The 63,721-nt window shown below is 42.2% G+C and overlaps 2 protein-coding genes across 2 annotated transcripts; both read right to left on the reverse strand.

The window, feature by feature from the left end:
* Window positions 1-1,193: 1,193 nt before the first annotated feature.
* On the reverse strand, window positions 1,194-33,431 carry LOC139380347 (aspartate--tRNA ligase, cytoplasmic-like). The gene is made up of 18 exons (XM_071122961.1): window positions 33,259-33,431; window positions 23,377-23,479; window positions 23,136-23,165; window positions 22,906-22,963; window positions 22,161-22,253; window positions 18,227-18,329; window positions 15,078-15,180; window positions 14,705-14,785; window positions 11,220-11,279; window positions 6,506-6,617; window positions 4,473-4,607; window positions 3,587-3,734; window positions 3,172-3,318; window positions 2,967-3,009; window positions 2,282-2,362; window positions 2,067-2,178; window positions 1,832-1,903; window positions 1,194-1,663 (listed from the first exon to the last, which is right to left on the reverse strand). The coding sequence occupies exons 1-18, from the start codon at window positions 33,279-33,281 to the stop codon at window positions 1,572-1,574; spliced, it is 1,596 nt and encodes a 531-aa protein (XP_070979062.1). The 5' UTR covers window positions 33,282-33,431; the 3' UTR covers window positions 1,194-1,571.
* An 8,994-nt stretch (window positions 33,432-42,425) lies between these two features.
* On the reverse strand, window positions 42,426-44,402 carry LOC139380167 (C-X-C chemokine receptor type 4-like). The gene is made up of 2 exons (XM_071122612.1): window positions 44,316-44,402; window positions 42,426-44,003 (listed from the first exon to the last, which is right to left on the reverse strand). Exons 1-2 carry the CDS (start codon window positions 44,331-44,333, stop codon window positions 42,948-42,950), a joined length of 1,074 nt encoding a protein of 357 aa, XP_070978713.1. The 5' UTR covers window positions 44,334-44,402; the 3' UTR covers window positions 42,426-42,947.
* Between the last annotated feature and the right edge of the window lie 19,319 nt (window positions 44,403-63,721).

A 63,721-nucleotide genomic window follows, 5' to 3' on the forward strand; every position in this document is an offset into this window, starting at 1 on the left:
GGTGTTTTTTGGAGCACTATCACTTTATGTTGACATCGTCCAGATCTTTATTTTCCTCTTGCAACTAGTTGGCGCTTCCACAGAACAAAGGCAGGAGGATGACGTTTGACCTGGTGTGGATCATCCTTCTATTGTATTTATTCGCCCAATCTGTCGCTGCTCCTAAACAAAACAAAAAATGTTTGTCTTTTGACGCCGTTAACATGGTAACCTTATGAGAGTGCTGCGCAATTTCAATTAAGGTGAAATATATACCACAGTATATTTATTATTCCCAGAATGGATGTTATGAATGCAACAGGCTTGTCTGAATGACATATGACTTGACCTAAGTATTTTTTTCAAAAACTTTGTCCTTACGTTGCCTTTTCTCCTGAAACAGTACACATTTAAAACATAATTAAATATGAATTGTCAATACATTAAATGTTAAAATAGCTCAAACTGTGTGCTTGAATGCATCCATTGATACTATATTACAAATGACAGTATATTCTAACATCGCTTCTCTTAGAAATTAAATGTGATACACTGTAGAAAGGGATGAACTTTCCTTGAGATATATATTTCTGATTATCAGAACCCCTCCTTAATCGAGACAAGTACATATCAGAAGGTCCCTGTAGTTCTGCAGTTCGGTCTGTGAAAAAGCAATTATTCCATGGGGACTTAATTACAACCCAATCACCAACCTAACTGATTTAGGATGGAATAGAGGGGGGGATGTAATGAAAAAAAGCATGTTCTCATATACAGCTTATCAGTATAGGGACTTTTCCAATTATGAGCCTACTGATGAGTTCTTCCCTTGAGTTGATTTCAGACACTATTCCTTTCAGGTGCCATTTCACCATGGTGCTTTTCCTGACAAAAAGAGCTTTATCATGTCCACCAATTATAAAAAGTATAATGAACCCTGAAATATGTTTCAAACATGACATCAGCCGTCCCCACAGGTAATCAAAAGACTTCTACATTGTTTCTCAAGTAATCAGGCTTGTAGTGATAAAAACGCCCGAATGAATCAGTGGAGAAAAGCAAGCACCTTAGCACATTGTCTACAGCAAAGAATGTGTTGAATACGATAGGGGTTGTTTCTCCCATAAAAGAACGTAAAGAAAGTGAAATGTGCTTTTGAAGTTCTTAATACTTTTTACTTCAAAAACATCAAACAATTACAACAAATGTCAGCAGACCATGATTATTTATTAGTCATACCTCTGTAGTGTGACAAAGACTGGTATCAAAGTTGATCAACCCCATAGAAAAGTGTTAAGAGATACAACACAAGTTAAGTAATCCATAGGTGAGCCTAAGCCAACACATCCCTTAATCATATTCCACTTCTGTATTGTGTATTAAGACTCCTCCCTTATATTATCAATCTATTTCTTCATGTGTCATTTTCTATTACTGAATTCTGTTGACCGTAGTACCCTGGCTTGATTCTCTATTTGTTAATCGCAGTAGCACTTCAGTGTCGTGGCACTAATTTCTCAACTCTGTCTGGTGTATTGGAGATGGATATAGATTCCCCATGTCCTGCATCTGTCTCCAGTGGCGATGGCCGTTCAGGGGGTCAAGCGTTTGGGGTCACGGGGGAACATGGAGACCTGGCGGACATTGTGAAGACCCAGGTAGAGCATGCAGACTCTTTCCAGCCCTGAGGGAGAGAACTCACCATCACCGTCACAGTACACTAACGATGAGTATATTTAGAGTACCTTTACAATGTTTTTCATAATGACTATATTTACCATGAGAATATTTAGCATATATTTACATTGGATTTCATATTGAGAGGGTTTAGAATAAGTATTTAATGTCTTACCAATGCCACCACCTCCGTGTGGGGGAGCTCCGTAACGGAAAGAGTCGATGTAGGACTTGATCTTCTCCAGATCTGCATCAACATTTTACATATCAGCACCAGCCACCAGTGTATTTGTAACATAGTAAAAATATGCTTATTCTCTAGCAATCGCTTGAGAGGAGGGAAGGAAGCATGATTTATTGAGTGACAAATATTGCCCGCCTTGAATAACAAGGCAGAGTTGTCTAATTACCAATGTTGTGGTGAATGGCCCTCTCAGTGAGCAGCTGGGCATCGTGGATCCTCTGAGCGCCAGAGAGGATCTCCTCTCCTCTCATGAACATGTCGTAGGAGTTGGAGTATTTCTGAGAAGGAACCATCAGTCGTATAACAAGTTCAGTGAATGCCACAATGGTGTCATGAGCATGTGTAGTGCATGTGTGTGTGTGCGTTTAGTGACGCGCATACTTTGTCATTGGGGTCAGGCATGGTGTAGAAGGGCCTCACAGCCAGGGGGTACTTGTCCAGCACATAGAAGTCAGTGTCATACTAACAGAAAAGAAACAGAGATGAGTTAGTCCGCTTTACAGCTAGATATGACCTGCATGTGTACCTACAGGTAACTGCCAAAAATAAAGGAAACACCAACTTTCGTGTCTTAATAGGGCATAGGGAAACCACGAGCCGGCATAGATTCTACAAGTGTCTGGAACTCAATTGAAGGGATGTAACGCCATTCTTACAAAATAATTTCCATAATTTGGTGTTTTGCTGGTGGTGGGAAATGCTATCTCAGGCGCCGCTCCAGAATCTCCCATAAGTGTTCAATTGTGTTGAGATCTGGTGACTGAGACAGCCAGGGCATATGCTTTACATCATTTTCATGCTCATCAAACCATTAAGTGACCACTCGTGCCCTGTGATTTGTTATCCTATGGGGGCATAGCCATGGTAGCCAAAATAATGGCCTAACAGCATTTTTATACATGATTAACTCCGAAACCACACCTGTGTGGAAGCACTTGCTTTCAATATACTTTGTATCCCTTGTTTACTCAAGTGTTTCCAATATTTGGGCAGTTACCTGTAGATACAGAGAGTAATATAACTACATTTGTTGTCACCCCGAGAAGTCAATGGCATGATAACATACCTTTTCTTTCACCAGACGACCGAGCAACTTCTCATTTGGAGTGCTGTGAAAAACGTTAAGCAATTTACTTTAGATCAATTAAAAGATAAACAAGAAAAACATCAGTTCCCGACTTAAAGCCGTCCTTATTTGAACTTTACTTGAAGGTGTTATCAACAACATGTGCAAACGTAACACTGCTGCAAACTCTTGACCCGCCACGGACCTAAGGTCCTCCTCGTCTCCCATGTCCACCCCGGCCTCCCGGAGCATGGCCACGCCCTCTGTATACTCCAGCCTCAGAGTGGGCTCCAGGAACTTGAAGGGCTCGCTGGGGTACTGCTTCCCTACCGTCTGGATCTCAGTCTGGCACCTGGACGACACACACACACACATAAACAAACAGGCGAGCCAAACATACACACACATAAACAAACAGGCGAGCCAAACATACACATCGCCGAGTCATTCAACGGACACCTGCTACCTCAGCGCAGACGCCGTGCCCTTTCGGCGGTGTACTTTCTATAGGGCGTCATCCATGTGTTCCAGTTATAGCCCTGTAATGGGCCCTCTAAAGATTCAACCGTACTCATTCACTTTGCTTGCAAATATGGGTTAGAAGTGCATCAACGTCTTACTTGTCTCGGAGCCCTTTGAAGATCTGCACCATGGTGTCGGTGATGGACTCGATCACTTCGTGGTAGTGGTAGTTGAACGCCAACTCAATATCCAGACCTACAAACTCTGTCAGATGACGATGGGTGTTGGAGTCTTCTGCTCTGAACACTGGAACGGAGAACATCTTCAGTTAGTATCAGCGCCATTGTATTTCACTAAGAGGATTAGATCCATCACCCCAGAGGTATACTAGACATCGGAGGTAGCGTCTCAAATGGCACCCTACTCCCTTTATAGTGCACTATTTCGACCAGGGCACATTGACCAGACATACGAGACTGCAGTGGGGGGAGAAGTCATTACTCCCCTGGTTATGTGTGGATCTGGCCAGGTGATGTCCCTGTTGAGCTACCTCACAGAGAAGAGACTGGGGACATTATGCAACCAAGCACAAGCCAGTGAGATAAATGTTTCCTATGGCTCAACATGTGCGCTATCACAACACCATCTACATATGCATGAAATAATCTGTGTATATGTGGTAATCCGCCCAGGTTTAATATTGTGTAGGTCACTTTTCCTGAATAGTGTTTGTTTGTTGACTACATAACTAGCGACTGATGTATTCAACACAACAGTTTTATTCATTCCCATTATTGGATAGTGTTCATTGGGGAGTGAAAAGGGGTTAGGTGAAGGGCTTAGAGATGTTGTCTTTTCAATATATATATTTTTATATTTGACACTTTATTCAGATGGCTTGAAACAAAAGGGGAGAGACGGGTCCAGCAGGAACACAGAAGTAAGGGGGGACGCGAGGATTGAACCCTTGTCTCCGGGGGGGTAAAGTATATGTGCCTGGCGGGAAGCATTACAGCTAGACCACAGGTTTAGATATTGACTCACCTGGTCCCACACAGAACACCTTGTCAAAGTCAGCACAGATACACATCTGCTTGTAGAGCTGGGGAGACTGGGCCAGGTAGGCGCTGGTTTTGAAGTAGGACACAGTGAAGACGTTCGCGCCACCCTCACTGGCAGCTAGAGAGGAGAAAGATACCTTTGAGTCAAACTATCCAAGAAGAGAAGCAACACATGACCCAAAATAATATTTTTTAACTAACCTTTGTGACAATTCAATTTCCTAACAATGTAAGCATTTCACTGTTAATCTACATCTGCTGTTTACGAAGCATGTGACAAATACAATTTGATTCGATTTTGATTCCAATTATTAACCATTAAAAAGAGATTCTACAGTACTTTTAGCTAGTAGTTCTAAAAGTAGCGGTCATGTCCAAAAGTGGTCCCCGGAAAATGCGTATTACAGCAGATATGTGCCCCACTTCATTGCTCTCTCACTCTCTAAAATGTTTATATTTTTTTGTTTTTTAAACTCATTTACCGACTTCGGTTCAATTATTTGAATTCCATTATGTTTTTTTTCTTTCTGTGAGCTCAATGTGCAGTTTCTGTAGAGATAAATCAGATCAAGCCTAAACTGTGATATGTAGTAGGGAGTTGTAGTTTCCAACAGGCCAATATTCTACATAGTTTAGGGCAGAAAACGTGGTAACAACAATGACCATAATCCATTGCGCGTTTGCCTACTTGTACGGTCTGTATTGAGCTATAATAAGAACAGTGTAAGAAGACACGGAGACGGGGGAGAAAACTTGCAATCGAGAGGGACAGAAAGCAGTTGCTTCGCTACCCGAAAATACCTGATATAAGTGATTGATAGTTGGTATTCAGCAGTCATAAAAGTACGCCTTGCTTACTTTTAAGAACTTCTAAAATTGTGATTTTGTCAGACAGCATAGGTAGCAGCTCTATAGAGATGAAATGATGACTAGGAATTAAATAATAAAGTCATCAAATAAAATAAATGTGAATAAATTATGGTTAATAAGTAATAAGCAGTAATGGGCACTACCCTTCATTTTAGATTTTTTAAAACTTGTATTTAATGTAAAAAAGAAGAAGAAGATAAAAACCGAAACCCGTGGTTATTTTTTGTAGAATCTAACTGTAACCGAATGAACCTCAAAAAGCACTAACATTGACACATCCAAAAAAATAAAAAAAATAATTGTAGGCGCCACATTTCTGGAGCATGTCTCTAACTTACGTATGAGCCATATTTGACAAAGGTATTGTCCTTTACAGAAGGGTGGTCACAGAGTACATTTTGTACAGTGTACGTGTGATGGGTGTTGGCAGAGGAAAATATGTTTTTTCTTTGAGTAGTAAACACTGTTGATACACAGCTGCTTGCACCTAAAAAGGCGGCAATTTTAAATGTGTCAATGCCAGGCTGGGCTTATTTCATTGGCTCCTACAGTTGAGGAAGTGAAAGGAACACTTGTTACACCACAGCTCAGTACACTACACGAGGTAGTACATGTTGTGATGTGGTGGAATGTACAGCAGTAAAACAACACTGTTATGTCTTACGTTGGTTTAAAGCTTATTTCTATAGCTACAAAATATGACACACGCTCACTCATTATGTGCTCACACTTGTGAAGTGCAGTTTAGCTCATCAATAAGAGCACGAATGACCAGACAAAGTCGAGCCGGCACTGCTCCACAAGGTAACTGGTAGACAGTAATCCTACTGTGAATTATCTCAAGGGTATGTGAACTAGAGACCCTATCAGCAATAGAGGAATGAATGGCCGTTTGAGCTTGAATTTCTACACTGCTCACACTCTACTCCCCACCTTCCATTACCCAAACCCATTTGAACATGAAAGAGCATGTATCCTTGAGACAGTTTGCAATTTGCAGACAAAATTGTGGAAAAGTACCTTGTCTTCCTACTACCTGTACTTAATACAAGTCAAGTAGGAATCTAAAGGCCAATATTGTTCGCCTTTAAACTTTTAATTGACAAATCATGTCCAGTCTGAGACACAGGGGCACGTTGGTGGTACCTGATATGATTTTGGGGGTCTGGATCTCCACAAAGCCCTTGTTGGTCAGGGTGTCTCTAAAGAGCTGGCAAACTCCCGACTGCAGGCGGAAGATGGCCTGGCTGGTTGTTGTCTACCAGAGGAGCAACAAGCAGAAACAACAAGAGTCAACAGAGGTATTACACAATGCCAAAGATGAGTCAATAACACTGCTTTGAGTCACATCTTGCCTCATACAGTCTCGACACCTTTAATTTCATTAAAGTGAGTGGAAATAGTAAGGCTTGGCCTATTTCCAAATGGAACACTCAATTTGACCTTTTTATTTTACTTTTTCAATTGTACTTTTTGCCGTTGATTCAAGTTAGAGTAGGGTGCATTTCACACTAATGTAAGCCTTTAGAAAATAAACATGAGATATAAAGCTTTGTTCTCTTTTTAAAACCTAACATTGGCAAACAAGTTCATCTGAAATTCTCTATTCACATACAAACATATAGTCACATTTAAAAATCAGCTTTGAGCAATCTGGTTGTATACTGAGGTAAACTTAGTTGCATTGAAAATCAATCATCAAAACAACTCGTGATGAGGCACGTCAATGAGCTGGGTATTACACAGAACATCTGGGAAAGAGCAGAGGAACCGTTAAACCCCCCCCCCCCCCAACCCTATGACTGTTGGGCTACAAACAGCATTGTGAATAGGTGTGTTCTTTCTTAGTTCTAAGTTGACTCATTTCTTAATATGACTGGTGTTATTAGTAAGGATTTATTCAACCAGTTCTATCTGGCTTCATGCATCATGCAAGCCAGGGTCAGGCAATTTGATGGACCTCCTGATTGAAAAAAGGCTCACATTTCTATCTTCTAGACTTTCCCAAAGTCCTGAACGGGAGTTTTCTGTGTGACTATCCTATTGTCAGACAATGACTCTGGGCCAGTCAGACTTTAGTTCAGGGCCCTGTTAGAAATGGTCAACTGATATTTTAGTCCATGAAACCCCCCCCCCCCCCCCCAGGTCATGGATTATATGTATAGTTGACAGAGGTCAGAAAATAACTACTGCTCTGATGAATAAAAACACTTCTGAAGAACCCTAGAAAAAAACACGAGACAAATACCATACCCGGTGAGCCAACCAACTGCTATGATAGCCTGAGTAGGAACTGACATATCAAAAGTATTTACATAACTCAAGGATTTCCTGTGTAAAACACCTCTACTGTGAGCAGATGGGCGGGCTGTGGTGTCATCATAGATCACTTCTCTTTCGACATCCTCACACCAGGGTGGAGGGTATAAAAGAGAGTGAGAGCAAAATAGCTCAGTGCGTCACTCTCGTTGACATTCAAGCTCTCAAAACAAGTGTCTAACGGGCCATGGCTTGTGGTTTTGGTCACATGCCACCACCACCACTCAGATTGTGACTTACTGCTATTGTCTTTCATTAGAGTGCAGCAATTTATTTTCAGCAAAAATGTCTAGCTAGTATATCTATTTCTCAAAGGGAGTTCCAAAGAAAATTCTGGGAACTAATCCTTCCATTTTCACAACAACTTGGAAAACCGAGCCTGGTGTGTTAGGAGTCGTTTCATTACTTTTGACCTTTGATTGTTGAGCCGGGTTTGGGGTCTGTGTGAAAACCGCTTTATGGGTTGACTGTTCATTTAAGTGTAGTTGTGATAACAGGCCCAAGTCCATGAGCTCAAAGAGACATTGTGTAGAAGCAGGTGTTGTGACAAAGCCAGTCTGAGGCGAGCGCTAAAGCTGTTTTCCTGCTGCTGCCACATCAGTGTGGGCGCCTCAGAACAGGGCACAACAATGAGACCTCTAGCAACCCTCTCCTTCCCGAATCCCTGCAGTTCTATACTGCACTCTACAAGCAGGCTAACTCAGTGCCTTCCTGCGAAAAGGGACATAATGCCGTGATTCTGTCACAAATGGCATCTCATCATTACAATATCTGTTGATACAAATGTAATGTCTTCAAAACCCAATAAAACTCATTATATTTCTTTTTTTGTGTAATTCATTTGTCATCGAAGAAGGCTTATGAGTGATAGTGTAGAACAGGGGTGTCAAAGTCAAATGGACGGAGGGCCAAATAAAAAAATCAGCTACAAGACGAGGGCCGGACTGTTCGAATGTTCATTGAAAAATTTTTAAATGACGCATATAGTCTAGTGAACCTAATTGAACCTACTGAAAACCTAACAAATATATTACAATATGATCAGATAAATAAAGCAATATTTTCTTATGGCTCTGTCAGTAATCTTTAATTTTCAACAGACACAAAAGACAAATTTCCTTTATATAAATATCCCCATAACATGAACATTAAATGAAAGAAACCGGTATTCAAGGCACCATCAGTAGACTATATTTTCTATTTTAGCAAAAGTGGGCTAAATTTACTTCAAAGAAAAAACAATAATAGCAATTTTCTATCATCCACTCAACTGAAATATTTTTAAAATATAATTGGATTGAAATACAAAAAAATAAAGTGCAAAAATCTATTAATCAAAAACAACACTTTGTTTAAGGAGAAGTAACATGCAGTGAAAACAAATATTAAATTTTAACTTTTAAACTTGAACTGAGTAAAAACTCTAAATATGTGATTGCACAGTAATGTTCACTTGTTTGAGGTTGAGGGTGATACTTGGTGGTGTCCCATCTTTTCCACAAGTTCATCAATGTTCGGGGTAAGGCTCTGAGCTGAAGAAATCCTCAGAATTGAGTGGAGGTGTTCAGCAGTAAGTCGACTTCTGTGTGATGTTTTGTTCAGGTTCATCAAAGAAAACAGTTGTTCACACAGGTATGTGCTGCCAAACATAGACAACGTTTGAGCAGCCTGGATGCGCAGCTGGGGCATTGTGCCGGGGAGGAAACGGGCGAACTCCGCAGCACCCACTGCCGCATATTTTGCCCTCAGTGCATCATTGCATTGGAGGTCAATCAACTCCATTTGGAGGTTTGGTGGTGAGCTTTCCACGTCAACAGCAAATGGGTTACCGAGCAGTTCCAACCTGCTTTTTTGTGCTTCAAAGTCAGCAAATCGGCGTCGAAAGTCAGCGGCAAGCATACCTATTTTATCAGCCAACTGTGTGCTCGGGAACGCACTGGTAGAGAGCTTCTCTTTCATGGTCTGGCAGCTGGGAAAGTGGCTCAAATTTTCTTTCCGCATCTGCGTCTCCCACAGAGTCAGTTTGGTTTTAAATGCCTTCACTGTACTGTACATATCAGAGATGACACGATCCCGACCCTGCAGCTGCAAGTTTATTGCATTCAGATGACTCGTAAAGTCACACAGAAAAGCCATTTCACACAGAAACATTTCGTCTCGGAGTTGTGTTGTGTCTTTCCCTTTGCTGTCCAAGAACAGACAAATCTCCTCACGAAGCTCGAAACATCTTTGAAGCACCTTTCCCTGGCTTAGCCATCGCACCTCTGTGTGATAAGGCAAATCACCATGCTCCGTTTCTAACTCCGTCAGAAATGCCTTGAACTGGCGGTGATTCAAACCTTTGGCTCTGATAAAGTTAACTGTGCGCGTGATGATGCTCATTACATGCTCCATTTTCAAGGCTTTACCGCACAACGCTTCCTGGTGTATGATACAATGATAAGCTGTCAGCTCACCTGTCGCGTTTTCCTCTTGCATCTTTTCCCGTATCTTCGCCACCAGTCCGCTCCTGTGTCCACACATCGCAGGTGCTCCGTCGGTTGTCAAACCCACGAGTTTTTCCCAAGGCAGCTCCATCTCATTTACACATCTTGACACCTCTTCATACAAATCATGCCCCGTAGTTGTGCCATGCATAGGACGTAAAGCCAAAAACTCCTCTGTCACGCTTAGGTTGGAGTCCACTCCGCGGATGAAAATTGACAACTGGGCAATGTCAGAAATGTCGGTGCTCTCATCCACAGCCAAGGAATATGCAATAAAATCTTTTCCCTTTTTCACAAGCTGCTCTTTTAGATTGATGGACAACTGGTCTACTCTCTCGGCAATGGTGTTTCTGCTCAGACTCACATTTAAAAAGAGTTGCCTTTTTTCTGGGCAAACTTCGTCACAAACTTTAATCATGCAGTTTTTGATGAAATCCCCCTCCGTAAATGGCCGGGCTGATTTAGCGATCTCTTCTGCCAAAATAAAACTGGCCTTGACAGCAGCCTGGCCTTGTGATTTGGCTTTTTTGAACAGAGCCTGTCGAGATTTGAGGCCTCGTTTTAATTCCTCTGCCTTTTGTAGCCTTTGTTCCATGTCCATATTCTTGTTTTTGTCCGCGTGTTTCGTTTCATAATGTCGTCTCAGATTATACTCTTTCAGTACCGCCACACTTTCTCCACACAGAAGACACACAGGTTTTCCAGCTACCTTCGTGAACATATACTCCGACTCCCACCTTGTTTGAAACCCCCGGTTCTCAGTATCCACCTTCCGTTTTGCCATTTTTGATGGGTATCTGAAAGTTAATTTTACTGTGATGCTGACGACTGCTGTGCCAATAAATATTGAAATGAAGCAGCCTACTGCTCGGTGCGTCACCTTTGCATTGTGGGAAATGTAGTATTGGTGCGTGTAAAAGATCTGCGGGCTGCCGGCTTGCTGCGGGCCGGTTCTAATAATAAATCAAGATCATCCCAGGGGCCGTAAAAAACCTTCTTGCGGGCCGGATGTGGCCCGCGGGCCTTGACTCTGACATATGTGGTGTAGAACTTACTCTGAGATCAATGACTCGGTTGTCCAGTCTGGTGTCCTGGTTGACCGTCGCTCTTCCGTCCTGAGGAGACACACAACCATCATTTCACCACGTTACAAAACACTGAAGTACTTAACACATCTGAAGAACATCGGAACAAGCTAAGTGTGAAAACTGTGCCTACAGTGTGATATTCAAAATGTATAAAATGTTCTGTGTGTCCTACAGTACACTGAGTGTACCAAACATTAGGAACACCTTCCTAATACTGAGTTGCGCACCCTGGATTCACCTGTACAGTCTACATCTTAGAAAGAAAAGGTGTTCTTAATGTTTTGTACACTCAGTGTATATCTATATGTCTGTCTGTTTTTAAACAAAGCAGGTCTATAAGGTTTAAAAATACAACAGGATAGCACACAATAAATAAATAAAATATTATAATAAAATGTAGTGCAGCAGTAAATCTACAAATAGTATGTAAACATTATTAAAGTGACCAGTGTTCAAAGACTATGGTCATGGAGCAGCAGTCTCTAAGGTGCAGGATAGAGTACCCGGTGGTAGCCGGCTATTGACAGTGACTAAGGAGCAGAGTAGGGTACTGGGCAGAGGTCGTCGTGTGGTGGCTGTTTAAAAGTCTGATGGCCTGGGGATGGAAGCTGTTAATCAGTCTCTAGGTCCCAGCTTTGAAGCACCTGTACTGTTGCCGCCTTCTAGATGGTAGTGGGGTAAACAGGCCATGACTCGGGTGGCTGAGGTCCTTGATGATCTTCTTGACCTTCCTGTGAGACCGGGTGCAGAAGTTGTCCTGGAGGGCAGGCAGTGTGCCGTATGATGGTGCGCTGGGCAGACACCACCCTCTGGAGAGCCCTGCGGTTGCAGACGGTGCAATTGCTGTACCGGGCAGTTATGCAGCCCGACAGGATGCTCTCAATGGTGCATTTGTAGGAGTTGGTGAGGGTTTTTAGGAAACAAGTCGAATTTGTTCAGCCTCCTGAGGTTGAAGAGGCGGTGTTGCGCCTTCACCACACTTGTGTGAAGGGACCATTTCAGGTCCACAGTGACGTGAACAACGAGGAACTTGAAGCTTGTGACCCTCTCTACTGCGTCCGAGTCGATGTGGATGGGACGTGCACTCTCTGCTGACTCCTGTAGTCCACGATCAGCTCCTTCGTTTTGTTGACGTGAAGGGAGAGATTATTTTCTTGGCACCACTCCACCAAGGCACTCACCTCCTCCCTGTAGGCTGTCTCATCGTTGTTGGTAATCACCCCAACCACTGTTGTGTAGTCAGCAAGCTTGATGATTGAGGCTGGAGACGTGTGTGGCCACGCAGTCATGGGTGAACAGGGAGTATAGGAGGGGGCTGAGCACACACCCTTGTGGGGCTCCCGTGTTGAGGATCGGCGTGTTTGTGGTGTTTGTTACCGTAAGCCACAGTATTTGGCTGGCAGCCACATGCATGGCCATCATATTTCTAATGTTTATCATATAGAAATATCATGACGGCCTCTGCCCAGTACCCTACTCTGCTCCTTAGTCACTGTCAATACATTTCCATTGTTTTGCTTAAAGTTAATCTTTCATTTTACCAGAAAAAAGTAGGTTGGATACACTGGATACACACACAATATACAGAGAAAAGTAGCTACACATCAGTCAGAGCGCTGTCTGCTGATCGAATGTCCGTTTGTAAATTCTCATCTGAGTGGAGAAGTGCAACTGAAGGCCAAAATGAGTCTGATGCCGAGCAGAAATTACCAGAAGCATTTTAGATCTGCGTTTTATATTTTGTTTTTCCTGTGCGGAAAAAAACACAGAATTTTGCGTTAACACGATCTCTAAGTTGAAGCAAGTGGCTGAATAAATAAGGTGACGGGGCATTATATAGTGTTCACTTTCTGCCGTGTTTGAGAAGTATAAGCCCATTGGACGAGTTATCTGTACAGCTGCCACTGCTTGATTTCCTTGAGTTTTTTTCTCCTCTCTGTTCTCGGCCTGTCTGCTCCTCCCCCCTCTTCTCCGAGCAGAGCCGGCAGGCCCGTTGCCCTAACGACTCCATACTCCACACAGACAAAGAGTGTACACTGTACTGTTCTTCCTTCAGACAAGCATGTGTCAAGACTTTGTTCATTAGCACAATGTCTCTCGTTCACATTCACTTGTATATGACCAAACTCGCTAGACCCTACCTACATATGTGTAACTTTATAAGCTGGATTGCCTGTCTTAGCATTTCGTTTATTTTAGTTTGAGCTCGTTATCATATTAAGCTATGAGCCTCCATGGAAATTCGCTATTACATGTGCTAATTTTGTTAGCATTCTGGAAATAGACACCCAATGGGCTGTTGCGTTTTTGACGACCCCTTATGTACTAAGCCGGTAATACTGTAAATCCCGGTATGTGAGGAGGACGGTGTGAGGATATGAAAATCTGGATAGCGCCCAACCCTACTAAACACCTTCACCCATTTCAAGGAAAACAACAAAGCCACCGACGTGGGCCCCTGCCACTCTTGAGGACTGTGTGCTCCCAATCTACGTGGCCGACGTGAATAAGACATTTAACCCTTGCAAGGCTGCCAGCCCAGACGGCATCCCATGCCGCGTCCTCAGAGCATGCGTAGACCAGCTGGCTGGAGTGTTTACGGACATATTCAATCTCTCACTGTCCCAGTCTGTTATCCCCACTGGCTTTAAGATGTCCAACATGGTCCCTGTACCCTAGAAAAGAGTAGGTAACTGAACTAAATTACTTTTGCCGTAGCACCCACTTCTGTAATCATGAAGTACTTTGAGAGGCTATTTAGGGACGATATTACCTAGATCTTACCCAACCCCTTAGATCCACTACAATTTACATACCGCCCCAACAGATACACAGACAATGCAATCACCAATGAACTGTTTGAATACGACCAATTCCAATCATATAAAAGATTAAAAGAGCACAAGAAGCTCCTAAATATTAGAACACGATGCCCAAGGTTGTCAGGCTTCCTGGAACTCATGTGGGGTTAAAACAGCCTTTGAACACAATTCACACATCCTGCTCAGACAGGGAGACACAGAGTCAGCCCTCCCCAACGGCAGGTGCTGTAACGGACAGACAGAACAGACAGGCCCAGCCCAGAGTCTCCTCCCCAACGGCAGGTGCTGTAACTTAGTGACGGACAGACAACACCTGGGCCGCATCTGCAACTGGGTTTCGCTTATGGCATAAACACTGACACCCTTCAGCTGTCTCTGAACTGAACCACACTAGAGAGAGGCGACCCTTGAGACAGACACCGACCGAGAACATGGCAGTATAGGACCAACACAACTCCAAAACAACAGCCACAGGCATTGAGTGTGGGGACCAAGTCATGCATTTTTCATCCAGTGTCTGTGTTTGAACTGGAACAGCATTATTCATCTCTGAATGCAATGAGTTTGACATTTGATCAGCTACAAAGGGCTGCCTGCGGGAGGCCCAGGAGCCCTGGCCCTCATCCTCACCTCATCTCCCTCTCCATCCGGCCTCACACAATCCTCCAGCTGCAGGGGCAGACGAGGCTCGGCCTGGCTGATCACAAAAATCTGAGACAGGGGGGGGGGGGGGGTGATTTAGTTTTATTTATTTTTCAGAAGATGTTGGTTCAAATAGATTTACAGTTAGAATACCTCTACATTCACGGTACTTTCCAAGTTGAACTGCAGAGTGGAAAGGAAAGTACCACAATTCCAAAATCAGAAAGCAAATCAAGTCTCATACAGTTATCTTTTAACCAGTAGTTTCTCTGATTAATAATGAGAGTCAATGGCTGTCCCTTCGCCACAGTAAGTCTGTTGGACTGTGGGTGTGGTCAGACGGAGCATCAGACAGCCCTACCCTCTCAATGTGCAGCTCCACATCCTGCTGAGTGCAGCTCTCGATCTTCTGCTCCACTTTCCTCACCATCGCCTCCACGTCCACAATGCTCTCCTTGTTGATGCTACAGACGGGGGGGATGAGAAGCACAGCGCTTAGAAGTCTACACAGTTCAATTGGAGTCAAACAAGTGGGAGGCTAGCTGAGAACTGAAAGTTTCCATTCAAAACCCTGATTGAAGTTCAAACAGTTACAGAAGTGTTTCAAAAGCTGAGAAAATTGTGTTCGTGTGTGTGGGGGGAGGAGGGTAAACTTGGATTTTTTTCAAAAAAAATAAAACAAATCATAACACTGACACTACTCTTCCTGAGGTAAAATGTCACAGGATCACATTGTTTGGATGGTTTCAATATGACCATATTGACAGATATATTTCCTATATTCTTTTGATTGAATCAGTCTATTGGGACAACGTGTAAAAAATAAAAAATAAACATAATGAGACACCAATATGAACTACAGTAAAACACCAGTGGCCACACAACAATAAGACAGAGATGAATCAACTATCTGAAAGACAGTTAGTTGTCACCGCTGTCCTTTCTCACTGTTCTAGATCCAACAGAGCCTTATAGAAATATGATGAGCTATCAATACCAATTGTCACATAGCATGGAGTCAGATGGAACAAGCCCAGTGTAATCCTTCACCTCTTCTCATTAAAAAGCAGTAACGAGAGACAGGACAGTGGTGAATGGTAATCCCGGTCAGTCCTCTGCAGCTGCCTCAGTCACAGACATCCACTACGAGGATCAGTTAGACAAATAAAGCCCACATTAATAACCTCCTCCCTCAAACATCCTACCAGCCTGCCTGGGGACAATAAACACTGCCCATCAACTAATGAGTCATACAAGTAAGGCTTTTGATTGACCGGACTAGTGTCTTGTCCACGGGCTGTACTTGTACATCAAGCTGCCTTTACAATACAGAAAAAGGAGATCCTATGGACCGCTCTGGCTCAGACAAGGCTACTTACTATAGTCTTAGCGAACAACGGACTATGTATTATAAAGATATGTGAAACATTTCAATGCATTGTTTAACACGCTCTAGTAAGAGAACGTAAAACGAGACACGTAGAGGAAATTGTTGACGGGGACGCAGAGGATACCCTAACCCTAATATAACTCTGTATGGGGAAGTTTAAATACTATATGTGACAGGTGTTGCAAGCTCTTCTCTATATGTCATCACTAACCTCAATCAACCTTGATGAATATGAAAGGACTCCTGTAATGCAAAGCTTACTAAGCGTCCATAGAATTCAAGGAACATAGAACATTAAGAGGCTTGATTTGAACAACTTGTTAGGGCCAATAGTTTTGCAGATCAAATTATGTTGGGCAGAGTGCAATATGCATTATGTGGATTGTTAAGATTGGGGGCAGGATGTTTAGACCTCTGCGGATTTAGTGCAGAAGCTGCGGGCCTCAACCCTGACTATACATTTGTCTTGAGTATGCTTTGATAGAAGCTGGTTTGTGACTGATGCTTAGTCATGGATCAAATGGGTAGTATCCCACATGGCACCCTATTCCCTATATAGTGCACTACTTTTGATCAGAGCAGTCAAAAGTGGTACATTATGCAGGGAACAGAGTGCTATTTGGGAAGGAGCCATCCATGGGGTAAGTGGTTGCATGCAATAAGTGCAATACAATCAACTGCCACATCAAACCACATGACATTACACAAGCAAAGGAAAAAGGAACCAAATCATTTGAGGAATCGCACCACAGGATTTCTATGCTGAATTTGTCCAATAAGAAATGCTTGTTTTTGTTCTCGGTTGCAAAGAGTTTTGCTTCGGCCTGCACAAATGAATACGAGCCAGCTCTGAAGCAACCTTCAGATTGTATCATTACACACAAAAGGTCGAGAGGAAACAGAGTGGTCAAACCACTCTGATACAACTTACAAGGCTGGTCAGAAGTTTCCGTCAATGAGGTGGACTTGAGCCTTGGCCTAAATAACTTGTGTGGCCTTTATTTGTGGTCAGTTTCCTTCCCTACCAGTCTAAGCCTGACATAGACCTAGTTCAGCAGGAAACCAACAAGTGGCTGAGACCTGGTAAGAGCTTTTCTGGGGTCTGGCAAACATGTGACATTAAGTGGAATTCATTTTTATTACCTTTATTTAACTAGGCAAGTCAGTTAATAACTAATTCTTATTTTCAATGACGACCTAGGAACAGTGGGTTAACTGCCTTGTTCAGGGGCAGAACGGCAGATTTGTACCTTGTCAGCTAGGGGATACAATCCTGCAACCTTTCGTTTACTAGTCCAACGCTCTAACCACTAGGCTACCTGCCGCCCCAAATACGCATGGAAGGTGCGTCACAATCGCTACATGTAAACAACTGGAGACACTGCCATTTTTGGAGACATGTTATTGGCAAAGCAGCGCTATTGTAGCTAGAATAAGAGTGTAGGAGTGATTGTTAATTGTTAATCATTTTTGCTGGCTAAATGTGGGTCTAACTTTAAACAATTCACTTATTTACTGTTAATTAGCCACCACAAATCTCTTTGCTAGCCAACGCGACACTGTCTCCAAGGTGTCTCCAGTAAAGTTAATGTTTTGACGTTTGTCTCCACATTCCAAGCGTATTGGAGTGATTTACTGATCACAAAACAAGTGGCGTTTGACCTATCTCGTCCTCCCGTTTACACTTCATAGTTTGTAACGAGTGTTAAGAGTCATTCATTACTGTCAGGTGCAATCAAGTCAACTGAAAGAGATGAGAACATATCACATGCTTGGTATGGAAAAGTACAGTATCCTCTTATTGTTATGCTTTTCATAAAAAGCTCCAGTAATGGACTAATTTGACTCTGACCCCAGAATGACTAATGATACTCAGGCTCTTAACTACCTCTTCAACTTTGATGTACTGTATATATTGTATCTACTCTTATCTGGGCAGGAACGGCTCCATTAAACACTTCTGTACTGTATCCCATCTGAAAAAGTGGACCCATTTGTCGGGAGCTGAAAAATTAACAATTCTTTCAGAATGTGTGAAAATGAATCGGGAGCCCATTAGGATCCAGCTTTTCCCACCATTGTTTGTCGGGGGCCACCAGGAAATGCAGTCTTGTACTCACTTGGCGGCAAACTTCACCATCTGCTTGCTGGCACGCTCCCCCACGGCGACTAGGGCCTGCACGTTAAACTGCTGCTGACGCAGGACCAAGAAGCACTGCTTCCCTATAATGACCACAACAACACAATAGACATCAGCTGGGTACCTCTAACTGGGTCTAGCAACTCCTAATGCACGTGTCAAAAAAGGAGCCATGGTTCTATACAATGCCAGGTCACTATCTCAGGCCAACATGGCAGAGGTCATACCTGCTTTAGATACCACCTCTCGCCCATAAAAAATAAAAATAAACATTTTCAATGCATTTCCAGGTAACGGTCAGAGAGCAGTGAACGGACAACCCTTTGAAGAAAGTGTATTGGGGGGGTGTCGAGAGCCAATTCCCAAACCACACACCTTAAGACCAAGGTAAACGAAGTTAGTCAACTATCATGCCAACATCAGAGACCACCCAAGTGCTTTGATGTGGTTTCCTCTGTTCATTGACTGGAGGAGGGCCGATTACAAAAAAAACATTCACTTCATCCCAGTGTAAATCAGGATGTTATTCTGCTCTCAAGGACATCCTTCACTGTAGAGTTGAATGAATGAACGGAGGGGTTTTCCTGGAAGGAAGCCGCCGCGAGATCATCACAATATGATGGTTTATTGATTAGCATATTGTTAGCACAGATGTGTACGTGCTCGATGTTTCGAATCATCTGGATGGGATCCGACTAAGGCAAGGCTCACTGAGTTCATTGTATTATAGACTCAAACTCAGACAACCTCGGAAAATGACTACATTTAATCCAAGTTTGTGGTGCCATTTAAATAACTGAGCTTTGGTCTGAGTTTTCAAACTTTTCAAAAAGGAACTTGCATGTGCCTGTGTAATACCTACAGAGGAATCTGTACTGAACAAAAATATAAACATAACATGTAAAGTGTTGATCCCAAGTTTCATGAGCTGAAATAAAAGATACCAGAAGTGTTCCATATGCACAAAAAGCTTATTTCTCTAAAATGTTTTGCACAAATTTGTTTACATCCCTGTTAGTGAGCTTTTCTCCTCTGCCAAGATAATCCATCCACCTGACAGGTGTGACATATCAAGAAGCTGATTAAACAGCATGATCATTCATTACACAGGTGCACCTTATGCTGGGGGCAATAAAAGGCCGCTCTAAAATGTGCAGTTTTGTCACACAACACGCCACAGATGTCTCAAGTTTTAAAGGGCGGTGTAATATGCATGCTGATTGCAGGAATGTCCACCAGAGCTGTTGCCAGATAATTTAATGTTTATTTCTCTACCATAAGCCACCTCCAACGTCATTTTAGAGAATTTGGCAGTATGTCCAACTGGCCTCACAACAGCAGACCACGAGTACCACACCAGCCCAGGACCTCCACATCCGGCTTCTACACCTGCGGTTCGTCTGAGACCAGCCATCCGGACATTTGATGAAACTGTGGGTTTAAACAACTGGAGAATGTCTGCACAAACTGTCAGAAACTGTCTCAGTGAAGCTCTCCTGCGTGCTTGTCGTCCTCACCAGGGTCTTGACCCGACAGCAGTTTGGCGTTGTAACCAACTTCAGTGGGAAGATGTTCACCTTCGATGGCCACTGGCATGCTGCAGAAGTGTGCTTTTCATGGATGAATCCCGGTTTCAACTGTACGGGGCAGATGGCAGACAGCGTGTATGGCATTGTGTGGGCGAGCTGTTTGCGGATGTCAACGTTGTGAACAGAGACCCATGGTAGTGCTGGGGTTATGGTATGGCAGGCATAAGCTACGGACAATGAACAGAATTGCATTTTATCGATGGCAATTTGAATGCACAAAGATACTGTGAAGAGATCCTGAGGCCCATTGTCGTGCCATTCATCCGCCGCCATCACCTCATGTTTCAGCATAATAGTGCACAGCCTGATCAACTCTATGCGAAGGAGATGTGTTGCGCAGCATGAGGCCAAGGGTGATCACACCAGATACTGACTGGTTTTTCTGATCCATACCTCTACCTTTTTTTTTTAAAGGTATCTGTGACCAACAGATGCTAATCTGTATTCCCAGTCATGGGAAATTCATTAGGGCCTAATGAATTTATTTCAAATGGCTGATTTCCTGACATGACCGCAGTGTGCAAAGTTATATAAAACTTTGCACTCTGCGACCCCCATCCCCTAGGTCCCTCACCACCCGGGTTGCAAATAAGGTGAAAAACTCCATTCTGGTACCATGCAGTTATTTTCCTAAATGGTGTACATTTCTAGTAGATGTTGACCACATTTGCCAACCTGAGGAGAGTTGACTGAAAATAATGTCTATTTCACCAGCCACGTTGGCGGGTGGTCAACTTGCAGGGCTCCACAGTGTGAACGTTACATTTGAGAATAACAATGGTCAAAAGTCAAGTATGTGGAAGTCAGGGTTAGAAAAAAGCTGCAGTAGCCGTTCTCAAAGTTATTCTGCTGTTCTGTTTCATAGCTGCTAATTGCACAAAGAAATAGGAATCCTATAACCCACCTCGCAAAGTAACACTGCTTGGCAGGAAAGCTGTGCGCACTGAGTGAAATGCTGATAGATTCATTTTTGGAGGCGCTGCACACAGGCATAAAAGTTGGTCTAATTTACTTGAAAGTTTACAAAGTGAAACTTTGTCCTCATGTTTCTTGGCTAATTACATTTAACTAATTTAGCAGATGCTCTTATCCAGAGCGACTTACAGGAGCAATTAGGGTTAAAATGTCTTGCTCAAGGGCACATCAACAGATTTTTCACCTAGTCGGCTCGGGGATTCGAACGAGTGACCTATCGATTACTGGCCCAACGCATTGAAAATGTACATTGTTTCAACGTTAGTTTGAGTCTGCTGCTTCAACTGATAGCGAAGAGACGCCCTAGTCAGAACTCAAATCTCACACACACACAATGACTCGAGTGGACCCGTTACCACGGTAACTGCACGCCCTTAAAGGGGCAGCTGAACTTTTTGGTTAAAAGACTCCAGTAACAAAAACTGAAATTAAATTGAGCAATATACCACATTACTTCTTACGAATACATTTCTTGTTTCAGAAACAATAGAAAGCATGGTCATCTGTTGTTTTGTGTTTTTTGAATGTAATTATGGCAAAGAAATATTTTTGTTGGTTAAAGATCTGAGTGACTGGAAGATTTTTGATCTACCTGCTACAGTGACTGGTGAACCAAATAGTTCATTTTAGGCCCTGATATTTGGCCCAAGGACAGTTGGTGATCTGTTTGGTAAACCCTAAGGTTCAGTTACAGAGCCATTTAGATTAGAAGCAGTGGTGTAAGGTACTTAAGTAAAAGTACTTTAAAGTACTTTTTTTAGTATCTGTACTTTACTTATATTATTGACAACTTTTACTTTTACTTCACTACATTCTTAAAGAAAATATTGTACTTTTTACTCCACATTTTCCCTGACAACCAAAAGCACTTGTTACATTTTGAATGCATAGCAGGATAGGAAATGGTCAAATTCACACACTATTCAAGATAACACTTGGTCATCCCTACTGCCTCTGGGCTGGCGGACTCAAACACACAAATGCATCTTTTATAAATAATGTCTGAGTGTTGGAGTGTGCCCCTGGCTATCTGTACATTTTAAAAACAAGAAAATGATGCGGTCTGCTTTGCTTAATATAAGGAATTTTAAATGATATATACTTTTACTTGGGTATATTTTAGCAATTACATTTACTTTTGATACTTTAGTATATTTAAAACCAAATACTTTTAGACTTTTACTCAAGTAGTATTTTACTGGCTGACTTTTACTTCGAGTAGCTTTCTATTAAGGTATCTATACTTTTAATTAAGTATGAGAATTGGGTACTTTTCCCACCACTGATAAGAAACATGGCTGTGGCCTGAGGAAGTGTGTTATGAAGCTGGACAAAGATGGAGAATCTCACCTTTAGCTCTGCTGGTGTGAATCCTGGCACGCACCCAGATCAGCTGGTCAGCCTTCTCAGGTGTCAGCTTATGGACACGCACCAACACCCTGTCTGGCTCACAGGGCAGAAAAGAGCACCTTTCAATACAACTTAAAAGACCATATACCCCCTTCCCCCCACACACACTCATATTACGAGGAGAACAAAAGTCATAAATATGAAACACTGCATAGAAGTCGCCCCATTCTCTGCGCCTTATGACAAATGGACTCGGCTTTGCCATGTCACTCTGAGGCATGCTTAACGTTATTACGATCAGCTAGTTGAGACAGAGAGCGGCCTCATGCGCCCCGACGGCTGTGAGCCGCCCATTTGGCTGAACCTGATTCCACCCACATGAAAGGCAGGCTGGCTGTCTCTATCATTCCTCATCCCCAAGGACAGGCATGCAGGTGAGAAACAAACTTTGTTCTCTGCCATTGGAGCTGAAAGAGCAGGCAGACAGGTGGACGACCCAGTTTCTTTCACGTTTATCTGGGAGCAATGGCAGGCTATTAGTCACCACAATCATCTTTGATATCTAGGCCGTCTCTACTACTGCCACTACTGACGCCATGTCCCTGAGTCACTCAGATATAATCACGTTGTCTATATTACTTAACAAGTAGTAGTAAACATGGTTGTTGAAATAGAGATATCCTCTGTATATAATATGTTTGTTTTGAAGAACAAAGAGGAGGAGGAAGCTGCTGACTGTACTGACCCAGTTTCTGCTGGGACTGGACCATCTGGGGGACACCGTACCGATCCTTGGCAAAGTCCTGCACAAATAACAAATAATCTGCTAAACATTTAAATACAATAGCATTAAAGGAAACATCAGAGGTGCATAAAATGTAATATTCATTTAACATTCCACCATATAGAAAAGGTGTAAATCAATAAGTAACATCTGAAAACTGAAAAAGTGAATTGATCCCCCAGGATATTTACATCTTCATCTGTGCTTTGTGTGTCAGCAGCCTGAAAACAATAGAGGCAAAACAGTTAGTTAATGCAACGGGACATCCTGATGAATCCTGATAAAGGGCCTTGTATTGGAAACAGCTAGTGGACTGATATTATGACAAATATAACTGATAAACAATGGAACCCCCCTCCCTTGCCCGATTGTGCCCTCCGCACGTCACGTCAACAGCTGTGAGGGGCAGAGAGGCAGATAAAACCCACTGACCAGCTTGGCCTGCTTCTCAGCTTTCTTCGCCGCTTTCTCCGCTTCCTTCTGCTGTTTCTTCAGGCCTTTCTTCGACTGGGCCTGGTCCGCCTCCTCCGCGGCTCTGCAACAGGAAGTCCAGAACAACGCAAAACATTTAAGTCCACATCCTAGGTCTATTTTTCCAGCTTCCTGTAGGAAGTTTTTGACCAGTTAATTCAAGCCATCACCACCTCTGGCTTGCTGTCCCAATGACAGGCTTTTAAGTTTGTCTACCTTTAATCCTATTGTTTTCACATGCTTTCAAACACAGCAGTTAGCATGTGAACTCTGGGATGGAGCGGGGAAAGGTGTTTACACTGTCACACAGTGAGATTAGATGGATAAACACAAAGCTGGTATGAGCTGGGGAGTAGAACAATGCTTTTACTATTCCTCTCTAATCACCTCCAAAGGAGAAAAGCCCTCGAAATGAATAGTAGATACGGATAACCTTGTTATGATAGCATTCATCTGGATAACTAGTGGTGCCTTTATTTGCAAACAATGTGTTATGCTGACAATTCAATAACTCAAGGGGAGCTGGACAGAATACAATCAGTCTACTGTGAAGACAAATAAGGATGTGGACATTAATTGCTAACGACATAGCCTGGACAGCAACATGGCTCATCAACCTAACAATGGACACAACTATTAGGGAACTAATAGGTTGCTTCAAATTCTTGGTCAATGGGATTAAGGACTACAAGGGTATCAAGCCTACAGTTGAAGTCGGAAGTTTACATACACCTTGGCCAAATACATTTATACTCAATTTTCCACAATTCCTGACATTTAATCCTAGTAAAAATTGCCCGTCTTAGGTCAGTTAGGATCACCACTTTATTTTAAGAACATGAAATGTCAGAATAATAGTAGAGAATGATTTATTTCAGCGTGTATTTCTTTCATCACATTCCCAGTGGATCAGAAGTTTACATACACTCAATTAGTATTTGGTAGCATTGCCTTTAAATTGTTTAACTTGGGTCAAAAGTTTCAGGTAGCCTTCCACAAGCTTCCCACAATAAGTTGGGTGAATTTTGGCCCATTCCTCCTGACAGAGCTGGTGTAACCGAGTCAGGTTTGTAGGCCTCCTTGCTCACACACGCTTTTTCAGTTCTGCCCACAAATGATCTATAGGATTGAGGTCAGGGCTTTGTGAGGGCCACTCCCAATACCTTGACTTTGTTGTCCTTAAGCCATTTTGCAACATCTTTGGAAGTATGCTTGGGGTCATTGTCCATTTGGAAAAACGATTTGCGACCAAGCTTTAATTTCCTAACTGATGTCTTGAGATGTTGCTTCAATATATCCACATACTTTTCCTCCCTCATGACGCCATCTATCTTGTGAAGTGCACCAGTACCTCCTGCAGCAAAGCACCCCCACAACATGATGCTGCCACCCCCATGCTTCATGGTTGGGATGGTGTTCTTCGGCTTGCAAGCGTCCCCTATTTCCACCAAACATAACAATGGTCATTATGGCCAAACAGTTCTATTTTTGATTCATCAGACCAGAGGACATTTTTCCAAAAAGTATGATATTTTTCCACATGTGCAGTTGCAAACCGTAGTCTGGCTTTTTTATGGCAGTTTTGGAGCAGTGGCTTCTGTTTTACTGTGGCTAGAGATACTTTTGTACCCGTTCCCTCCAGCATCTTCACAGGATCCTTTGTTGTTGTTCTGGGATTGATTTGCACTTTTCGCGCCAAAGTACGTTCATCTCTAGGACACAGAACACGATAATAATATTACTAACCAGTTAGGTGTCGCAAGACAGGAGGTATTCTTCTAATACACAACCTGTGATAGTCAAGAGGTTTCATTGTACTCAAGACAGTAAATGGTCTACAGGAAATAACACTGATCAAGGGAGAACGGTGATATAAATAGCAATACAAAACAACATTCACAACAGCATTAGATTACGTTGTGCACATGATTTTAAAAGAACGACCTGAAGCACCTACCAGTGTTTTTACACCAATTCCCGGTCAACTTGTTTTCTTTCGCAAAGGAAATCTTAATAGCTTTTTTCACTTTAAAATATACACCACCGGTCAAAGGTTTTAGAACACCTTCTCATTCAAGGGTTCTCCTTTATTTTTACTATTTTCTACATTGTAGCATAATAGTGAAGACATCAAAACTATGAAATAACAAATATGGAATCATGTTGTAACCAAAAAAAAGTGTTCAATAAATCAAAATATATTTTATATTTGAGATTCTTCAAATAGCCACCCTTTACCTTGATGACAACTTTTTGCACACTCTCGGCATTCTCTCAACCAACTTCATGAGGTAGTCACCTGGAATGAATTTAAATCAACAGGTGTGCCTTAAGAGTTATTGAGGTCACATGATAAATTCACTTCAAAATGTAGATGAAGGGGAGGAGACAAGTTAAAGAAGTATTTTTAAGCCTTGAGACATGGATTGTGTGTGTGTGCCATCCAGAGGGTGAATGGGCAAGACAAAAGATTTAAGTGCTTTTGAACAGGGTATGGTAGTACGTGCCAGGTGCACCGGTTTGTGTTAAAAACATCAACGCTGTTTTTCAAGCTCAACAGTTTCCTGTGTGTATCAAGAATGGTCCACCACCCAAAGGACCTCCAGTCAACTTGACACAACTGTGGGCAGCAGTGGAGTCAACATGGGCCAGCATTAGGGTTGCAAAGTGTCGGAAACCTTCTGGTAAATTTCCGAAATTTGTCTTTCTTGGGAAGTTAAGCACGGGAATTTGGGGAATTTTGCTTAAATTCATCAAAATGTTTAGCTTAAAACAGTGAACCTTTTTTGTGGGATACACAAGGCAATCATAGGTCTTGTAGCATATTTTGGTTAAACTATCCCCAATTCAATGGAATTGCAACCCACTGCATGCACAGTGCATTCTTCCATCACATGTGCAGTGCATGCAGTGGGTTGCAATTCCATCACATGTACAGCTGATTCTCAAGATCTTGCACACTAATGAAATTCAATTGAGCCCACAGTATTACACTGTCTGAGCCAATGACTACACACTTTCTGTTAAGTTTTGATTACAATACTGGGTGGGGGGAATATATTGTATATGACAAACATTATTTTTTTGTTAACTTCTTGAGTGTAGGGGGCAGTATTTTCGTTATTGGCTAAAAAACATACCCATTTGAAACTGCCTATTTCTCAGGCCTAGAAACTAGAATATGCATATAATTGTCAGATTAGGATAGAAAACACTAACGTTTCCAAAACTGTCAAAATATTGTCTGTGAGTATAACAGAACTGATATTGCAGGCGAAAACCTGAGGAAAATCCAACAAGGAAGTGCTGTTTTTCCTGAAAGCTCTCTGTTCCATTGGATGCCTTGCCTCCATTTAAAGGGATATCAACCAGATTCCTTTTCCTATGGCTTCATCAAGCTGTGAACAGTCTTTAGGCATAGTTTCAGGCTTTTATTTTGAAAAATGAGCGTGAAAGAACCCATCGCATCAGTGGATGGCTGGGTGCCAGCAGAGTTTTTCATGCGCAACAGCCATTTTCTCTCGCTCGCCTTTCTACACACTTTACAGATACTATTTGGAATTTTCATCTGCGATGTCGTGACCGCTCGAGCCTGTGGATTTCTGAACATAACGCGCCAAACAAATGGAGGTATTTTGGAAATAAAAATCATCTTATTGGAACAAAAGGAACATTTATTGTGTAACTGGGAGTCTCGTGAGTGCAAACAGCCGAAGATCATCAAAGGTAAGCGATTTAATTTATTGTTTTTCTGATCGTGAACAATCTACTTGGTTGCTAGCTGTTTGTAATATTTTGTCTACTGAGAGAGATGTTCTTACATAAACGCTTGTTATGCTTTCGCCAAAAAGTTTTATTGAAATCTGACACGCCAGGTGGATTAACAACAAGCTAAGCTGTGTTTTGCTATAGTGCACTTGTGATTTCCTGAAAATTAAATATTTTTAGTAATTTAATTAGAATTTGTCGCTGTGCAATTCAGCGGATGTTGATGAAAATGATCCCACTAACGGGATGGGTGCGTCAAGAAGTTAACTAGTAAATAGTAGCCTACAGCAAAGTGTGTTTAAATCAACTTGTTAACAATTTCTGCTGGTTCGTTTTTGCTACCATGTGGGTTTGAGCTTGCTTGAGCCTGCTTATTGAGGAGTGTTAATTCACCTGTTTCCATACATATTTCATTTTAAAACATTTGTCTTACAAAGGAGTTGTTTAATCTAACTGCTTAACTATTTATCTATACATGGAATTGTATTTGTTTTTTACAGGAAAATGCTACGGGCACCATCTGATGTGTGGAGACATTTCACTGCAGCTAATGTAGAAGGAAAAGTTTTGTACATTTGCAAATACTGTGCCAAAACAAATGTGAAGAATACAACAAAGATGCAGAATCATCTGGCCAAGTACATAAAGAAAGTTCCCTCAGCGCTCACAACAAGCAACCTCTGACAAAAGTCCCTCTACTTCTAGTCGAAGTGAAAATGATGAATCACACCTTATCGAAAGCAACAGCTCATGGTCCTCCTGGAATAAGAAGTATTTTTGACTCAATAGAGGAACATAGTCAGAGAAATGCTGATGAATGTCTTGCTCGAGTTGTATGCAACTTGTTCACCTCTAATGGTTACAGGCAATGTGTATTGGAAGAGATTTCTGAATATTCTTCGCCCAGCATACACCCCTCCAACCAGACATGCTTTATCTACTCATTTTCTGGATGCAGAGTTCAACAGAGTTCAAGTGAAGGTCAAACAAATCATAGAGAAAGCAGACTGTATATTGCAATCATCTCTGATGGGTGGCCGAATGTTCGTGGGCAAAGAATAATTAACTACATCATCTCCACCCCTCAACCAGTATTCTACAAGAGCACAGACACAAGGGACAACAGACACACGGGTCTCTACATTGCAGATGAGCTGAAGGCAGTCATCAATTACCTTGGACCACAGATGTTATTTGCACTGGTGACAGACAATGCTGCGAACATGAAGGCTGCTTGGTCTAAAGTGGAGGAGTCCAACCCTCACATCACACCCATTGGCTGTGCTGCTCATGCATTGAATCTGCTCCTCAAGAAACACATGGCACTGAAAACAATGGATACACTCTACAAGAGAGCCAAAGAAATGGTTAGGTATGTGAAGGGTCATCAAGTTATAGCAACAATCTACTTCACCAAGCAAAGTGAGAAGAATAAGAGCACCACAATGAAGCTGCCCATTGGGGTGGTGATGTCATTATGTTTGACAGTCTCCTGAGGGGAAGGAGTCTCCAAGAAATGGCCATATCACAGTCTGCCGATATGGACAGACCCATCAAGAGGATCCTCCTGGATGACGTATTTTGGGAGAGAGTAGTAAGCAGCCTGAAACTCCTGAAACCTATAGCAGTAGCCATTGCATGGATTGAGGGAGACAATGCCATCCTGTCTGATGTTCAGACTCTGCTTGCAGATGTAAGAGAAGAAATCCGTATGGCCCTGCCCACTCCACTGTTGCGCCAAGCAGATGAAACTGCAGTTCTGAAATACATCAAAAAGCGTGAAGACTTCTGCCTGAAGCCCATACATGCCGCAGTGTACATGTTGGACCCCAAGTATGCTGGCAAGAGCATCCTGTCTGGTGCAGAGATCAACAAGGCTTATAGAGTCATCACTACCGTGTCTCGCCACCTTGGCCTGGATGAGGGCAAGGTTCATGGCAGTCTGGCGAAGTACACTTCCAAGCAAGGGCTTTGGGATGGAGTTGCAATATGGCAGTCGTGCCAACATATCTCATCAGCCACCTGGTGGAAGGATCTTTGTGGAGCTGAGGCTCTTTCCCGTTGCCTACATCATCCTCCAAATCCCACCAACATTAGCTGGCTCAGAGCGCAACTGGTCCATATTTGGGAACACACACCAAAGCACTCAACAGGCTGACCAATACAAGGGTTGAAAAACTGGTGGCCATCTGGGTAGATTTGAGGCTTTTTGAGCCTGACAACGAGCCATCCTCAACAAGGCTGGAAAGTGATAGTGAAGATGAGGCCTCAGAGTCTGATGTTCAAGAGGTGGACATTGAGGAGGTCCAGGGAGAAGACATGGAAGTCTGAGAGGAAGACAACCAAAACTTTACTTTCTAGACTATCATTTTACAGATGTTGAAAACGTTATTGGGAGATGCGATGGATCATTGGGGATCATTCAATATTCCCTTTGTTGTTCAGTGAAATCATCCCATGTGAAGAGTCAACTCATTTAATTCAAGTTCAATTTAGAACTAAATTATTATTATTTATTATTCTATTGGAAGGATTTAATCATTTGCAATTATGTCTACTTTTGATAAGGTAAAAGGTTTACGTCTCAATTTGATATGATAAATATATCCAATGCAAAAAACATCTACATTTAAATGGTATTAATAATAATTTGCATACATTTTCGTTAATTCCCCTATATTCCCATGGAAAGTTTCCACCTCTGAATATTCCCCAAAATGTGCAACCCTAGCCAGCATCCCTGTGGAACACCTTTGACACCTAGTAAAGTCCATGCCCCGACAAATTGAGGCTGTTTTGGGGGCAAAAGTGGCGTTGCAAATCAATATTAGGAAGGGGTTCCTAATCAAAATCAATTCAAATGTTATTGGTCACATACACATACTTAGGAGATGTTATTGCAGGTGTAGCAAAATGCGTGTACAAAAAAATCTTCTGGGCTAATAATATAAGAAATAACGCACAAAAAAACAATACACAGCAAAGTTGCTTAGGAGCTAGAAGCAGAGCTGCCATATCTGTCGGCACCATCTTGTTCTTGTTTGGTATACTCAGTGTATGTCTGCTGCAGAGACAAGAGAGAGCATGACAAAACATAATAAATCAGGGGATAAAAAAAAGTGCTAAAAACATGTTGGCTCACAATTAAAAAGATGGAGAACAAGCTATAGGATGAAAAATATCTGAGTTTTGTCGCAGGTATAGCCATCTAGCGCTAGCTGACGCTACCTACAGTAACAAAAAAATTAAAAAATAAGTAATTGTAGCGATTTTTCACCCCCATCATTAGAGTACATTACATTATACTGTACTCTACTTTTGTGGGCTCTACTGTAATTCAAGTGAGATGGAACTTTTGGCCACAATGTGATCTGATTATAATAGACCAATGACTGTTCCTACGGGTAAGGGACTGGGCTCTAGAACACCCTATCAACCAATCAGAGCTTTGTATTTAAATATCTTTACATTTGTTTCATATCCCTCACACTCAGACTAAGCATTTCAATGGACAAAGGAGGCTCAGGGAAATAAATGATTAAAACTATATATTTTGGAATTAATTTTTCATTAAATAAACACACATTGATTTATTCCATATACAGTGAGGATTTAAAAATGGAATGCTTGGGGGCTTTAATAATTCATGAACAAAGTTTTTACTGATACAATTTAACTAATTGGTAGGTCTACCTGTACTTGTTACTTCTGTGAACTTTCATAATCCTCCCTCCTAATGGGGTAGAGAAAGTGTCTTCTCATTCTGTTGGTAACAGAATGACTAGGCAATAATTCCTAAACTAACGAAGATAAATAACTTCCGGCTTTTACTTCAACATTACTGTGTTTTGATGTACTTTCTAAAACCTTAAGACTTTTTCTAGTAGATGTTTTTTTCAGAACCCTTTTCCATCTGTGTGACCAGATATCAAAGCCTTGCTTTATTAATCATTTTTAGGATAGAAAAATGGTTGAAAAACATAACTATGCCTTAATTTCCCCAAAATATAGACTCTTAGCATTCATTTAATACCAAAATGGATATGCTCCTATAAACTTCAATGTGGTGCTCATGGGGTCTTAAACATGGAAATGACCACTAGGCAATCTTTCACCCAAACTAAAAATTCCTGACATTGAATTATGTGGCAAATCCTCAAATTCTGTCATACGATCATAGCAACCCCTGGGAACCATACGAGTATGTCAATAGACAATATAGCCAGGATGAGTGAGGGGAATTAAGCACATTCACACCCATCTACATATCCAGTGGCATTAAAACACAATGAGGAGAGGAGGAAATTGGTGGTAGGACCCCTGACCAGGGAGCAATACAGTTAATGCCATCTAGTTTCACAGATGACATATTCCTCCAAATGGAAAACTCAGTGAGTCAGTCTAAATATGTTAACGGGTGCCATCATGCACAGACGAATAAAGTACTAATCATTAACAGAAAACAAAGAATTGAATAAGTTAAAGTAAAATGACATTAACTGATTCATTAGGCACAATACTCATTCTTAACTTTAATGAATAGGCCTAGGCTACTGTACACATAGGCCTAGGCTAACTTTCACTCATTATTACAGTGTTTCCACTTTTTTGGGACTTCTGCTGCCCCCATGACACCTTCCCTCTGCTGTCAAATCCCTTCTGGACTAGCCTACATCTGCTGTGAGCATGGTCTTCATTACATTTAACCCCGCCAATTGTAGTTGTTTAATGCACAGTAGATGCAAATATATACAGTACCAGTCAAAAGTTTGAACACACCTACTCATTCAAGGGTTTTTCTTTATTTGTACTATTTTCGAATCATGTAGTAACCAAAAAAGTGTTAAACAAATAAAATAAAATTTGAGATTCTTCAAAGTAGCCACCCTTTGCCTTGATGACAGCTTTGCGCACTCTAAGACAGCCCTACAGGGAGGCAGGATTGTCCTCACAGTGACAGACCACGTGTAACAACACCAGCACAGGATCGGTACCTCCGAACATCACACCTGCGGGACAGGTACAGGATGGCAACAACAACTGCCCGAGTTACACCAGGAACGCACAATCCCTCCATCAGTGCTTAGACTGTCCGCAATAGGCTGAGAGAGGCTGGACTGAGGGCTCGTAGGCCTGTTGTAAGGCAGGTCCTCACCAGACATCACCGGCAACAACGTTGCCAATGGGCACAAACCCACCGTCGCTGGACCAGATAGGACTGGCAGAAAGTGCTCTTCACTGACGAGTCGCGGTTTTGTCTCACCAGGGGTGATGGTCGGATTCACGTTTATCGTCGAAGGAATAGATACTGACTGTTACTTTTGACCCCCCCTTTGTTCAGGGACACATTATTCCATTTATGTTAGTCACATGTCTGTGGAACTTGTTCAGCTTATGTCTCAGTTGTTGAATCTTATATTCATACAAATATTTACATGTTAAGTTTGCTGAAAATAAACACAGTTGACAGTGAGAGGACGTTTCTTTTTTTGCTTAATTTATATACTGTATTCTATCATATTCTACTGTATCTTAGTCTATGCCGCACTGACATTGCTCATCCAAATATTTATATATTCTTAATTACATTCCTTTACTTTAGATTTGTGTGTATTATTGTGAAATTGTTAGATATTACTTGTTAGATATGACACTGTTGAAGCTAGAAACACAAGCATTTCACTACACCAGCAATAACATCTGCTAAACACGTCTATATGACAAAACTTGATTTGGTGCATGATGGCACGGTCAGAAGACATTCGCGTGCATGCATGATTAGCTTGCTAATGCTAGCTAGCTCCTACTAACAAGTTAGTTCACTGTCGTCAGTTGCTAACGTTAGCTAGCTGTCACACTTTAACTGTAGCTGCTATGCTTGACTTTTTCTATGCAAAAATGGCCAGTTACATGTTTGCAATTGCCTAGCTAGCAAACTAACGTCAGTTTATTTATTGGTAGAAAACTGATAAATTCAATTGCTTTAGAAATCACCTGCATTAGCAAGCCAGATGCTAACGTTAGCAATTAACGTTAAAACATTGAGAAATGAGAACGCTGATCATTTTCTCTTACCCTTGGACAGCGTCTTTAGTCATGACACTTATGGTTATTTTGGGAAGTTAAGGTGGCTAGATATCAAACGTTTCTTGACTATTATTATCAGACAGAGTCACCACATCATCTGTCCACATGCATTGGTGGTCGTAGAAGGACCTGATGCAAAGGAAAGGAGTTTCACTCAATCCGGGTAGAAACTGTGGCAAAGAACAATAGTTCCGCCAGAGCTGTGGAAATCTCTCTTTTTTTTTATAATAATAATGAAAGATCGATAATATGGATGTTCACACTTTTTATTTAAGCAATAAGGCACAAGAGGCAGTGCTGTATCATAAATACAGTCCCAGGTAAATGACATTGTCGCGCCAGAGTAGTCAACCCATTTACCAGTGAGGGCCAGTCAACCAATTGACCTGTGACTGTATTCACGATAGCACTGCCTCGCATGCTTTTTTGCTTTTTTAAAACTGTTACCAACATATTTAAATAACAATGATTTACATATTTTAATGAACGTTATACCATGGCATTGTTGAATAGTTGTTTCTGGTTGGCTTGAAGGTCATTCTGGAGCGTGCATTATTTCCATATAACACACAGTATAATATGCATGGTAGAATTCAATGGCTGTAGGTCATATAAAAATGCCAATATACCACGCCTAAGGGCTGTTCTTATGCACAACGCAACACGGAGTGCCTGGATACAGCCCTTAGCCATGGTATATTGACAATACACCATAAACACCAACCATGCTATTATAAACTGCTTAACAACATAACTATATTAATACAAATAAATGTTTTGTCATACTTGTGGTATATTTAAGCAATAAGGCCGGGGGGGTGTGGTATATGACAAATATACCACGGCTAAGAGCTGTTCTTATGCACGACTCAACGCAGAGTACCTGGATGCAGCCCTTAACCGTGGTATATTGGTCATATACCACGAACCCCTGAGGGGCCTTATTGCTATTATAAACTGGTTTACCAATGTAATTAGAGCAGTAAAGATAAATGTTTTGTCATACCCATGGTATATATGGTCTGAAATTCCACGGATTTTAGCATTCAGGGCTCGAACCACCCAGTTCATAATTATATATTTTCCTATAACACACAGTGTATTTCAAATCGAATACATTTTTATTTGTCACATACACATGGTTAGCAGATGTTAATGCGAGTGTAGCGAAATGCTTGTGCTTCTAGTTCCAACAGTGCAGTAATATCTAACAAGTAATCTAACAATTCCCCAACAACTACCTAATACACACAATAACAAAGTGGTGAATGAGAATATGTACATATAAGTATATGGATGAACGATGGCCGAGCAGCATAGGCAAGGTGCAATAGATGGTATAAAATACAATGTATACATGTTATATGAGTAATGTAAGATATGTAAACATTGTTAAAGTGGAATTATTTAGAGTGCATTGTATAAAGTGACTAGTGATCCATTTATTACAGTGGCCAGTGATTGGGTCTCAATGTAGGCAGCAGCCTCTCTGAGATAGTGATTGCTGTTTAGCAGTGTGATGGCCTTGAGATAGAAGCTGTTTTTCAGTCTCTCGGTCCCAGCTTTGATGCACCTGTACTGACCTTGCCTTCTGGATGGTAACGGTGTGAACAGGCAGTGGCTCGGGTGGTTGATGTCCTTGATGATCTGTTTGGCTTTCCTGTGACATCAGGTGCTGTAGGTGTCCTGGAGGGCAGGTAGTTTGCCCCCGGTGATGCATTGCGTCTTGCATCTCGACTCTGCATCTGTAAAAGTTTGTCAGGGTTTTGGGTGACAAGCCACATTTCTTTAGCCTCCTTCACCACACTGTCTGTGTGAGTGGACCATTTCAGTTTGTCTGTGATGTGTACGCTGAGGAACTTAAAAAGTTCCACCTTCTCCACTGCTGTCCCTTCAATGTGCATAGGGGGTTGATCTCTCTGCTGTTTCCTGAATTCCACAATCATCTCCTTTGTTTTGTTGACGTTGAGTGAGAGGTTGTTTTCCTGACACCACACTCTGACTGCCCTCAATGAACAGCATTCTTTCATAGGGATTCCTTTTGTCCAGATGGGATAGGGCAGTGTGCAGTGTGATGGCGATTGTGTCGTCTGTGGACCTGTTGGGGCGGTATGCAAACTGAAGTGGGTCTAGGGTGGCCGGTAAGGTGGAGGTGATATGATCATTGACTAGTCTCTCAAAGCACTTCATGATGACAGTAGTCGGTAGTCATTTAGTTCAGTTATCTTGGACACAGGAACAATGGTAGCCATCTTGAAGCATGTGGGGACAACAGACTGAGATAGGGAGCAATTGAATATGTCCGTAAACACACCAGCCAGATGGTCTGAGCATACTTTGAGGATGCGGCTAGGGAAGCCGTCTGGGCCAGCAGCCTTGTGAAGGTTAACACATTTAAATGTTTTACTCATGTCAACCACGGAGAAGGAGGGGAGGTGCAGTCATTGTTAGCGAGCCACGACTGTGGCACTGTATTATCCTCAAAGCGAAAGAAGGTGTTTAGTTTGTCTGGAAGCGTGACGTCGGTGTCTGTGTCATGGTTGCACGGTAGAATTCAATTGCTATTGTTTTACATGTTATGTTTATGCTGCAAATCATGGAACAGACCTTCCATGTCATTCATTATTTTTCCATAGAATGCATAGCACCTCGTTGATTATCCATTCCATGTTCTATGTTTCTATTTGATTCTATTTTTTTAACCTTTATTTAACTAGGCAAGTCAGTTAGGAGTTTTAAGAAAATACCCCCCAAAAAAGTATGAGATAATAATAACAAATAATTGAATAGCAGCAGTATATAACAATAGCGGGGCTATATACAGGGGTACCGGTACAGAGTCAATGTGCGGAGCACCGGTGTCGAGGTAACTGAGGTAATATGTACACGTAGGTTTAGTTATTAAAGTGACTATGCATAGATTATAACAGAGAGTAGCAGTAGCGTAGCAGTGTGTGTGTGTGTGTGTGGGGGGGGGGGGTGTAGCTATTTGATTAGCTGTTCAGGAGTCTTATGGCTAGGGTGTAGAAGCTGTTTAGAAGCCTCTTGGACCTAGACTTGGCACTCCGGTACCGCTTGCCGTGCGGTAGCAGAGAGGACAGTCTATGATTAGGGTGGATGGAGTCTTTGACAATTTTTAGGGCCTTCCTCTGACACCGCCTGGAATGGAGGTCCTGGATGGCAGGAAGCTTGGCCCCGGTGATGTACTGGGCGATATCCATTACCCTCTGTAGTGCCTTGCGGTTAGAGGCCGTGCAGTTGCCATACCAGGCAGTGATTCAAACAGTCAGGATGCTCTCGATGGTGCAGCTGTAAAACCTTTTGAGGATCTGAGGACCCATGCCAAGTATTTTCAGTCTCCTGAGGGGGAATAGGTTTGTCATGCCATCTTCTCGACTGTCTTGGGTGTGCTTGGATCATGATAGTTTGTTAGTGATGTGGACACCAAGGCGCTTGAAACTCTCAACCTGCTCCGATAGTGCCACGTCGATGAAAATGGGGGTGTGCTCGGTCCTCCTTTTCCTGTAGTCCACAATCATCTCCTATGTCTTGATCACGTTGAGGGAGAGGTTGTTGTCCTTGCACCACACGGTCAGGTCTCTGACCTCCTCCCTGTAGGCTGTCTCATCGTTGTCAGGGATCAGGCCTACCACTGTTGTGTCATCAGCAATCTGATGATGGTGTTGGAGTCGTGATTGTGTTGGAGTCGTGCCTGGCCGTGCAATCGTGAGTGAACAGGAAGTACAGGATGGGACTGAGCACGCACCCCTGAGGGGCCCCAATGTTGAGGATCAACGAGGTGGATGTGTTGTTACCTACCCTTACCACCTGGGGGGGGCCCATCAGGAAGTCCAGGACCCAGTTGCAGAGGGAGGTGTTTAGTCCCAGGGTCCTTAGCTAGTGATGAGCTTTGAAGGCACTATGGTGTTGAACGCTGAGCTGTAGTCAATTAACAGCATTCTTACATATAGTTGAAGTCGGAAGTTCACATAAACCTTAGCCAAATATATTTAAACTCAGTTTTTCCCAATTCCTGACATTTAATCCTAGTAAAAATGCCCTGTCTTAGGTCAGTTAGGATCACCACTTTATTTTAAGAATGTGAAATGTCAGAATAATAGTAGAGAGAATGATTCATTTCAGCTTGTATTTCTTTCATCACATTCCCAGTGGGTCAGAAGTTTACATACACTCAATTAGTATTTGGTAGCATTGCCTTTAAATTGTTTAACTTGGGTCAAATGTTTCGGATAGCCTTCCACAAGCTTCCCACAATAAGTTGGGTGAATTTTGGCCCCTTCCTCCTGACAGAGCTGGTGTAACTGAGTCAGATTTGTAGGCCTCCTTGCTCGCACACGTTTTTTCAGTTCTGCCCACACATTTTCTATAGGATTGAGGTCAGGGCTTTGTACAATACCTTGACTCTGTTGTCCTGCCATTTTGCCACAACTTTGGAAGTATGCTTGGGGTCATTGTCCATTTGGAATTTGCGACCATTGCGACCAAGCGACCAAGCTTTATTGTGACCAAGCTTTAACATTGCGACCAAGCTTTATCTTCCAGACTGATGTCTTGAGAAGTTGCTTCAATATATCCACATAATTTTCCTTCCTCATGACGCCATCTATTTTGTGAAGTGCACCAGTCCCTCCTGCAGAAAAGCACCCCCACAACATGATGCTGCCACCCCTGTGCTTCATGGTTGGGATGGTGTTCTTCGGCTTGCAAGCGTCCCCCTTTTTTCCTCCAAACATAGCAATGGTCATTATGCCAAACAGTTCTATTTTTGTTTCTTCAGACCAGAGGACATTTCTCCAAAAAGTACGATCTTTGTCCACATGTGCAGTTGCAAACCGTAGTCTGGCTTTTTTATGGCGGTTTTGGAGCAGTGGCTTCTTCCTTGCTGAGCGGCCTTTCGGGTTATGTCGATATAAGAATCATTTTACTGTGGATATGGATACTTTTGTACCTGTTTCCTCCATCTTCAGAAGGTCCTTTGCTGTTGTTCTGGGATTGATTTGCACTTTCCGCACCAAAGTACTGTCATGTTCTGACCTTTATTCCCTTTGTTTTGTCATTATTTAGTATGGTCAGGGTGTGAGTTGGGGTGGGCAGTCTATGTTTGTTTTTCTATGATTTGGGTATTTCTATGTTTCGGCCTAGTATGGTTCTCAATCAGAGGCAGGTGTCATTAGTTATCTCTGATTGAGAATCATACTTAGGTAGCCTGGGTTTCACTGTGTGTTTGTGGGTGATTGTTCCTGTCTTTGTGTTTGTGGCACCAGATAGGATTGTTTCGGTTTTTCACGTTTCTTGTTTTGTAGATTGTTGTATTTTCATCTTTATTAAAGATGTACAAAACTAGCCACGCTGCATTTTGGTCCGCCTCTCTTTCACCAGAAGAAAAACGTTACAAGTACGTTCATCTCTAGGAGACAGAACGTGTCTTCTTCCTGAGCGTCACGATGGCTGCGTGGTCCCATGGTGTTTATACTTGCGTACTATTGTTTGTACAGATGAACGTGGTACCTTCAGGCGTTTGGAAATTGATCCCAAGGATGAATCGGACCGGAAATTACTTGTGTCATGCACAAAGTAGATGTTCTAACCAACTTGCCAAAACTACAGTTTGTTAACAAGAAATTTGTGGAGTAGTTGAAAAACAAGTTTTAATGACTCCAACATAAGTGTATGTAAACTTCTGACTATGCTGTATTCTATTCTACTGTATTTTAGTCAATGTCACTCCGCCATTGCTCGTCCTAATATTTATATTTTTCTTAATTATTTTACTTTTAGATTTGTGTGTATTGTTGTAAATTGTTAGATGCTACTGCACGGCCATGCAATCTCCGTAGACAAACATTGGCAGTAGAATTTATGCCCTGCCAGATCTGCCCCGGTCAACTGGAAACTTCTAGGAGCAGCAACAACAGCTCAGCCACTAAGTAGTAGGCCACATAAGCTCACAGAACGAGACCACTGAGTTTTTTGTTGTTGTTTTTTTCACCTTTATTTAACCAGGTAGGCCAGTTAAGAACAAGTTCTCATTTACAACTGCGACCTGGCCAAGATAAAGCAAAGCAGTGCGAAGCGCGTAGTGTTAGTGTGTAAAAATAGTCTGTCATCGGTTGTCATTGGTTGCAACACACTACCAAGTTCCAAACTGCCTCTAGAAGCAATGTCTGCACAATAACTGTTAGTAGGGAGCTTCATGAAATGGGTTTACATGGCCGATTAGCCACACTCATGCCTAAGATCACCATGCGCAATTGTCATGTAGGATATATTTCGTCTCCAATGTTTTTTGAAAACAAATACATTTGCACAATGAGCACTTGTCTCTCAAATACATCACTACAGTTATTAGTTAGCTAGCTATCAAATTTTAGCCATATTAGCATTGACATGAATTCAGTCCAAACACCTCGAAACAAGACATGGTGTCAAAAACAAGATTAAACTATCTGAAACCACTCACTTAAGATCCCCTACATTGCATTTTTTGTCATTGTTGGTAGTTATCTGGCCAACCAGAATCACAACAACATAGACTTCTGCCCCATTGAAGGTGCGCATAGTCTTCGTGACGTTGTCAGCGAACACATCTTTTGTACCAGTCATATTAAATCAGGTACAGCTCAAGTATTTGAAATAAATTAGTATCAAGTAGTTTATGTGTTTGACCCAGGTCCAATACACAGATTTACACAGCGTTGTTTTTCCCCAGTGTGTGACCCCGCTGACATTTTCTTTTACATTAATGGCCTCGGCAACTAAATTACTTTGACACCCCTGCTGGGGGAGCATGAGTATTTTCACAGGCTGTTGGCCACAGGAGCTCCTGATGCAGGAAACAGTCTTCCTGCTGGTCACTTCCCAACTAAAACAATGTAACCGTTAATAATAGGTTAACGCCCCAGAGGTACCTTGTCTGTTTGTTTTACCAAAGCCCCCAACTCACAACACTATGTGACACTTCCATAAGGTTAATATGAAGGTGGTCTTGCTCTTCCCCAATAATGTCATCCCACAAGTTTCACCATAGCTAAGGATAAAATCTTGCAATGGAATTGATTTTTATTCAGTACGTCCATCGATTGGAACCCATCAACAGTTGAATGCATATTGATAATGAACCCAGGTTCAGACACAATGTCCTGTGCATGTCAACAGCTTCAGCCTTTAACCCCTCAAAAGGGCAAAGCATCGTATCAAAATGTTGGCTCAAAGTATTTTGTCAAATGTTTACCTTAAAACCAAAAATATTTGAATTTCAAATCATTGATTTGTGTTATAATCAAGGTACATCTAAATGATTCTGTCTAAATTAGAGGATAGTGATGGTCGGGATGGTCACATTAAAACTGAATTGATCTTCTGACAAAATAAGCAAATCATTTCTATGTCATTTCAATACAATACATTTCCGATCACATATCAAAGGAATTGATATTCCACCACCAAAATGTTTAGATGGTGTATGAACAGAAGTGCTTGATCAGTGACAATCTTTGTATGATGGCATGACGTTGGGGTATCCTCTAAAGTAGTCTGGAAGCCTCCCATCTGTCATATAGAGCAGGGGTTCCTAAACTTTTTAACTCGGGGCCCCCTTCCAGCATTGGGAAACACTGTTCATGACACAAACTGTTCACATCCCTTTTGTTGGTGGAGAGAATTTTGCAGGTTTAAAGCTTATTTCCTGCAATTCTCTACATTTTGCCATGTCTAATGTGAATTGATGTGTTATTTAAGTGGCAAAAAAATTACAGCGATATGGGCTAAAAATCCTAAATATAAAAACATTAGCTGACATGCGCTAGTTGATCTGGACATTTCTGACAAGTTATAAATAAGGTATGCAATGGTATGCAATGAGGTATGCAATGGTATGCAATAAGGTATGCAATGGCTAACATGACAAGGTGAACTACCCAATTTAGAAATTGCACTTTGAGCATTCCACTATTACAATTTTCAAGAGTAAGTTTAAAGCCAGACTGAGTTCCTTTAAAAAATATGTATATTTTTTTGTTGGGGGGGGCGCCCTCCCTGTCCACCCCTCGCCCCACAGTTTGGGAACCACTGATATAGAGGTTTCCAGGTGAAGGTTAAGAAGCAGAAGTGGTGAGCACATCTGAACTCAATGGAGTGTGAATGGCACAATTCTCCATTCAGCTCATTCAGGCAGCTGAGCTCTTATGCTAATAGGTGGACCATTCCAACACATTAACAAATGAAAAAGCACTTCTTATTTCATCCTGTTTTGTTGTGAGCAGACTATAAAAACCTAGACAAAAAAATAAGCTTCTGGGACTGATGGGGTACTTGATACCTTTTTAATGTAAAGATATGGTAATGCATACTAGTTGGACTCTGGTGAAATGACTGTGAACACCATGATGCAGTGAAGCCATACAGCTACTTCATTCGCCATGGCATCCTTTGTTGTGGCTGCCTCCAGTCTCCAACTTGATCATCAGCCTTTCATCATTTCAAATGAATACATTCACCATTCACCAATGGCTTAGGAACGATTAACATGTCTGTCTGCTTATTCGTTTCAAATTCTATGGGTCTACATAATCAGTGTGTTCCCTTATTGTATTGTTATCCCAATTTTACTTTAGCCTTTAGATTTCAAGAAATCAATTATTAATCTCAATCTTTGTTTGTCAACATCAACAAAGCACCAATCTGGGATTGGTTGGTGGACGTCGTTCAGCATCTCTAATCATAAACTCAGATAGTTTAAAAATGACATCATTGAGTTGAAACACACTGGGCCATTACGCGCTCGGTACATTATTGGGGGAGGGGTGCAGTCGGTCTTATAAAAACATTGTAGGCAAACTAAACTAAACACCCATTATTCTCTTACTTCAGCGGAAGCCATATGGGTGCTCATTTTGACTCAACCACAGAGCTTTTGTACTGCCGCGGCTGATTAAGATGTTAAAGTGCACAGATGCCCTTGCAATTACAAGGCTCTCTGGTCAGTCCTCAGTCAGAGAAGGTGGAGGCATTTGTGTTGGAGACCTGACACACCTCCCCCCTCTACTCAGACCTCTCCTTTGCCCCCCAGGGGACATCAGTCACCCACTTGGAATAATTTTTTGGGGGGAAGAAATCAACACCACACAGCCATCACATGTCCTTTCTCACATTTTTTATTTTAGAACATTTGAGAACACACAAAAATGCAATGACTTTGAAATGATACAAGCACTTAATAACAAAATACGAAAAAAAGAATAAAAACCGTTCAGCATGAGCGACAGCAATAAATAGTAACTTCTTATCGCACAACTTAAGTGCGAACACAAAGGCAAACAACTATGTACAGATCTTTAGAAGAAAACAGATAGTATCCCATAGCAGGTATGAAGAAGAATGGCATGTCCCATCATATTGCTAGAACAATGCATCCTTTATAATGATCTGCAAGGAAATGTAGCAGGAGTAATATATACATTTGACAAGTCAATGGCCACCAGGCTCTGCCTGTAGATTTAAATCGTCTATTTACATACAACAATTTGATTTAGGGAGAACGAAAACTCAAGTGGCAACTACAAATAGACAAATCTTTAAAAACTGTACAAAATGTAGTTTGTCCCTGAAAATATAGCTTAGTTTTAACCTGAAGGTTAAAAGTCATTGGTTGGTGACTGTTAACTGGACAGGGCACCTGAAGACTCAGATTCAGTAGACACAGATGAAATGGGTCCTCTCTTTTTTGTCAGTATCTTATGACTTGATCTACTGCTGACAGTCAGTGCGTTCCGGGCAGATTTCTTAAATTTAACACCCAGGAAAGCATAAAGGATAGGGTTGAGACAACAGTGAAAGTATGCCAGAGCCTCTGTGATTGAGATCCAAGTCTGCAGACTCTGCTCCAGGGCACAGCTATGGGAGATCACATTGAGCAACATCAGGGTGTCCACAAAGATCCCCACACAGTATGGCAGCCAGCAGATGAAGAAGCACAGGACGAGGATGACAGTGGTCTTGAGAGCCTTTCTCTTCAACACCTGACCCTTGGACCCCTGGGACAGCTTGGCGATGATGATGCAGTAGCAGGTGAGGATGACCAACCCGGGAAGGACAAAGCCTACCAGAATGTGCTGGAAACGGAACCCCGCCATCCAGTAGAAGCTAGTTTCCTGGGGGTAGATGCGTTGACAGATGGTTCTGGAGACTCTATTCTGAGCTGTGGCAAACACTATGTCAGGCACGGTGAGAATCACAGCAGGTAGCCATACAGCTACATAGATCACTCTGTCTGCAAGAAACGTCCTGGTGCTTTGACTCTTGGTGGCATGCACCACTGCCAGGTACCTGTCCATACTGATAAAGGCCAGAATGAGGACGCTGCTATACAGGTTGATGGTGTAGATCACATGCACAGTGGTACAGAGGAAACCGCCAAAGTACCAACTGCTGGCCGCATCCACCGCCCAGAAAGGTAGCGTGAGGACGAATAGGAGGTCGGCCACCGAGAGATGCAGCCTGTATTTATCAGTCTTCGTTTGGACCTTTTTCTGGTAGCCCATCACTATCAATACCAGTCCATTCCCGACGATTCCTAACAGGAATATTATTCCGTAAACTGTCGGTAAGAAGATCCTTTGAAAATCATCACCACTGACTCTGTTGCACGGCTCCTCATAGCCCAAGTCATAATCCCCTGATTCTTCCGAGCTGTTGTCGTTGTAAAAAATGATGGTCTGCAAAAAAAAGGAGGGAGAAAGTGTGAATGTATAATAGTTTATAATAAGTATATTAAATCGAATAATTTGCTGTTTGTGAAAATATAATGTATGCCTATTATAGGGCTACATCTGCTATATTTGAGAAACTTCCACAATTCACTTGGAGAAAATCAAATACACACAAAAATAGCGGTCAATTATTGATGATATAATCTGAGAAACATTGTCTAATTGATTCTACAGGAAAACGATCTATAGCCCTATCCCTATATTACATCTATAGAGAGTATTAGCTACGTTTTTGAATGACTGAAATTGTAAACTCACCTCGTAATAAGAAGACATTGTGACTGAAAGAGAGCACTGTTTCTCTGCGGGTGCAGTGTATGAGCAACTTTGGTGACCTGAAGATTTGAATGCGCCTAAATAGCCTACTCCCCTTGCAATACCCCCTTGCGCTCCTCCCAAAGGCGGAGCCCTTGGTGGCGTGTGACACCATGTCGTTTTTAGGGTTACCATAGAAGTGGCCGACGCCCCCTAAATGCATAGACTATGAGAAAACTAAGTAGCCCGTATTTTACATTGGACCGATTCTACGCATGATTTTGAATGACGCGTAAATTGGGTTTGGAATCTCCGTGCACGGTGCAGCTATGTATTTTTCTCACAATAAATCAACGATGCTCCTCTCAACATTGATTTGGAGTGCTGTCAGGCATTTGCTGTGATGTGATTTGTCTGATAACAGTTTTCTCCAAACCCAGCCGCGACTCTTTCCACAGGTTGTCACTTTCTAAGTAGGCTACTGTTGTGTCTACACTTTTCAGGTGCTGATTGACCCAACGGGTTTGACATATCCCTCTCTCCCTTATGTACTCATTCCCAAGACAGATCATAACCCTGAACTCCGTTCTTCTCGCCCTTTTTCAACCAAAGTACTCTCACCATCTCTTATTTCAGTTGGAGTAATCCCCAGCAAGGGTTGGGTGATGACAAGGGGGCAGGTCACTATGATCTTTAGTGAAGAAAATGGTCACTCTGTAACCAAATAGCTGAGTATAGCATGCAAAGTTATCCTCTTTGAAATCTGATATGACTGATTGATTGAATGACTCTATCCACTTCACCAGTTCAATGTATGTGGGTTGTAAAAGCAAGTGTTTTTATGCACCACACTAATCACATCAGATACTATACATAGTGCATAGTGGAGACCACCAGTTGATGTGGATAGGATGTGGATTTTTTTTGCACTTTGGTTCAACTCTGTTTTCTGCAGGTCCCGGACTCCTGAGGAGAGGGGCCGGAGAGAGGGAGAATGCCCAATGTATGGGAATGGATGCCCTGCCCTTATCAAAGCTAGCCACTGGCAAACAGTTGTTTTCTGTCCCTTTTAAATCAAAAGCTGTGGTTGAAGAAGTGCTGATGGATTAAATGTAGAAGTGGTGTCTTCCTACATAAAACCCCACACTCTAAAACCACTTCACGCCACACGCAATGATGAATAGAGATTGCAGAGATTTTTTATTGCGAAAGCATACCGTCAGAAAATAAATAGTGAATTTGACAGTTTGTCAGAGTCCTCCTTTGGGGGGGAAGTGAATGCAGACTTGAAAACCTTGTTCTAGGGCTCATAGAAGGTAAAGAAGACCATTACCTTCAGTACAAATGTTTGGCCAACTATTCATTGCATTTTATGTGCACTCGTGTTTTAGTAAATACTCCACCATGCATGGAACAACACAGAAATGACTGTGAAATACATTAGTCTTGCCCACATTGTTTCTAGTGACCCTTGGATGTAAATCAACCCACTTTGGTTTTAGAGACCCTAATGCTAGATTGAGAGATATAATGTTTGTTTAGATCATTTAAAAAAATAGAAATGTAGTTGATATTTTCACTCTCTTTGTTGTTTTCTATTGGCATGCACTTTTCTTTTTTGCACAATCTCTAATGTTTTTCTCTTCCAAAAGACTGCAGAAAAAGTCTGCAGGTCTGCAAACCCCAATGTAAAGGAGCTTGTAGATAGCATTCGGTAATCAGAATACAAAATAACTATGAGCTACGTATAATACAAATCAGAAGTGTGAACAGCCGTAAGAGGGCTCTTCAGTCAAGAATGGGTATTAAAATGAAGTAAGAATGCAGGGGAGATAAAGAGAAGAATAAGCAGAGTCTTGTAGAGGTTGAGGCAACAATGGTTGTTTTCCAGTCACAACTCATCCATGGCCCACAGCAAGTTAGCAGAGAACATTTTCATCATGATTGAAGCACTCCAATATCACCTTCACCATTTTTGTTACCACATAGAAAAGGAGGTGCACCCTTTTGTTGTTAACTTTTGGGTTTCCCCCCAAAATAAGGTGTTTTTGAAATATGCTTTTCATCTGTCTGTAAGGAATGCCAACTGGTTGCAGCATATTTAAATGGGTGGGTCTTCAATAAAAGTGTTTTGATTAATTACGCAATATGGTACTTCTATGGATATTTGTCTTGAATGCAAGTACATACCCATTCGATTCCTATACTGAAACATTAGGAATACAGAGCTTACAGAGCTTTTCTCTCTCTGTTTATTCATGTTCTCTTTGCCGATAGGTTGATTTACCGACGTACAACATCCGTTAAAGACTCTGGTTTATTTTGTTGTTCGTTTCAACATGTCTGAACATTAAGGTATTCTCAGTATTCATATTGGAATGTACAACTCCAGTATCTAAAATGATTTTATCGGGGTACTACTGTTCTTCATGGTCTGTGGAGTCTTGGGGGAGGGGGAAGCTGTTTGCCATCTAGTAGGAGGTAGTAGGGATGAGAGATCCCTCATGCTTGTTTTGGCCTGCTCCCTGTGCTTTTGTGCAAAAGTTTGTCTCCTGTAAAGAGAGATGGGGTGAATAGAACATGACACCTGCGTAGGTGACACCTCACCCATGAACAGTGGTGATGTAGACAATTAGTCATAAAAACAAACATGTTTGGCTTTACATAGCTCCAAGTAGCTGAAGTTAATCGGAATTCATGTAGGAGGGTGCCAGCAAAAAAATGTAATTCCTCATTAAATTGGCACTTTGAAATATCTTAAAGAAAACATTCTTCTTGTGTAGAATTTTTTTTGTTCGGAAAGCTTCCGGAATGCATGTTTGAATGCTTGTGTTTATAGAAAGCCCTAAAAATGTAAACAATAGACCCGCTTTAAGGACAAAGGTTGTCCTTATCTGAGGAAGGCACCTTCAGAAACGTCCTACTTGGGTGTGGGGTGACTGTATTGACTTTAGGAAAACTCCTCCACTGACATCATTGGTCCCAATATGCTGGTCAGCAGGGCCTTTGCAGTATATGAACCACCTGTTTGTCAGAAACATCACTTATTTCTGAAGTTCTGTTGAAGAAAAACAACAACTTAAACCTTAGGTATGAATTGGAATGTTTCAGACAGTTGTGAAACAAGAGGGCGAGACACGGGCAGGTGAACAGAACAGATTCTCTTTCGAAAAAAAAAAAATGTCTTCTGCCGTATTCTGCTGTTTTATGAACAACAGCCTATTTGTGACAGGAGGAACGCACCCAAACTTGTCTGAACAAAAAAGAGGTTTTGGTTTCACCACCTGTTTAGGGTGAGACCTGTCTAACAGTATATAATTCTTACAAGCCAGCTCGTTGTTGCTGCTAGCCAAGGAACAGCCAGACAGGCTCTTAGCTGATGTTTAGCATGGTTCCTGTCACAGAGTTGACAGTCTACTTCAAATCAAAGACGGCCTCTGACTCATTGTTTAAATCTACAAATCAGTAATGTGCAAGATATTGGTGAAAGAGCTCACTGTAAATAAACTAACGCAGTCAGCGTAACTCATTGTTGAAAAGTACTGCATTATTGCATTTTGCTGTGATAGCAGGTGTCTACATCAGAACTGGCAGTGAAAGTTCAAGTGATGACTGTGTCCATCCTTCACTTCATGCTTATACGCACGCGGTCATTTAGCGCTTCTCATACAGAAATATAAAGAGGCTTGTATAAAGTCAGCAAACACAACTTCCTCTGTAAAGGTGGGGTCAAACAGGAAGTGGGAGGTTTTCAGAACATCTCTTCCTCTACCTACCTCTACATCTATCAGTTCTGTATAGAGCCAAGCCCTTGTGGAATGCTCTGCCACCAGAGGTTACTCAGGCAAAAAGCAAGTTTAGTTTAAAAAAACAAATAAAAAATATGTTGTATCACAGTGCCACTCCTCTTTCTAAATATCTAATTTAACTGTACTGTATACAGGAATACGAATATGTGTATATGAATACTGTGTAAATAGTATTTTTGTTGTTTCTTGCTGTCTTTTGTATATCTAAGTCTTTTTTTTATTTTATTGAATTTTGTGTCATATTGTATGTTGTTCTTGTCTATTACTGTTCTGTACTTTGTCATGTATTTGTACGTTTTGTGTGGACCCTAGTAAGAGTAGCTGCTGCATGTGTTGTAGCTAATGGATTCTAATTAACTAAACCCTGATGACACAAATCCTGCCGCTGTGTGACCTGACATGGGTTCACTGAGTAGTAGAAGCTTGAAAAAAGGCATGAGCCAATAAAATTGAAATAGGTGGCACTTCCCGTGAGGCTGTTGGGGAAGTGTATATCCAATTGGCTTGGAGCCCAAGTATAAGCCACAGCAGTGGTTGAGAAACATAGTGTTATGTTTTATAAGGGAAGGGTGTTTTTTATGTTTGTCCATGATAAATGCAACACGGGTTCCCTTTCCTTTGTTCCTAACGGCTAAACTGTGGTTTGCGGTGTGCAATAGCCTTAACAAACACCCAGTCTTCTTTTGTGAGATCTCAAATACTACAGTTGATATTACAAACATAGACCATGCAGCTCAAATAATTCTGCATTTAGGCCTACCCCTCTCTACGTAAATATTAATTTCAGTGGTTTATAAAATAATTATAATTGAGTTATTTTTGTCTAGAACACTGGTTCTCAAACCTGGTCCTGGGGCTGCACATTTTTGTTTTTGCCCTAGCCCTACACAGCTGATTCAAATTAATAACGGATGATTTGAATCAGGTTTGTGGTGCTAGAGCAAAAACAAAAATGTGCACCCCTCTGGGTCCCCAGGACCAGGGTTGAGAACCACTGCTCTAGAAGATAACTGTTTTCTGCGTCAATGTTCAATGAAGGACAGGTGATTTAGCATATAATTCAATAGCTCCCCATCAGTCTGAGTGATTCTCCTTCAGTGCTCTTCTTTCCATGGGCAGCAGGAGAGCTCTTTGCAGCACCTATTTGTGACAGAAGGCAATGAAAGGGATCACCACAGGCTGCCCTTCAAGCTTTCACTGATCTGAGATATCCATATGGCCCGGGTAGCTTTTAGAAGAGAGGGAAGGCCCCATCCAATGTATAGGCAGGTCAGCACTGCCCTGATCTACTTAGATAAGAGGAACAATAGTCCAGATGACAGTAGATAAGGTTTATAGACAGTCTGAGGAGATCAAGTCATAAACCTGCTGTTAATCCAGACTTAATTCAAATCCCCTGCATTAGCACTCAGTGAGACATCAACATGCGGATAAGGCTCACTATTGAGCACATTCATATCTTCATTATTAATTGGTGTATTGTTACACAATACATCAAATGATGCTTTATTCATTGAAAAGGGAATAGATGTATTTCAGTATAGTAGAGTGAACATTTTTAATTAAAAAAAAAAGTGTTTTGATTTAAGATTGCTTGTCGCTTTCCTTTCTCTCGGATGAGAACAAAAATTAGCTTTAAAACATGGGAATCATGTGGTGAGCATGGATACATCTGACTATTAGCAAGTTGTTTCACATGAAGATGGGATCTTCATTAGCTTTATAAATGTTACGTAGATGGAGCATTTTTAACATCCTCTCTGCAAAGACACAACGTTACATCAGATCTGTCACCTCTGGCATTTGCTTTTAGGCCTGATTTATAGCTCCACTCATCACGGTCGGACTGAGCCCATTAACTATTTAACTCAACATATACAGTATGATAATTCCTGTCAAGGCATGACCCTTTCAATGAGTAGATAGTTGGAAAATACTATGTTATGGCATGGATCTGTCCCAAATACTAGAAAACAAAGAACCAAAGGATGGATATCAGCCCAGCTAGAGAGACACTTTTTACTTCTACTCTGGTGCCTTGAAAGTCTGAAAGACGACACAGAGGGTCCTTCTTGCCTGAAGCGAGAACAAAACAAATAGTTGTTTTATTTTTATTTTCCTGTTGTCTCTAGGAAAGGGTAATAGAAAGTAAAACAGGCACCTGATTTGTTTCTGCTCTCTTTCACAGGAAGTGAGCAATAATTATGAGCCCCCAAGTGAAACTGTATTCCTAATTATAGTGCGTTCAGTCGTCTGGTGCTCCCAAGGAGCCAGTAGGAATCGGTTGCCAGCTGGGGTTTGTGTTTGAGTAGGAACAAAAGCAGTTCCTCAGACTGATTATTGGTAATGTTCATTATTTCACAAAAACATTTTCCATGTGAATGCGACAGTTGATTTTAGGCGTCCTCTTTAGATCTCAAACTAGCAGAAATGCACAGTGGGATGATACAACACTTTTTTTGAAGATTAAGGTAGTTTCCCATGGGAATAATACAATTGGTGGGTTTTTAAGCAAAGTAAACAACCCTCCCTCCCCCAGTGGTATAGTTTCCTCCGTCTGTAGTCTCTGTGGACAGATCCTAAAGGATCTCACTCTGGGCCCGAGGGCTTTGTAATCTGCTGGCTTTTGGTTTATTTTCCCAGAGTTTGAGGCACAATAGAAATATTTTCTTGCTAAATACTTAAGATCCCTTTGCTGATATGGAGGGTTTATTTTCCTTGCTTGCTCCCCTGAATCCTTCGAGGATTGTTTTTGACTAAATATAGATCTGGTGTAAATAATAAATTTGGGTTCACTGCTCATTGACCAGTGTCCTGTCTACCTTGTTGATGATTTAATAGGGGTAAGTTAGGCCATTTAAAACAGGAGGTAAATTATGGTTTACTGCTCATTGAACATCAACATGTCTTTTCATGGAACACAAACATAGCCCTTTAATGTGTCAGAGCTTCTTCTTTGGTTGGTTAAATGTTTCATGAGATGCAATTTGTGGAAAACTCAGCTCAGTTATATTGGCAATATCTGTGTGAAATGTATTTCTGAAGTAAATCTGTTTTTACTCATTAGATGTGACGCGCAGGTATTTTGAGAAAGAAAATAGGACTGTCTGGAAATGTCCCATATGTCTCTGTAGAGATGTTGGTTGAACTCTCTCACGTGACTCCGGAGCTTACGGCAAGAATTAAATGATCTTTTATCTATCTTCCAACCTTGAGATAATCAAGGATTTTACTGAGCTTGTTAGCAGCCACGTATAAACTGATACTGTATCGACTGATTGTCATCTGCCAAGGACCCGGACACTTTGATATTTGTTTTGGGCTACTGGCATCTAAGGCAGACCACAGGCTTATCAAGTGTCAGCAGCAGACACTCTGGGTTATCAGCTGCATCTACAATGCTGTAAGAGTTGGGTCCTTCAGTTATCTTTGTCTACAGTGGTCATGTGTTTACTCCGGTCCTGTATCAAGATAAGCCTGGTATATTTGGTTGTTTTATAATACATTAATATACTGCAGCTACCACATACGCTATACACCTGTGTCATTCCCATAGTGGGAATATCTTGTATCATAACATAAGGTAAAAACATTTGTGTGCCTGTTTTAAGCACAATGATCCAAATGGGTCCTGTTTGGACAGTAATCGCAGAGAAATTGTACATATGTAGTTATAGCCATGTTCATGAAGCAGAGATTCCTTTATATTTCACACGTATTTGTAGCAAAGGTGACTGTTCAGAACAGGCTGCCTGCCAACTTACAGTGATGCAGTGAAACCTCTGGACACTCATCATTCAATCATCGTTCACCTCTCCAACAGAGGGCACAGACGTCGGCTTTCATTCTTCCTTCAAATCAAATCAATGTCTGTTCCATCATGGCGCCCCATTGCTTCAGGGGCTAGTTAGGATCAATCTGCAGGGTATTGTCTTGCAGGATGATGTCTGTTCACTAGCTAGCTGTTTATATCTGGTACTGAGGCACGTGTGTCTATAGACTAATTGAATTATCAGGGGTAGTACGCTCCCTTGGGATATTTCCATATGGTTTCATATGTATCTGACAATATTAGATGACTTAAAGATATATGGGGTGACAGGTACCCTAGTGGTTAGAGCGTTGGGCCAGTAACTGAAAGGTTGCTGGATCGTCTCCCTGAGCTGACATGGTAAAACTCTGTCCTTCTACCCCTGAACAAGGCAGTTAACCCACTGTTCCCCGCTAGGCTGTCATCGTAAATAAGAATTGGTTCTTAAGGTTCTTAACTGACTTGCCTATTTAATTAAAGGAGAAATAATATTTTTGTGTTATTTAATTGTATATATCAGAACTGTCTTCTGTGTCTTGGTGGAGATTCTCAGTGCATATCAGGTAGTTCTTAGACGTTATTCAATTATTGTGATTATGATCCAAAGGAGATCTTTTATGTATTTCAAATAACTTGCTTTTGTCCTCTCCTGTGACCTCCTACACCCCAGTGTGTCAGTCAGTACATCAGTCTTACTCGCCTAACAATGTCCAAAAAGAGTTACTCAACCACAGACTCACCACCTGTGCCTCTCCCTCAAGACAACAGTCTCCCATTTCCAAGCTATTCTCTTAGTCATGATTCATTGAATGAAGTACTTTTCGTGCCCACGGGCAGGTTTTCATAATAGGCAAAAGAAAAGTTGTTTAGTAAATCATAATTTATCTCAGGCCACTTCAGGGCATTCTCTCCAAAGGGATTGTGATGGCATATTCCCTTTGTAACTGAGAGTAAAATGAATACTATAAATCACATCATAAAATGAATACACTTGTAGTCAGTTATATACTGTAATGTTGGGTCTCAGACAACTATTTCCTTTGTTCTACTGCTGCAAAAATGCTCTTCTAGTTGCTTAATGTAGGATCAGTGTGGCAATATCTCATTCCATCCAAACACAAGGTCCATCTTTATTTCAGAGGGAGATAATCCCAAAAAATCCAACCCAGGAAAGAACATCTATCCCTTTCAAATATCAACAATTTGAACAAATGGTGCAAACAGACGTTCTGTTCAACATATGGTTGTGTGGGAGAATATACAAATCACTACCCGTTTATGTTGTTGGCATCACCAGTTAATCTTGGCCCAAACAAGCACATAAACACACAGTGAGATATGCTTCAAGATGGGTGCAGACATGCAGCTTTTCGTTTAGTCTCTTTTTTTGTGACCAACTTTTTACTCAGTTGTGTCATTGTTAGGATGACACCTTTCCAACAAGTCAGGTCGTTACATTTCTGCCCTGAGAGAGCTTCCCCGGTCAACTGTAAGTGCTGTTATTCTGAAGTGGAAACGTCCAGGAGCAACAACGGCTCAGCCGTGAAGTGGTATGTCACACAAGCTCACAGAACGGGCCGGCGAGTGCTGAAGCACGTAGCGCGTAATAATTGTCTGTCCTCTTTTGCAACATCATCAGCAGCATACCACCCTGCATCCCTCTGCTGGCTTGCTTCTGAAACTTAGCAGGGTTGGTCCTGGTCAGTCCCTGGATGGGAAACCAGATGCTGCTGGAGGTGGTGTTGGAGGGCCAGTAAGAGGCACTCTTTCCTCTGGTCTAAAAAAAATCCCAATTCCCCAGGGCAGTGATTGTGGGCATTTCCCTTTTGTAGGGTGTCGTCTTTCAGATGGGATGTTTAACGGGTGTCTTGACTCTCTGTAGTCACTAAAGATCCCATGGCACTTATTGTAAGAGCAGTGGTGTTAACCCTGGTGTCCTGGCTAAATTCCCAATCTGGCCATCATACCATCATTGCCACCTAATCATCCCCAGCTTACAATTGGCTCATTTATCCCCCTTCCTCTTCCCTGTAACTATTCCCCAGGTGGTTGCTGTAATGAGAATGTGTTCTCAGTCAACTTATCTGGTAAAATAAGGGTTAAATAAAATAACACTGCCTCTGAAAGCAACGTCAGCACAATAATTATAAGTCGGGAGCTTCATGAAATGGGTTACCATGGCCGAGCAGCCGCACACAGGTACAGTGCCTAGCGAAAGTATTCGGCACACTTGAACTTTGCGACCTTTTGCCACATTTCAGGCTTCAAACATAAAGATATAAAACTGTATTTTTTTGTGAAGAATCAACAACAAATGGGACACAATCATGAAGTGGATTGACATTTATTGGATATTTCAAACTTTTTTAACAAATCAAAAACTGAAAAATTGGGCGTGCAAAATTATTCAGCCCCTTTACTTTCAGTGCAGCAAACTCTCTCCAGAAGTTCAGAGATCTCTGAATGATCCAATGTTGACCTAAATGACTAATGATGATAAATACAATCCACCTGTGTGTAATCAAGTCTCCGTATAAATGCACCTGCACTGTGATAGTCTCAGAGGTCCGTTAAAAGCGCAGAGAGCATCATGAAGAACAAGGAACACACCAGGCAGGTCCGAGATACTGTTGTGAAGAAGTTTAAAGCCGGATTTGGATGCAAAAAGATTTCCCAAGCTTTAAACATCCCAAGGAGCACTGTGCAAGCGATAATATTGAAATGGAAGGAGTATCAGACCACTGCAAATCTACCAAGACCTGGCCGTCCCTCTAAACTTTCAGCTCATACAAGGAGAAGACTGATCAGAGATGCAGCCAAGAGGCCCATGATCACTCTGGATGAACTGCAGAGATCTACAGCTGAGGTAGGAGACTCTGTCCATTTGACAACAATCAGTCGTATATTGCACAAATATGGCCTTTATGGAAGAGTGGCAAGAAAGCCATTTCTTAAAGATATCCATAAAAAGTGTCGTTTAAAGTTTGCCACAAGCCACCTGGGAGACACACCAAACATGTGGAAGAAGGTGCTCTGGTCAGATGAAACCAAAATTGAACTTTTTGGCAACAATACAAAACGTTATGTTTGGCGTAAAAGCAACACAGCTGAACACACCATCCCCACTGTCAAACATGGTGGTGGCAGCATCATGGTTTGGGCCTGCTTTTCTTCAGCAGGGACAGGGAAGATGGTTAAAATTGATGGGAAGATGGATGGAGCCAAATACAGGACCATTCTGGAAGAAAACCTGATGGAGTCTGCAAAAGACCTGAGACTGGGACGGAGATTTGTCTTCCAACAAGACAATGATCCAAAACATAAAGCAAAATCTACAATGGAATGGTTCAAAAATAAACATATCCAGGTGTTAGAATGGCCAAGTCAAAGTCCAGACCTGAATCCAATCGAGAATCTGTGGAAAGAACTGAAAACTGCTGTTCACAAATGCTCTCCATCCAACCTCACTGAGCTCGAGCTGTTTTGCAAGGAGGAATGGGAAAAAATGTCAGTCTCTCGATGTGCAAAACTGATAGAGACATACCCCAAGCGACTTACAGCTGTAATCGCAGCAAAAGGTGGCGCTACAAAGTATTAACTTAAGGGGGCTGAATAATTTTGCACGCCCAATTTTTCAGTTTTTGATTTGTTAAAAAAGTTTGAAATATCCAATAAATGTCGTTCCACTTCATGATTGTGTCCCACTTGTTGTTGATTCTTCACAAAAAAATACAGTTTTATATCTTTATGTTTGAAGCCTGAAATGTGGCAAAAGGTCGCAAAGTTCAAGGGGGCCGAATACTTTCGCAAGGCACTGTATAATATCGCCATTTTGACTCTGGAGCAGTGGAAACATGTTCTCCGGAGTGATGAATCACTAACTAACTAACTAATACTGAATGCATCTTTTTAACCTTAGATGTTTTAAGATCCTCACATACTAGGAACTTACTAATACTTTTTAATGTATAACAGGCTTTGAATATTTCCTTTAACCTGTCACACATCCAACTTTGTGGCAAAAGTTTGGGGAAGGCCCTTTCCTGTTTCAGCAAGACAAAGCTCCCGTGCATAAAGCAAGGTCCATACAGAAATGGTTTGTGGAGATTGGTGTGGAAGAATTTGACTGGCCTGCACAGAGCCCTGACCTCAACCCCATCGAATACCTTTGGGTTGAATTGGGACACCGACTGCGAGCCAGACAAAATCACCCAACATCAGTTCCCGACATCACTAATGCTCTTGTGGCTGAATGAAAGCAAGTCCCTGTAGCAATGTATTAATCCAGGGCTTTTGATCAGGGAAGCGAACCCTCACCGTGGGGCAACGTCACCAATGAATTTCCTAATGAAGCCAGTGACGGAGATGCTTAGCTCAATGTTATCAGCGGAGTCTTCGGAACATATTCCAATCAGCGCTAGCAAAGCAGTCCTGTAGCATAATCTCTGATTCTGGTGACCATTTCTCAACAAAGCGAGTCACAGGTACTTCCTGTTTGAGTTTATGCTTGTAAACAGGAAGCAGGAGTACGTAATTATGATCTGATTTGCCCAGAAGGCGGACGAGGTAAGGCCTTGTATGCTTGCTTGTGGGTAGAATAGCAGTGTTCTAGGACTTTATTGCCCCTAGTGGCGTTGAAGACGTGTTGATGGAAGTTGGGCATCAAGTCTCTTAGTGACACGGAATTAAAATAGCCGGAAACCAGAAAAGCAGCCTCTGGATATAGGTTTTCTTGTTTGTTTATAGCTCATAGTTTATACCTTCCACCTCGCTGGAGTTAGCACACTAGCTGGTGTTGATGTAGAGGACCCCCCCCTTGATTTCCCCGACATCACTTTCCTGTCCGCCTGGTGAATGGAGAATCCATCAAGTTGGATAGTATCTGTCCAAGAGCCATGTTTCAGAAAAGCAAAGAATATTGCAGCTTCGAGAGTCCTGTTGGTAGCAAATCCGTGATCGGAGGTCATCCATCTTATTTTCAAGTGCCTGTAGAATGGAGGGAAGAGGTGACCGGTTTCCCTTCAATTTTTTGGATCAAAGAAAATAGATGTGTAGATAATAGTATGATATAAATTTGTGAGAACGATTTATACCTGTTTTAGTAGAAAGTGTACTCTTGCTTTAGGATTATGTGCTCGCTAAGCATCAATAAGGTTGTAATCAGAGTATATGCTGGAAAGCCTTGGTTGCATGTGGATTGTAGTTGATCTTATTACATTTGTCCAGCATGTAATTTTTTTTTTTTGAATGTATGCCTGTCCCAATAACCTGATGGAATTCGGTTAGTTCATAATTCATACGAATTTGGATCATATACATACATTTTCTTTCCATTATGGATACATGTAAGGAAAGTGATTCTGCCTTCTTGTTCTTCGCCTTTACCCAAGATGGTAATTTTGAGTTTCTTATGTATCATTACGATTACACCTTTAGTTTTGTTTGGGACTGATGGAAAAGCAGCCAGTTTGCACAAATTGTTCTCTGTTCTATTTTTTACTGTCTCTCCTGACAAAACTCCTACTAAACAGTCAGCAGCTGTTACCTCGAACGACAGTGGTGTCCCACGGCTTGTTGTTGTTCTCTGTCTGCTTACTCATTACTGATCACACCACAACTTTGCCTTTACTTCTGTCTGTCTGCTGAATGTTGTGTGTCCTCTGATAGATGAGCCAGATGCTGAGAGCCGAAGGGGCTGCTGTGAAATCAATAGGCCTCACAGATTGATGAGTCACTATCACACAGACTCATCTACCCCACCCCTTTGCACTTCCCTGATCTTGGTTTGTGTGAGAGCTAGAAGAATAAGAAAGACGAACCCAGCTAACAACAAACGTTCCCACAACAAGAGAGAATGTTCCCTTAAGAGTCTCATTAGTTCATTACCTAACGTTTTCATAGGAATGTTCCAGTGATGTTTCCAAGAGACCATTCAAACAGAACTTACCCAGAACGTGGTTACCGTGTTCTCAGAATATTCCATATTAATGTTTCATTGGAACGTGTTTTCTGAGGGTTAGGATAATATTCCATCAACGTCATACCTAACATACACAGAACATGGTTTCCATGTTCTCAGAATATAAGATATTAATGTTCTAGAAAGGTTTCATGGGAATGTTGCAAAAACATTCCTGTGTCCAACTATGTTTTGGTATTTTCTTCATTAATCCACTGTTTATACAGTGCCAAAAGGTTTTGCATGTCAGCAGTCAAGTTTTCAAGATAATATCTGTCACTTGCCACGTCATCATTATATAGTTTTTGAGTGGTTGTACCTTTTAAGTGAAAACTCTCCTAACTCAAAATGCAAAACATGCTAAATAGATTCTCAGGTGTTTTTTAGCTAAAATACATAGAATGTTCCCGTAACTAGGGAACATAGTAACTAAGGAAAACGGGACACTCAAACACCAGGGGAACATTACAGGTAACATTACAAAAACGTTCTCTCTCTCCCTATAATTGTTAGTTGGGAAGTGAGTGTACTTGTTTTTGTGTCTGCTGCAAGCACACTGTCGAACTGATGACAGATTGTGTCAAAATACTCTTCCTGTTTACACCATCATTAATTGTTAGAGACTGTTTGGAAATGAAGGATCTATCTTATCAGGCTAAAATCAGTAGTCTGTAAATAGGTAATAGTTTACCAAGTGAAAGTCTCCTTACAATACTGTGGAACTAATCCTGTGGAAACAAGTGGTGAGTTTCACCTCCCACGAATTAACTAAACCAAACAATCTCTGTACCGACGGCATTAACCCTTATAGAAAGGGACACTGGATAAATATTTAATGGCTCTGAAGTCTTCCTCATTAGTGCGTTCCTCTGATTTGGTCATTGTGCTTGTATAGTTCCCTCTATAAGGCACATGGCCTGTTCTCTCAGTTGAGGATGGGGGAGGAGGGGGGTGAAGTGTGCCTGGTCTGTAGTCAATGGCCAGTGCTTAGCTCAACAGGCCATAGACACAAAGGCCAAAGGCATTAAGGCGGTGACATCCCCAGGCCACTGTGAAAGCCTACGAGTGATTCAGTGTGCTTTGTGGCTCTGGACAATGCAGGACGGCATATATGGAGCAGGGCCATACTCAGCTCAGTGTGGCAACCCTCCTACTGAGAGGCTTTACACCAGCTGTTCATTGAGCAGAAAAGGACATATATATGGGTTGTGTTACTACCAGACGATTGGTGTGCAGTGTTTATATTTGTTCAACTGAAATTAGGAATACTCAGTTTAGCCACACATTCGAGGGACTACAGAAATTAGACATTCAGAAAATACACAGTACAATAATTTGTTTTGGACCGGTCAACTGAAAACGGTCTCTGTGATGGTAAGGGAAAGATTACCCTGGCTGACCCTTTCAGAGATTATGCGTTTACTCAGTGTGTGTCAAGTTATTAGTGTAACTAACAAGCTCTTACAGGTGCCTAAGCTCTCACAGGTGTCTAAACTTTAACCCTTCATGTGACCCGTAAATAACGTACATAAAAGAGTTGCAAATGTGAGTAGATGCTCTTTTACACTGTCACCGTGGTTTATCCATCCAAACCCTGATAAGATTTAAAGCTTGGGCAAGTTAAAACAGTAGACATTGTAAGGTCATCAGTCATTTACAGATTATATCACCATCTAATTTGTAAAGATGACATAATGTTAGACCTCTGGTTTTGGTTTTTAAAGTGCTATATAACACCACTGGAATGTGTATAATAATTACAGAGGTGGTTGGAATAGCATCAATCACAGTGAAATGTAGTAGGTGTAAGGGATTTCTTCCATTGACGGAGAGGCGGACCAAAGCGCAGCGTGGTTATTTTGACTCATGTTTTAATAAATCACTTCACATGAACAAACTAACAAACTAACAAAACAAGAAACGTGAAAACCCAAAACAGCCCTATCTGGTGCAAAACACAGAGACAGGAACAATCACCCACAAACACACAGTGAAACCCAGGCTACCTAAGTATGATTCTCAATCAGAGACAACTAATGACACCTGCCTCTGATTGAGAACCATACTAGGCCGAAACATAGAAATACCCAAATCATAGAAAAACAAACATAGACTGCCCACCCAACTCACACCCTGACCATACTAAATAAATACAAAACCAAGTAAATAAAGGTCAGAACGTGACAGTACCAAACCCCCCCCCCCCCAAAGGTGCGGACTCCGGCCGCAAAACCTTGACCTATAGGGGAGGGTCTGGGTGGGCGTCTGTCCGCGGTGGCGGCTCTGGCGCGGGACGCGGACCCCACTTCACTATTGTCTTAGTCCGCCTCATTGTCCGCCTCCATGGCTCTCGGCGGCTCGGGACAGAGGGGCGGCCTGGCTGACTGGCGGCCCCTGGCTGACTGGCAGATCTGGAAGAGTCTGGTTGACTGGCAGATCTGGAAGAGTCTGGTTGACTGGCAGATCTGGAAGAGTCTGGTTGACTGGCAGATCTGAAAGAGTCTGGTTGACTGGCAGATCTGGAAGAGTCTGGTTGACTGGCAGATCTGGAAGGGTCTGGTTGACTGGCAGATCTGGAAGGGTATGGTTGACTGGTAGATCTGGAAGAGTCTGGTTGACTGGCAGATCTGGAAGAGTCTGGCTGACTGGCGGCACTGGAAGAGTCTGGCTGACTGGCGGCACTGGCGGCCCCTGGCTGACTGGCGGCACTGGCAGCCCCTGGCTGACTGGCGGCACTGGCGGCCCCTGGCTGACTGGCGGCACTGGCGGCCCCTGGCTGACTGGCGGCACTGGCGGCCCCTGGCTGACTGGCGGCACTGGCGGCCCCTGGCTGACTGGCGGAACTGGCGGCCCCTGGCGGCCCCTGGCTGACTGGCGGCACTGGCGGCCCCTGGCTGACTGGCGGCACTGGCGGCCCCTGGCTGACTGGCGGCACTGGCGGCCCCTGGCTGACGGGCGGCACTGGCGGCTCCTGGCAGACGGGCGGCACTGGCGGCTCCTGGCAGACGGGTGGCTCAGGCGGCGCTGGGCAGACGGGCAGCACTGGCGGCGCTGGGCAGACGGGCGGCACTGGCGGCGCTGGGCAGACGGGAGGCTCAGATGGCGCTGGGCAGACGGGGAGCTCAGATGGCGCTGGGCAGACGGGAAGCTCCGGCAACGCTGGACTGAGTAGCTCTCGTAGCGCCGAACAGGCGGGAGACTCCGGCAGCGCTGGAGAGGAGGGAGACTCCAGCAGTGCTGGACAAGCGAGGCGCACTGTAGGCCTGATGCGTGGTGCTGGCACTGGTGGTACTGGGCCGAGGTCACGCACAGGAAGCCTGGTGCGGGGAGCTGCTACCGGAGGGCTTGGGTGTGGAGGTGGTACTGGAAAGACCGGACCGTGCAGGCGCACTGGAGCTCTTGAGCACCGAGCCTGCCCAACCTTACCCGGTTGAATGGTCCCGGTCGCCCTGCCAGTGCGGCAAGGTGGAATAGCCAGCACTGGGCTATGCAGGCGAACCGGAGACACCGTGCGCAAGGCTGGTGCCATGTAAGCCGGCCCAAGGAGACGTACTGGGGACCAGATGCGTAGAGCCGGCTTCATGGCACTTGGCTCGACGCTCACTCTAGCCCGGCCGATACGCGGAGCTGGAATGTACTGCACTGGAGACACCGTGTGCACCATAGCATAACACAGTGCCTGCCCGGTCGGTAAGCACAGGGAGTTTGCGCAGGTCTCCTACCTGGCGTAGCAATACTCCCTGTTAGCCCCCCCCCCCAATACATTTTTGGGGCTGACTCCCGGGCTTCCTTGCCAACCGTGTTCCCTCATATCGCCGGCTCCTCTCTCTGGCTACCTCTGCTCTCCTCGCTGCCTCCACCTGTTCCCATGGAAGGCGATCCTTTCCCGCCAGGATCTCCTCCCATGTGTAGCAACCCTTGCCGTCCAACACATCGTCCCAAGTCCATTCCTCTATGCGCCGCTGTTGCTTCTCCTGCTGCTGCTTTTGCCGTTGCCCGTTACCACGCCGCTTGGTCCTGTTGTGGTGGGTGATTCTGTAAGGCTCCGGGTGTCGTGGGTGTGGAGTCAAATGCAGGAGACAGAGAGTTCAATGCTGTGCGTCTTTTAATAGCACCAACGCACCACAGGGTGCTCACAAAAGTTACGTTCCCAAACACAGGGAATCAAAATGTACAATGGAAAAAATCACGACCAGGCACTAACACGTACCTCTTACAACAGAGCCGAAGGTTACATTGAAATACCCAAATCATAGAAAAACAAACATAGACTGCCCACCCAACTCACGCCCTGACCATACTAAATAAATACAAAACCAAGGAAATAAAGGTCAGAACGTGACAGTAGGTCTACTAGTTCTAAATGACAGTGGTGAAAAAAGTACCCAATTGTCAGACTTGAGTAAAAGTATAGGTACCTTAATAGAAAGCTACTCAAGTCAAAGTGAAAGTCAGCAAGTAAAATACTACTTGAGTAAAAGTCTAAAAGTATTTGGTTTTAAATATACTTAAGTTTAAAAAGTAAATGTAATTGCTAAAATATACTTAAGTATTAAAGTACAAGTATAAATACCTTAAAATTCCTTATATTAAGCAAAGCAGACTACACCATTTTGTTTTCTTTTTTAAATCTACGGATAGCCTGGGGCACACTCAAACACTCAGAGATTATATACAAAGGATGCATTTGTGCTTAGTGAATTCGCCAAGCCAGAGGCAGTAGGGATGACCACGTGTTGTCTTGATAAGTGCGTGAATTTGACTATTTTCCTGTCCTGCTAAGCAATCAAAATGTAACGAGTACCCTTGGTTGTCAGGGGAAATGTATGTAGTAAAAAGCACAATATTTTCTTTAGGAATGTAGTAAAGTTCAAGTAAAAGTTGTCAAAAATTTCAACAGTAAAGTAATGTATATACACCATAAAAAAACGACTTAAGAAATACTTTTAAGTATTTTTACTTAAGTACTTTACACCACTGCTAACCGATAAGAGGTATATCTTGACATTAGGACCCACTGTGGTTGACACAAATATTACTATACAAATTACTATACACAATTCTTGCAACTTTTAGAATGTTATATATATATGGGGATACAATCTTCCCAGCTCTGCAGATTCTGCTGTGAGGAGGCAGAGTCATTAGATCATTTATTTTGGTATTGTCCATATGTAGCTCGTTTTTGGTCACAGGTCCAGGAATGGCTGAAGAATTGCAACATTTGCCTAGAACTAACGATGCAGACAGCAATACTGGGTGATTTGAAAAGCCAGAGTCAATCAATCAATAATATAATAATTATTTTAGCAAAAACTTTTATTTTTAATCTACAATCTGTAGAAGCTATGAGAATAGAAAGGTTCAATTCGTTTGTGAAGCATCACAGCACAGTTGAGAAATATATGGCAAATAGAAATCCAAAATGGATGATGTTGAGAGATAGATGGGAGAGGTTGAATGGAGCTGAAGGGAGGGACTAATAGCAAGATAAACCATGTAAAACATACGGGGTCTGTGAAATGAATATATGTTCAGAACTTTTGTGAAATAGCACAGTTACAAATATAAATCAAATTGGATGGACATCAGAAATAGAGGAAGGACTAAAAACAAAAATAACTAGTGTAAAATAGACTGTGTATGTCAAATGTGTATAAGATGTATAAATTGAAGGTAAAAGCCGAAGTCTTTATTAGTTTACTCCAATTGGGGGATCGGTGGTAGGGTTTGCGGGGAATAATAATAAAGGTATATTCTTTTAAAAAGTATGTATGTCTATATAGGTATGTGTATGTATATATGTGTATGCATGTGTGTATGGATATAT

This window comes from Oncorhynchus clarkii, chromosome 22, assembly GCF_045791955.1.
Source record: "Oncorhynchus clarkii lewisi isolate Uvic-CL-2024 chromosome 22, UVic_Ocla_1.0, whole genome shotgun sequence".
Classification (NCBI taxonomy): Eukaryota; Metazoa; Chordata; class Actinopteri; order Salmoniformes; family Salmonidae; genus Oncorhynchus; species Oncorhynchus clarkii.

Bases quoted from the DNA above. Each gene is read 5' to 3' on its own strand.
- LOC139380347 (XM_071122961.1), bottom strand. From the start codon at position 33,281: ATGACTAAAGACGCTGTCCAAGG. The intron at 2,363-2,966 runs GTATGTTATCAT...CTTTTCTGTTAG, and splicing joins GTCGTCTGGTGAAAGAAAAG to TATGACACTGACTTCTATGT. The intron at 1,904-2,066 runs GTAATTAGACAA...ATGTTGATGCAG, and splicing joins GGCCATTCACCACAACATTG to ATCTGGAGAAGATCAAGTCC.